This window comes from Cupressus sempervirens, chromosome 9 (genome assembly GCF_028749045.1).
Source record: "Cupressus sempervirens isolate cs-2001-9-10 chromosome 9, ASM2874904v1, whole genome shotgun sequence".
NCBI lineage: Eukaryota > Viridiplantae > Streptophyta > Pinopsida > Cupressales > Cupressaceae > Cupressus > Cupressus sempervirens.
Genome location: NC_143126.1, coordinates 637,710,403 through 637,782,491, shown reverse-complemented (window position 1 = coordinate 637,782,491; position 72,089 = coordinate 637,710,403). Strand labels below are relative to the sequence as shown.

General features: G+C 35.4%; 1 protein-coding gene across 1 annotated transcript; it reads left to right on the top strand.

Annotated features, from left to right (window-relative positions):
• The first annotated feature begins 15,984 nt into the window (after positions 1–15,984).
• On the top strand, positions 15,985–21,364 carry LOC149540346 (laccase-12-like). Its single transcript, XM_089801455.1, has 6 exons — positions 15,985–16,160; positions 16,298–16,449; positions 16,590–16,834; positions 17,471–17,599; positions 19,890–20,840; positions 20,940–21,364. The coding sequence occupies exons 1-6, from the start codon at positions 16,056–16,058 to the stop codon at positions 21,068–21,070; spliced, it is 1,713 nt and encodes a 570-aa protein (XP_089657581.1). The 5' UTR covers positions 15,985–16,055; the 3' UTR covers positions 21,071–21,364.
• Positions 21,365–72,089: the final 50,725 nt, after the last annotated feature.

Genomic DNA, 72,089 nt, shown 5'->3' with positions numbered 1-72,089 from the left:
GTTTGGTGACATTTTGATCAAGTTGTTTTCATATATATATGACTGTATATGTTGATATATTTTTGTATGAAAGTTGGTGAATAATCTTATTTTAGTTTCATTTATATGTGTGAATCCTATAGGTCTAGATCTAGTTTTAGAATTTCTATTATTCATCACCTTAGTTTTGATTCATAGATGCAAAGGTAACTCATCCAACTTTGATACACAAATTAGAGTCCCAAAATTTAACATGTTTTGATATCATTTTAATCAGGTTGTTTTGTAAATTGATTAGATTTAAAGTAGGTGATTTTTGCATGGAAGTTGGTAAATAATATCAACCCAAATTCATTTACATGTATACATCCAAAAGGTCTAGCACTAATCTTGCAATCTCTATCAAACATCGCCGAAGTTTTGGTTCATAGATGCAGAATTGACCCATGTTATTTTCATTACTCATTTGAATACATAGGATGGACTTTTGTTGCCACATAAACTACATAAGTTGAAGCATATTCTAAATTCATGCAATGCCATCATAAGTTAAAATGTTCATTTGAACAATAAGGGGCCAAGGAGATATAATATCAAAGAACACCATATCATGGAGTCCATACTAGGTTTATATAATCAATGGCTTTTATAAATCTTCAAAGATTCATTGTGTATTGAATCTTAGGGCTCAAGGCCTCAATGTATTATAATTATTTTTAGGCAATAATGGATATCATCTCAAACATAGTTATGTTTTGGTATAATGTATTAATTTCTATGCTTTGTTTGTATTTCCATTATGCATCGGGCTAGTTGGTGTAGTGAAGTGAATTGGTTTAAGAAACCTTTAACTGGGTACTTTGATCTTTTCCTATATCATTGATGTTATTAGTGTAGGCATTTATGAAGTTTAAATTGTGTTTTCAAGAGAAGAACCAATAGGAAATAATATATCTTAAAGGGTAACCAAGTTTTCTAAACCTATGTCCAAAATTTATATGCATAGTTAAATATACATAATTGTATAGCTTGTTGTTAACATGCTGGTGAAAAGAAAGGTTGGAAGAATTATACATATATTTCATTATATAATGAGAATATTGAAAGTGAAGAGTGGAGATAATATTTTGAAGGACATAATTCTTCAATTAGTCATCTTTTAGTAAATACAACCAAGAAAGTAATAAAGGAGATCATAAAAGGGTCATATAGAGAGCACCGAGATAATATCAAGCCTCATGAATGGTGAGGTAATTGACATTGTTTAATGGAGTAAATGAATGATAGCACAAGATATTATGATGTACATGCATCATTTAACTTTCCAAATGAATTGGGTATAAAATGCCCCACTTTTGTCTCTGAAATCTAAGAAAAAAATCCAAGCTATATATCATCTTGGTATTGTTGTGGCACACCCCCATTTTTCATTCCCATTCAAGTTCATTTGTTACTCTATCACCTCTTTATAGCACATTCAAGTTCATTTGTAACACTTGATAAACTTTGCCAGACTTGTTTTGGCACCCAATTTGACACAAAATTCAGCCAAAGATAGATTTTAGCTTCAATCATCACCAAAACTGGAATCAATCAATAGATTGGATGCCTTAAAGCATATTTGGAATCTACAACAATCTTACCACATACAACTATGGGACAAATGATAGAGCAAGGTATACGGCTACCACTACAATTTGCAAAAATTGCCCATTGTTACCATGAAGCTTCTACTCTGTTTCAAGCAGCAATATTCCTTGCAGTCTAGGCCATAGTAATATTTGAACCTGAAACTATTGATTCCTCTTGACAAACCCCAACAATAGCATGCAGATCTGCAGCCTTATTAGCCTCTTTATATGTGCTTTAAAGTAATTACTTTAAACTCCAAAAGAATATCCCTAGCAATTTGGACTCAATTACTTAGCTTCCAATTATGAATTGAACCACAGATCATTGCTCAGATACAAATTTGTGAATCTCCCTCTATGTCAACAAATCGACTGCCTTTATCTCAACACAATCCTAAGCCCAGTATGAAAGCCTCAAATTCAACTTCATTATTGGAAACTACACCTAATCCTTTTGAGGATGGTCATTCACACTCATCATTCCAATTCTAAATGATACATCCAGTTCCTCCATATCCCAAATTCCCTTTAGCTACTGCATCAATGTTCAATTTCTATTTGTGGAATTTGGGGTAGCACCATACTACCTGCATATGATGAATCATGTTTTTGGACAATAGAAATGTAGCCCAGTTTAAATATACCTACTCCTTCTGAATCCATTCTTCTCACTTGGAGAACTTGGTGTCCTTGATTTTAATTCCAACACTAGCCATCTATACAATTTCCTAAATAATTTTGGTAATCAGAGCCTCCCAAGACATCTCTTTCTCTTAAAATTCTATGGTTATGTTCCTTCCAGTTATTCCAAATGAGCGAGAAGGAGCAATGGTCCAAATGTAAGCCCACGTTACATTTCTACACATTAGACCATCTTTGTAAGAACTGTAATAGGCATCTAGGTCTAGGCTCCATCCATATCAATGTACTTTGAAGCCAGATCCAACACTCGTCAGTGAACTCAATTTAAAAATAAGTGATCAACTAGCTCCACATCCCTTTTACATAAGACACACCAGGAGGGACCATGAATGCCCACATTATTTAGCCTATCCATGGTTAAGCACCTTTTTATGTATCACCATCCATTAGAATGTACGAGCATTAGGGAGAGCTGATTGATCCCAACATAAAATTAGGGCCATTTCGTTGCTTTTTCCTGCTCCTCTTGTATCTTGTATTGACCAGGTTTGGCCCCACACCAAATAATTTCATCCTCTCGATTACATGGAATGCACTTATGCCCCCAAGTTCTATTGTAAGCTGCTTATTTTCAAGATCATCCGGGAGATCCAAAAGCTTGGTATCTATGTATTGATGTGAGCTTTGTTCCACTACAACATATAGAATATGTTAGATTTTGATGATTGATCAGGGAAATATTGTACAATCTCCATAATTCCTCGATGGAGTTCAAGGACGGGCCAAGCCTCGAGAATTTTTTTTTGGGGCTATTGTATCAGCTTTTTTGGGCTGACATGTTGTAACCAATGCTAACCCTAAAGTGGAAAATATACTTATGGACATCCTAGCAAAGGGACACAACCCCATGAATGATGTTTTGTAACCCCCAAATAAAATATATAAAAACATCAATCCAAGAACGGGATAGGTACCCACTTGCAAAAAAGTAGGAAAAATAAGTTCATGGGCAATGATTAATACTTGCCGAGCATTTGAACTAATATTGCCACCAGCAAGGAATACATGTGCTTACATGGCTAGGATCTATTAAAGTCTCTCATATACATAATACCTAGACACTATATTCAAACATAAAGAAGGAATATGTGCAGATATAAAGGAATATGCTGACACAAATTGAAAAGGAAAGTCAATGCGAACTTAATAGAGAAGTATAAAGAGATGACAAAGTTTGAAGGTGAATCAAGAGAGAATTAATGGAGAAGAAAGAATAGGAAATTGACTCCTTCAAATGGAAAGGTCACGTCTCTCCCAAAATGTGGTAATTGAGAAATGTTGCGACTCTTTCATATGAGGGTAGCTATGAAAGGTTGTGACTCTTTCAAAGGGCATAAAGGATGAAGAGTTGTAATAATTAAAGGTTTTGACTCTCCCATCATGAAGATATAAACAGGGGGGAAAGACTTCTTTTGAAGGCATGGAAGACTGGATAACCATAAGATAACCATAGTAAATTTTAGCCTAAGATATAAGACAGTTCTAATATGCATAAAGGGAGCATAGGAATTAAGGAAGGATTGATGGAAGAAGGGAGGGGAAGATAGTAAGGAAGTACCTTCATTTGGTCAACAATGATGAAGAGTTTGACCTTATTTGAAGAATGGTAATTGTGAAAGGCTGTGACTAATGCAAGGGGCACATGTGGTGAAGAGAAGTGACTCTTACATTGTAAGATATAAAGAAGAGGTTTCATTTGAGGAGGGCATCCAAGGGAGATAAAGTTGGAGAATAACATATTAATCTAAAGTGGTGATTCAATTTTTATGATAGGTGTTGAACCTTCCACGAATAATATATAAAAGAAGAAATTTTTTTTACGATCATTTACCAATCATCACTTCCAAATACATTAAATCAACACACAATCATCACTCCTCAATTTATGAATTACAACATTCATTTAGTCATCATTCACTAACTATCAAATTGTCAAATCAAAGGAAATCATTCTATCATTCATCAAACATCAGTTGGGAATCAAATAGACTTGCAATCAATTCTTCAATTAATTAAGTCAATCTATATTAATCATTGAATCGTCCTGAGTGAATAAAGAAATATAAAAGACAAGAAGACCATATGATTTAGATTATTGGGTATTCTTATTTGGTCTTTGTGTACATTTTAGGAACATAAATTATAATGGGTAATTTTATATGTAGATTGTAGACATTTCTACAAACTTATTTGCATCTGTATATCAATGATCTTATATGCGTTTTATAATTATCTGATTTAGCAATGATAGGTATATTGATGGTATAATGACTTAATATAAAAAATATGTAAAGATGTTATGTTCCTAATTGCTATATCAATAGAGGTCATTAAAATGAGGTTGTTGCCTTTGAGAGAATGGTAATGTGGTCACCCTCTAAGTGGACCACCTCATGGTTATGATTGGGGAGTCCCCATGAGGCCAAAGGGGGACAAGTGCACTGTCTTTTGGCTTAGGAAGGATAAAATTTTGGGTTACCATGCTGTATGAAGGCCACAAGGCATTAACCATGCAAAATTATAGAAATACACAAGGGATGGAACACACATTTGAAAGGCACACACGTGCATAGAAGTGCAATATTGGCCTGCTTGATTCTATTTTTGGGAGAGTTTATAGATCCCTTGCTTAGCCCTTCAAATCTCTTTGAATAGAATACATCTTATTGTTATAGCTTTACCTTGTACACCAGCAGGATCAAATCTTTGATGCCAATTGTGATGTCTTCTTTTGGGATTACCCTTAATCACAAATTCAATAAAAACAAGAAACATATTATAGTTCGAGATATAACTTATCGTAAAGAATGTAAAAGCAGGATATATCCTTGTTGAAATCTTGCAATCATGCTAGACGATTATTGAAGATACAATTTATAATTTTTTATTATTAGTTCTAGGGTCCACGAAAATATGTTTATAATCATCTTAATCATATAAAATATATAACTTATTATGTGTTTAACCACAATGAGGCTTGGATACAGAGACATGATAGGGTGCTTGAAATGATCGTCTACCCTAGACCCAAGAGCAGATATACTATCCCTCTTGAACCTCAAGTGATCTTCTATCCATCCTTCATGAGATTAGGTAGCTACTGAACCCTGTGTTAGTTTACCCCCTTGTATTTCCTCCCACCTTGCTATGATTGATTGTTACCATTTAGTGAATAAGCTAGACATTCAACATCTTTGCTTATATCTAACTATATATGATGTTATGCATCAAATATATTTATTTTGTATACATATTATTGCTTATATTAATAGCTGAGGAATTGTGCAATTGTTTCACCATACTAAGTATTGGTTCTATCTTATATCTCCTCTTAAACTATTGTAAAAGACTTAGTGGAATAGTAGTTCAAGTCATCGTATACTGATCTATTCTGTACAATATGAGTCATATGGGTACAAAGTGGAGAGTGTCACCACTCTATACATATATGGGTGTCTCATACACTATGAAGTGGCAAGTGCGTGCAGGTTGAGGTGAGTCCTACGAGGCATTGTTGTATACTGTGAAGTAGTCATACAAGAAATATCACCCACAAGTACATCACATATTGCATTGGAATACTAGGTTCAAGTATTCTTATGTGGAATACATCAAGCAAATATTAAAGATATATCCATCCACACCACAAATGAATGACAATGCTATTGCCTGCAATAAATATTGGTTTTTGATTTTGATTTTGATCAATGTTATGAATTGTTCTGCTCTTATTAGCACCAATGCTTATTAGATTTATTTCCTTGATCCTTTTCCCATTGTGGTCTTCTCCCATATATATCTTAATATCTCCTTGAAAGAAGACATCTTTTTGGAAGTTGACTCTTTTTCAAGCATAGGTACAATCTTTAATAAGTTGCTGCCCCCTTAGTATTGATTTTTATTTTAATTTCAAAGTAATACAATTTAGCCATCTCTTTACTCCTATGATTATAAATTATAATCCTTTGTCAAAATCGCTGCTATATATATTAATATTTATTGCTGCCCGATTTGTTGTTTCTGTTCATTGTTTATAATTTATAGAACAAATCAAGGCAGGCATGGCACAACAAGTCTCCCAGCAATAGAGAGTACTTATATTTTCCTTGGTGAAGGTGGTCAACCATAAATATAAGTTAGTTTAAGACATATTCTCCATGACGCAAGGGTAGTTGGATCTTTAAAACGTTGATGATTTCTGTACTTCTTCAAGCTTAATATAATTGTTCCTCCTTATACAATGATCCTTCCTCATCTATCCATAGCTTCCTTATGATAATTTCTTGTTAATTTAACATATATTTCACTTTAACATTCAGATATATTATTAACAAGGACTGTAATCTTCTATTTTCAACATTTGTTAAGGGTTGCCAATCCCAGTTTGGCAAAGCATAACAGTTTGCCTTTACAAGATTGCTTGTCCATTAAGCAATTTTAATGTAGGATTATCATGGAAAACTTTAAATAGGAAGATTTTCAGTGTATGCAACTTTCAACTTTATTGGGAGTCTAATTTGAAATCCATATCTTTGCGGGGCTACTCTGATATTATATCAAGCTGCTAATTTGAACTAGGATATGTTTTGCATGTACATTAAATGGAGGTATCTCAACGAAAATCAAGAGTTGGATCTTGGTAAGGTTCAAAGTTACTCATCCTTTAAGAGAAAGGACAAAGTTGCATTACCTAATTTTTATAAGAATTGATTTGTTCATGAATGAAATAAATTAGTTAGATAATCATGATGATGAGAGACACAAATATTGTGGAGATGATCAATGATGGAATCTAGGAAATCCTGATTTTGGAGTGATTTCTCATAGTTCCTTTGATTTTGGATAATGGTAAGGAATTATATTATTGGTAGTAGTTGATCCCTTCTAGGCTTGATGCTTAATATGATGAGCTTATTCATTTTCATACCACACATCTTGCTATTGTATTCAAAACTGCTAGTTAGTCTTGTATGATGAACCTTTCTTGATCACCCATTATCTCATTTTCTTTTCATTCTTGAATGAATTAATCAAATGGATACCACATGTATAAAACAAAACTTCAACTATAAAACAAATCTATAAAAAAAAACTTCAATCAAATGTATTATGATTAATCAAATGTCAATCTATAAAACGTACAAAACTTCAACTCGCCTTTGTAACGTTGGGAAGGAGACTCTTCAATGTTTCCAACTATTATTTAATCCTTCCATGCCGCCTTCTTTCTGAAATCTCTCTCAATGGATCAACTTTGGAGCATTCACGAGCTCTCCTCTGCAACAATCAAGCACCAAAGAACCCAAGATGTCAAACCCTATTGGTGCTGAAGCTATAAAACCCTTTTGGCACATACTCCTGGCCACAAAATGCAGTGTAGAAAATGGTCGAGTGCACGAGCTATCTTCTGGGCCGTGTAACAATGAGATTAGGGTGGCAAAAAACACTTTTTCCAATTTTGACATAGTGTGAGCCCGTGTTGGTCAAAATTTTGACCAACACGGGCTCACATTTAACAAAAAGTATATGTTGGCCTTGCACATTTCGACCAAATTGACCCCAATTTATTAGATGGTCAATTTTTTTGGTCAAAAATTGGGGTCAAATGTACTAGTGCCATATGAGTGAGCTTCAGTTACTCACTACAAGATTACAACAACTAGAGATCATAATTGAATATTCTGAGAATGAGATTGAGAAGATCCACAATGTTGTTAGAAGCATTGAATTTGACAAGGAGAAAGTAATAAGAAGATTCTCTATTCTTAGAGAATATCTAGTACCCAAGGTTTTAATTTTGTAGAGGCAATTAGAAGAATGTCTTTTAGCAAAGAATTCCTATGACAATTTTGCCTATACTGACTTGAGTGTAGTTGAAGTGGCATCCTATGCACTTTGCAAACTCATTAATATATCAAATTTAGTCAAAGAAAATTGGAAGAAGGACTTTGATAGACTAAAGATTGATTTTGTAGATTGCATATCTAGAATGACAGGCTAATCAATAATAGGCAACAAGTTTTTGTGAAACAGTTTTTGGCACCTTTACTATTGATGTCAAAGGGGGAGTATTACTAGAGGAAAATTGTGTAGATGTAAATGTATATGTAAGGGGGAACTTATGTATGTATCAATGTAAAGGAGTGATAAGGAATGTAATGATCCATCAAAACAAGAATAAAATTGTTATGTTTTGAAGGTAATTTGTGTATAGTTATTTTATTTGCTTTTTTTTTGTGTGACATCATTTTAGGACTTATCCAATTTTCCCAAATGTTTCCATCAATGAAAAAGGGGGAGATTTTTGGTAACATGGTCAGTTAGATGTCTTGATGGTTGTCATTTATGGCAATATATACTCAACATTTTATTTATGCATTTAGAGATAGAAAATTATCTAAGTATTAGACAATTTACAACAGTATAGTGAACATATCTAAATAGTACAAACAATGTGCAAAGAGTTAGCTTATGTGTAGTTGAGTAAAGGTTTGTAACATTGTCATGATGATGTGCACTAGTGCGCATGTGTGTATGGTTAGTATGGTGTGTTACAATAAGTTTAATTGTGCTAGTATTTAACAATACAAAATAGAGCATAGTAGAAAATAGAGTTATACAACTTTAGGAATTGTTTTGATTTCAAAATAATTACTAAGTCATTTTAAGCCAACTATGTGGATATTATTTTATATTATGTCAAATGTGTGAAGACATGGAAGCTGATTGAGAAATAATTTGTGAATGTACAAGGTATAAGTAAAGATCTTATGTTGCACAAATAGGGAGTAAGTGTGTTGTGTAGTGAATGTGTGTAATGCACAAATATTGTGGAAGTTGCATGATTAGACGTGACATGTGAACTATTGTGAGAATCATTTGTGAGGCTTATGTGATGCAAAATCTGATGTAAGATCAGAGCAAGTGTGAGTTACAACAACAAGAAAGTATTGTATGTATATCTATTATGTGAAGGAACTTAATTATATAATTGCATGTTAGGAAAATGGGATCTTCTTACATACATTGTAATTGATCTACCAACTCCTACTAGGGTTGTAGAAAATCCTAACAGGTTTAAGGTTTCTAACAAGGCCTAGTCCTCTAACAAGGACTTGAGACACTATATGTAATTCATAGACTCCTAACAGGGTCAATATCCTTAACAAGATCCTATTGTTTAGTGAATCATCTAGTGGGTATCATCCCCACTGGGGTTTTCCCTTGGCCAGGGTTTCCCTAGTTAACAAATAATGGTGTTATGAGTTATCTATGTGTAAGGTTATATTTACTGTTTAGCATTGTTGGTTTAATTTTGAATGTGCAAGTTATAAAGTGATTAACAATATTCATTTGTGGACAAAATTTTGTAGAATAATAATTCACGCTCTCCCCCACTCTCAGTATTATCTATTTCTAACAATCTTGCCAACATAGGTACTTCAGATTTAGAACTTGTTTCGCTAACCTTGCCATGATCTTCTACATCAAGCTTGACTCCCACTATCTATGAATTAGGTCCTTCAGACTTAGTTTGGTGTAGCAACAACTTGGTAGCTTTTGATTGCGACTTGAGTCCCTCAGATTGTGACTTAGGTTGCATTGAATGCAACTTGGTGGATTTTGGAGATTTTGGGGACTTGAAAGGTGAATTTTGCTAACTTCTAATTGGATTTTTAAATGTATCAAATTCATAGTAGATAATTTTTCTATAATCTTCAGGTCCTTTGTTGCTCTCTTCTTCACTCTTTTCTACAAACTCATCAATTCTCACAAGTGCACTTTTTATGATCCTATGAGTGGATAAATTAAAACATTTATATATTTTAATTTTGTAGGAATATCCTAAGAATATGCCTTCATCACCCTTGACATCAAATTTACCTTTTCTAGATTCCTTCAAGATATAACATTTGCTACCAAATACTTTCAAGTGACTTATACTAGGTTTGTAGCCATACTATAATTCTTAAAGAGATTGATTTGAGTCTTTGTTTACATGTTCTCTATTCAAGGTATGCATTGGAGTATTGAGTGCTTCCTTCCAATATTTGATTGCAACATTATTTTCTATCATCAAATTTCTTACATAATCTATTATGGATCTATTCCTTCTTCAGCTATATCATTCCATTGTGGTGTACCAAGGGCTGATACTTATCTTTTAATTCCTCTTTCAATTCAAAATTTATTGAAAATGAATTCACCACCTCTATTTGATCTCAAGCACTTAAACTTATTTCATGTTTTCTTCTCTACTCTTGCCAGATACCACTTAAACTTTTGAAATGCTTCATACTTATCTTTCAAATAAATTATAGTCATCATTCTAGAACAATCATCAACAAAAAGAATAAAGTACTTATCTCCACTATAGCTCTCAATTCCATTAGGTCCACATAAGTCTGTATGAACCAACTCTAAGACTTCTTTAGAATGATAGTTTTTTTTCTTTTAAAACTTCTCCTACCCATCTTACCAATTTGACAATTTTTGCATAGGCCCATATCAGGTTTCCTCAAACTAGGAATACCTCTCACTCTTTTGTTTTTTCTTATCTTGATTAGGTTATCAAAGTTCACATGACATAACCTTTTATGCCATAATCAACTTTCTTCTAATTAAGTAATGAAGCATGAACTTTCACTAAGATCTAGGTAGAATAAGTTACCTTTTTTTTGGTTACTAGACCCAACTAGATTTCATTTTCCATCTAGTAGCTTAGCCTTCCCATTCATGAATTCTACCTTGAATCTAATATTATTCAATTGTGCCACACTTAGTAGATTATGCTTTAGTCCTTCAACCCAATAAGCATTATTACATCTAAGTTCATTGGTTAGTGAGATACAAGCTTTTCCATTTATGCAACATGGTTCATTGTTTCCAAATCTCACACTTCCACCATCATAGTATTCCATATGTTCAACCTTTGCTTTGTCACCAATCATATGTTGTGAACAACCACTATCAATAATCCATGTATCATTTTTGCTAACATGAGAAATAAGCGCCATTTCATCTTTATCATCATTAGATTAATCTTTTACAACAATATAGACCATCTCATCATCATCAATATCATCTAAATCTTTAGCCATAGAACAAGATCTCTTACCTTTGTCCTTGTGGTCTTTGAAGTTCTTGAAATCCTTCTTTCCTTTGAACTTGTTGTGCTTCTTTTCATCTTTGCCTTCTCTTTTTGGACACCTTGCAGCAGTGTGACCAACTTCTTCAAAAGAAAAGAAAATTAAAGGAATTTTACCTTTATATTGTCCTTTGCCTTTGGGATACCTTCTTGCAAGTAATGCTTCAATAGTTTCAAGATCACTATTAGAACTATCTTCTTCTTCACTTTCAGATTGTTTTCCTTTTGGCCTTTTAGCTTTCTTCTTGAGTGACAACTTAGCTTTAAATGTATACTCAATATTGCTAGAACTAGGAACATAATTATCATAGTTATCTAGCTCAAATATTGTCAATCTTCCAACTACTGCATCCAAAGTTATATCATTCTTTGGATTGCATCTCATTTCTTGAATTGTTGAAACTCTAATTGCATATATAGGAAGAAGTGTTCTAAGAAACTTACTTACCATTGTTCAATCTCTCCTCCTAAAGCTTTGATTGCACAAACATTGGCTTTGATTCTGTCATTGTACCTTGCAATGTTATCATCTTCTCTCATCTTTATTTGATCAAATTTTCCTCTGAGGCTTTCAGCTTTAGCTCGTCTTACATTATCATCTCCTCCATAAATGGGTTTCAAATTGATCCACATTTCACAAGTAGTTCTATAGTCTTTGACTTCATCAAATTTGGCATAGTTGAGAGATGAAGCAATATCAATCATCATAATATTATGACTTTTCTTCTCTACAATTTCTTCAATAGTCATAGTTCTAGCAGGTGTCATATATTTGGTGCCTAGGTACTTTAGGCCTAAATATCCAATGGTTGCAAAATGAAATCTCATGAGTTTCTTCCATGCCTTGAAGTTATCTCTATTCATCTTAGGGATCTCCCTTCTATAAGACATCCTGATCTTTAGCTTAGGTCCTTGAAACCTTCTTTGTAAGCACCAAAAGCTCTGATACCAATTGTTGGAAATATAAGAGGAGTGACTGAGAGAGGAGGGGTCAATCAGTTACCACTAAAATAAATCCTAGATCCCTTAGATGTCAGCACAAAATATAAGCACTACTGAAATATTGTAGCTTGACAAACACATAGGCATTCAGTTAATATTGATAATTTGTTGTAACTTAGTAAATACTTAACATGCAAATCTCAAGATATTTCATGTGATTAACCTTAATTAACTTAGTTTCATACACATGAAAACAATATCATGAACATAAGTGGCATCAAAATTTAACGTGGAAACCCAATTTAATAAAAAACCACCAATTGCAACTAGCTACTGACTTTTACTCTTCTGAAGTGGGCCCTGTTAGGAGCCAACCCTGTTAAAGATTACAAAACATATGGTTAGGTGTGACCCTGTTAGAGGATTTAATCACCTTATAAGGAGTGGCCTTGTTAGAGGTCTTTAGACACTTCAATCTAGAAATGCCACCTTGTTAGAGGATTTACAAATAGTTGTTAAGCCAACTCTGTTAAGAGATTTAGATCACTTCTACAATGGTTAGAGAGTAACAATGAGATGACCTAATTTTTATGCGACTGAATTATTGATTATAAATCTCAATTCTAGCTCGAATACTTGATCCTTCCTGATCGAATGTATCTTTGCAGCTCCTCAAGGATATTCTACTTATCCTTCTAATTTGCTTCCTCTAAGCATCTTCTATTCTTCCATACACTTGCACACATTCAATCCTCAACTTGACCTTATACTTATATCATATCCATTGTCAAGTCGACTTGAATACTACTTAGAATAATTAATATTCATCTTTTCAGTTAGCTATAACCAACAAACAAATCCATTGAACTTAATATGCCAAAACAAGAAAATCCTTTGTTAGCCGACCCTGCTTGGTAGACACTAACTTAGAAATGATTTTCATGTATTAACCAAGTGAACTTGGTTAACACTGCATCTTTGCTAACTTCCTTTGGTAACTGAGTGAGCTTGGTTAACACTGCATCTTTGCTAACTTCCTTTGGTAACTGAGTGAGCTTGGTTAACACTGGTTTCATCAAACTTTCCTTTGTTACCCGACTAAGCTCGATTAACACTCAACTTTTGCGAACTTCTCTTCGATGCTTGAGTGAACTTAGTAGACACTGCCTTTTGAACTTGGCAAACACTAGAATGCTCGACATACATAGGAAACTGTCTTCTTTTTTTGAGTGAGCTCAGCATACACTAATTGGTAAAGATATGACATTTTGTGTAACATCAAATACAATACACGATTAAGTAATTGTTGTCAACAACTATAGCTACATGGTCTACATACAACTACAAGACCACATTACTGAGCTATGGCAAACAAAATTTGATGAAGGAGCAACACAACTAATAAGCATGCATGCAAATGCATTGCTAGAACTAGAAGGCAAAGATGAAGCAAAAGACAAAGCACAAAAAGTTATCAAGGGCATAATATATAAGTAGTTCATATTTACTCTGACATGTCAAGCAAAGACATACAACAATGAAGAACAGATGAAGGTGAGCATCATACAAGTAGAGTCACCAGACTTGGCAACAGAGAATAACAAACTCTTAGAATAGATCCTTCAGACCACTGTTGAAACACAAAATATCCAATTAGAGTGAAAAATGTCAAAACAAAGTTGAAAAAGAGTGCTCAAGTTACAATTTGTTCCATAATTCTATGAGTAGTGTATACCATAAGAAGAATAAAGGGATAGAATACAATAGAATATTGCAGTATTCTATAAGAATCAGATATTTTAATGCGACTGAATGCACCAATGTTCTATACGAATAAGAAAACTAGAACTTATTAAGAAATTTTGATCATATTCTATGTCGTGGCATAAACATATACTCCATCTTCATCCATTGCTATTTTTTGCAATTTTGTTGCAACTGAATGCCTGCAAATTATTGTACACCCTACCAAAATAATATACTGTAATATTCTACTATGTTTTGCAACTTTGTTGCAACCAAATGTCTGCAGATTACTATACAACCTACCAAAATAATATATTGTAATATTCTACTATGTTTTGCAATTACAACCACAATGGTGCGGGAAATTTAAAATGATATATGTTGTAGTGGTTGCGAACCTTCAGTCTATCTTCACTTGGATTATATTTATTGTCATCACAACATAAAGAACTATAAAGAGGTCATAAAGTTAAAATAGAATGTTCAATTTTGAGATCTATGACATTATCCCATTTTAGTTGTTCTTCTTTTTTCCTTAGATTTTGATTTAGTAGCTTTAGTACATTATGTTTCAGCACAACATGTTTCATATAGGTTTCCAAGATAACAATGCATCTTAAGGGGTAGTAAAACTAAAGTGATTCAAGGAAAGATATATAGCATATGTTATTAATGATATGGCTTTCATAGTAATATAAGGACTTCAACTTAGAATTAAAGCACATACCACTTTGTATCTTTTCGCATTGTGACTACTAATTGTCATATATTCATCACTAATTCTTGAATTAGTGACATGGTTGAGTGGTTGTCTTTTTTTCCGATCGAGTTTCAATGGATTGTTCATGAGTCTAATTTCATTTTAATTACATGCTTTATGTGGATAATGATTCTCAGTGTACATTTGTATCATGTTATGTATCACTATGGTTGTATTATTTCTTTAATTAAATACTTTAATATTTATGAATGAAATAAATTTAATATATTATTAATTTAATATTAAAGATGTATAATAAAACTATTATGTTTAAATAGAAGTAACTATTACATTTATTATTTTTGCTTCATTTACTTGACAAACTTCTTAGACTAAATGAACCAGAATCTACCTTTTAGATTTTTCATGTTTATGTTATTAGTTTTTTAATTTTCTTGTATCACTGATGTTTTCTTTATAGTTCACATCAATTTTTTTAAATTTATATAATGATCATAAAGTTTATTCTATATAGACTGGTTGTAAACTTTCCACATTCCTAACATTTTAATATTTGGTCACATAATTAAGGCTCCTTGTACAAACCAAATTTAAACATTTTAAATGTTTAAACATCATAATTATATAAAACTACTTTTTCATTACCCCAAGAATTCTACGGTGTTGAGATCATGATATGGATCCACCACATTATTGATTGAATGAATTACAGAACGAAGGACCAACTTTGCACTCGAAGATAGTCGTACGTAATAATGGGCATCCATGTAAATATTTCATTTTTATTTCCATTTGCAGATTTTTTCCACAGGAGACGGCTGGAATAAATTTGTCTACAATTTCTTTTTGTTTTGCCTGTCTATAAAATATTTTTAAAATGGAAATTATTGTGACATGGCTTTGAACCATGTGATTTCTACCATAAGAAAATTGAAAGTAGAGACATGATTAAATATGCTAAGCCATTATTCACAACATTTCGAATTTCGCGTAATTAATTAGTTAAAAGTCACGATGCCCCAAATTTTTTTGCGCGTTTGTCGTTGCACCATGTGCTCTTGACTATTTCCTTCAATCACTTTGTTAATGTTTTTGCTATATATACAGCAATTAAGCAACCAGTCTTCACACGATTGAAACAGTTTGAGCTTCATTTGCACTTCTTTTAGGGCTTTGTTATACATCAATGATGTCTAAATGTCACTCAGTGAGGTTTATGATAGTGTTGTTTACAGTCATTTCATTTTTTGATTCTCTGGCATGGGCAAACCTGCATACCTACAAATTTGTTGTGAGTAGATTTTTATTATATGATTATGTTTTTTCATAGTTAAAAATTGATTATAACCTTTTGTAAAAATTTGATGATTCCACAACACTTATTTCTATTAAGAGTTTTAACACAACTTTTGTTTTTCATTTCTACAGCTTGAAGAGACAATTATTACTCGGCTGTGTAAGAATTATACTATAGTCACAGTAAATGGACTGCTTCCGGGCCCAACACTGCATGTCCGAAATGGTGACACAGTTAATGTTACTGTTGTTAACAAAGCCAAGCACAATGCTACCATCCACTGGTAAATATATAAGCTCTTTGAAGACATGAATACTATAAAAGAAATATGAATATTTTAGTGTATTTGGATACTTATTTTTTGTATAGACTCTTTTCTGTTGATAATAGTCAAAACCCATTAACAATAATTTGATTTTTCAGGCATGGAATAAGACAGATTCGCACAGCATGGGCTGATGGACCTGGTTACATTACACAGTGCCCCATCCAACCAGGGGGCAAATTTACATACACATTCACCATTATTGATCAGGAAGGAACATTGTGGTGGCATGCCCACGTGTCATGGCTCCGTGCAACTGTTCATGGAGCAATGGTCATCTATCCAAAGAGGGGGAGCCCTTATCCATTTACCCACCCACATGCTGAGTTTCCTATAGTTCTAGGTAATCAAAAGTAGAATCTTTTATAAATATACTCATCGTCACAAATCTCTTGACCATCCTTGAACTATTAAGATTTTATGATAAACATACTTTATTGATGTGTTGAATTAAGATTATTTATTGTAAAACCATCGTCAAGAATATTTATATGAATTTAACACCATCTAATAATTTTCATAAGATATTCTCCATCATATTTTTAAATATAAAAACAATTTAAAATTCTATTCATCCATCACTCTCAAATCTTATCATCTATATTCCTTCCACATCTAATTTCCATAGTCAATATGACAGCACTATCACTCCACCTGTGTGTTATGATTGCACGATGTAGAACTGCTTTAGAAAAGTTTTTCATTGTTATTATTCTACGTAAAATCGTTCTTAATGCTGTACCTAATAGAATCTTGATATCTATTGTGACGTTAACTTAAAAATTGAAGGTTGAAATGAAAAAGGTAATTTCAGTTGTACCTAGACTTTCTTATCTGTAACACGCGGATGATTTGAGTAGGAAATATTATTATTATGATTCATAATTTTCGATCTTTTACAGTTCTCTTTAATGGGTTCATACGAGATTGTTCTTGCATTTCATAATGACTGAATGAATGAAACAATAAAATTGAGCAGGGGAGTGGTGGAACAGTGATGCCATCGACGTGGAAGAGGAAATAAAACTGAGTGGAGGCCCACCGAATGTTTCAGACGCTTTCACTATAAATGGACAGCCGGGAGACCTCTATAACTGCTCAACCTCAGGTACCGGCCGATTTTTCGTTTTGTTCAATTGGGTACAGCTCTTCTTATATATGGGCAGCTTATTTATTAATCAAACTCAATGGATTAAAAATGAATAATTATATTTAGTTAAATCTGTATTTAGTTAAATTTTTTAAGAGGAGAAGATTTAGTAGTTAAGTGTTTTTAATTTTTAATTTTTTTCAGATATAAGTGGCAAACTATCATACAAATTTTATCAATAAATAAAACTAGTTTAGAAGCTAAAGGAGGGAAAAATCAATAAGAAACCTTCTATCGTTACTCATACAACTGTTATACATCTAGGTACAGTAGCAAATAAATCTGCGAGCTCATCAGCCAAATTAGCTGAGAGGTGACAACCGTTAAATAGAACAAATAGAGTATCTCTGTCCAATACTTTTGAACCAAACTCCATAGTTTTCCTCAAATTGTCTAAGAAACAGCAAATTGTTTGGCTTCTTTGAAACAATGACTGATTCTGAACGTTTCAAGCTTCCAAACTTCTCCTAAAACATATTGGAGATCCCAGTTAACAACTTTCTTTGAAAATAATGCTCACAATCTGGGAGTTACCTTCAATATATAGTTACCAAATCTCCAAAGATAACAATATTTTTACACCATCCCTGAGAGCTCTTACCTTCATCTTTTAAGATATGACCACAGTGGTATGACCACAGTGGTTCTAAGGATGCAACAGCCACCTGTTGGGTTCTCTTTAGATGCACCATCAAAACTTAACTTGCAGAAAGGAGAAGAAGGGGCTTCCCATTTAACTTGTTTCCGAATCTCATTCTTGAAATTATTACCCACCATCATGCCCTTAAAAGGAATAGATATCTGCAAGCATCTATTGAGGATAAAGCAGTCAGAGGAGTAAAATGTAGAAGACAAGTTCTTAGTCTTTAGAGTAAAGGCTTTTTCAATCTACTCATAGACCCTATCCACCAAAGAAATTTCCTTCTTAAATATTCTTCTATTTATTTCCCACTAAATCCCCCAAATAATAGATGAAGGGGCAATTCTCAAATCTCACCCCAGAAAAAACATACCATACCAACCAAGTCTATCAAAGGAAACTATCGATAATTCACAACCTTTAAAGTCTATTAAGAATTCTATTCGAGTCAACTAGAGAAAAGCTCCAACCTTTGGAAGAACAACATCATGTCAACAAAACATAAACTTCATTTCATGAGAAACATTCTTCCCTTCAATCAGAGATTGGTATCCATCCTTAACTGTGTATCATCCACTCTTACTTTTACTCCAAATCAGCCTATTGATGCCATCACTCCAACATAAAGATATTTGGTTCAAAGACATTTAGAAGCTTTGTCTTCTCTATCTGAGGAATAGGCATAGGCAGCCCTGAAAAATCTTTCGAATTCACATTAGAAAACCATTCTTAGATTAAAACAAAGCATAGTCTTTTACTTTAGAACCCTACAAGGGTTCCAGAACAACCCAGCCTATATTAAGCTTATCACATGAAGAAAGGGAAAAAAAACACCTCATCACTTTTGCTAACACCTTATCACCTGTTAAAAAACCATCAATTGTGTTAACAATACCTCTCTACTATTTACAACAAAATTCCACATAGTGGAGCCCTTAGGAAGAATAGGCATTGTAAATATGTATTCAGGGTCAGAGTCAAAGTATTTAATCATGATACTCATAGCCCATAATGCTGAAGGGCTCTCATAAATGTTCCAAGCCAGCTTGGTCTTAAGGTTAATGTTCCTCTAATGGATATTATGAACACCTACTCCAATCCCAACATTTGGTTGACAAATCTTTTTCCATAAGACCAAATCAAATTTCTTCTTCTCAACCATATTCCCGTTCTAGATAAAATGGTAAGAAGTATCTTAATAGATGAAATAACACATTTAGGGGTCAATCACATAATTAGGAATGGATGAAAGGACTGTTAATGTTATTATTTTTACTAATATTGCATTTAATACTTGTGACTTCAAAGTAGTGATGATGGTGATGATTTTTTTATGATCAATGAAGCCTTAATAAATGCTAAATCTTACAATGTCACATCAACTTGATAATAAAACATAACTTAGTGCAGAAATACCAATGCCCTTTTTTTAAAATCATTTTAAACCACATAACAGAAGAATACTGATATCACACCATATTTGATATTGCAGTCATGACACCATATTAAACCATATTAAATGTTACAATCCTTAAAATGGCTAATTAGAAATCCTCTCTTATACAAATTAAGAGTGCAATTAGCTTTAATGAAATATTATATATGCAGGAACAACAAAGTTCCCTGTACACCATGGGAAAACCTATCTTCTTCGCTTCGTCAATGCTGTAGTCAATAATCACATGTTTCTCAAGATCGCATCACACAATCTCACTGTGCTAGCCGTGGACGCCTCCTACACGAAGCCATACACAACCGACATTCTCTTTTTAACATCTGGTCAGACCGCAGACGTTCTTCTCACAGCCAATCAAGCGAAAGCCAAATACTATATGGCCTCCAAGCTATACACAACTCAATCTTTAGCAAATATTGATAACACCACAACTACCGCCATTATAAGCTACGTGGGCTCAAATGCATCTGCCACTCCAATCCTTCCAGAGCTTCCAGAATACAACGACACTGCAACTGTGGCCAACTTTAGCCAATCCTTACGAAGCCTGGCTTCACACGAACATCCTGTAGATGTCCCACAAAGTATAAGTGACAATAGCCTCATAACCGTAGGACTCGGTTTAAGTCCCTGTCCAACTGGGTATTCTTCCAGTAACTGTAGTGGCCCTGACAGTACCAGAGTGAGTGCCAGTATGAACAACATATCTTTTGTGCTGCCAGATATAGCCGTTCTCCAAGCTTATTACTTCGCCATACCAGATGTTTATAGCACTGATTTTCCTTCCAGTCCGCCCATTGAGTATAATTATAACGGTGATGTAGATGAATCTCTGTGGGCGCCGATTTCTGGCACAAGAGTGAAAGTGATTGAATATAATGCTACGGTTCAGATTGTTTTCCAGGGAACCAATATCTTCCAAGCAGATAATCATCCAATGCACATTCATGGGTATGACTTTTATGTGGTCGGAGAGGGTTCTGGTAATTATGATAATGAAACACACCCGAGCTCTTTCAATCTGGTTGATCCACCTCAACGAAATACCGTAGGGGTTCCAGTCAATGGATGGGTTGCTGTCAGATTCAAAGCTAATAATCCAGGTAAGAAACAGAATGACATTTCTCTAATGATTTTAGATATGAAATATGGCTTGAGATTGAAAATTTGAAAACATATGACGGATTGTTTGATTTGTGCAGGGGTTTGGTTCGTGCATTGTCACTTTGATGATCATGTGACATGGGGGTTGAGCATGGTGTTTTTAGTGAAGAACGGCCCCTCTGAGAAGGAAAGTTTGAAGGCTCCTCCTAATAACCTTCCACAGTGCTAGTGCAAACTATAGTATCAGATATTTAATTGTGGAGTTGTTCACCATGACATACAATGCATTTCCGCTAGAGAGGATGTGTTAAGGATCTGATGCATTTGTTTCTTTTATGTGTGTATCTGGGGTGAATTAGTCCATTCTTAGGGTTTAGTGGGTGATTGTCTAAAGTTAAGGATAAAGCTTATCCTTCCCTTTCCCTCAAATCTACTATGTAATGAAACAATATTTTGATTGTGCTTTGTAAGCTAACAAAATATTATTTACTATTAATTTATGTAAATATATCTTAATTAAAAATATTGAGAAATCTAATTTATTTAGATATACTGAAAAATAATAATTTAACATTAAATTATTGTAGATTTATTGTTAGTAGACTTCTACATTTTATGAAGTGGGATTGTGTGTGAATTTTTGCATGAAAAACAATAAATAGATATAGTAGATTTATTAAATAAGTTTAACCATAAATTTATATAATATGGAATGACATGATGGTGAAGTTATATTGTTGCTTTTATTAATAAAGTTGGAATTTTAGCAGCTAGGCCAAAAAACAAGAAAACTAATTATAAATTGTAATGTAGGTTAAAGATAATATAATAGTAATAATAAATATTTATATAGAAATTAGATAATATCTCAAAACATCCTATGAAAATAAATTCATTATGAAATTAAATCTTTAAGTAATGAATAATAATTATTGTTATGGAATATCTTAAAGAAAGTGGAAATTTGGATAGAGGTTTAAGTTACTATGGTATATGATGAAGAGGTCATGATAAATACAATAGGATATAATTGTTTAGATACTAATTTTCTATAAGATTAATGATAAGTAATTGATCATGTCATAATGTAAAGGATATATTCATTATTTAATTTTTATGGGGCAAACCTCTTAAAATTAACTAATACAAAAATCAATTTACTTGGGGACACACAAAACTACTCATATAACTACTTGTAACAATTTCTATTTACGTAAAGGTAACATTTCAACAATAGATTTTCCCCTTTTCACTCATTATGTTTGTATGTTACTTATCTTCTCCCTTTTCAAAAGAGTTGAAGAAATAAAATTTAATTAGATATTTTTTAGAGATTGTGTCTATCTCCTCTACCTTTCTCATGGAGTTTTCTATGGAGCCAAAATAAAATGACTCAATATTTTTTTATGATATCAGTTTTCAAAGTATTACCTAAATTTAATTTAGAATACTCCTCTCTTGATGTTTATAAATATTATTGATATCAATGACTACTTAGATCTTATTATTTGCATCCCAATTGATGTGTAAATTGTAGTAAACTAAATCAAATCCAATAAATAATAAAATTAAAATTAATAAAATTTGTATCTCATATCTATGGTTTCATTCACTCCATTGTTCTCCTATCCTCCATTATCATTTAAACATAGTAGTTTTATCTTAGTTGTTTAGCATTAGCACAAGATGGTATGAAAGGGATGGAATGTGGTTGCTCTATGGTGATCATGTAATGCTATGATAGAATGATGATGACAAAATCTCTAAAATAATTCTAGGATAATATCACACTAATTATGCATTAACTATTGTTAAGGTATGTACAAGGATCGTGGGAGGCCAAAAACTCATAATGGGAAAAATATATTTCTTATCTTGCCAAACACAACAAAATCTTCTTTCAAATTTTGTATGGGGTGGGAAATTTTTGAATATTGTTTAGTAATACCAAACTAAATTAGGTATCCATTAATATTAGACATACATTTTCAAAAATATAAGAAATACATTTCAGGAAAGTGGGCACAAATTTTGTGTCTCTTATGGAAATTTGATTTTTTTTTATACACATTGAAAGGTTGAGTCAAACAACTAAAATATGGATAAGGTAATTATATTATATTTTAGAACAATTTTTTAAATAATAATTTGAAGTCCATCCTTAATTTTGGAACTATAATAAACACAACATTTACATTTAAGATCTTTCCATTTTAGTTATTGATGAAGTGCAAGGTAGGCGAATCCCAAAAGGAGATGTCCTAGCTCCTAGCAAATAACCACACAACAAAAATACAACACAAGATACATGATTTGATACAAAATGAAACTCTTTATTTATAAAATAACTGTTTACATGCAATATACCTGGCTGTAAGGCCTTCTAGTTTAGGGCCAAATACAAAAACCATTACAATAATAGTTCTGTAAGATCCCACAAGATCCAACTCACAACACTAATCCTAGCTAGTCTAGATCTGCACTCTAAAAGAAAACCCTAAGGAAGATCTCAACTTGTGCTTGCAAGCCCACCAGGCAATCTCTTAGCTTTCTAAGCCACATCTACTAGCTCTTCTCACAAACTCATAACTCCACCACAATCCTATTGTAAACTATCTCACATTCAGTGCTCTATCCACAAACTCAAGAAAACTCGCTCTTTAGCTACTCCATGTTGAATTCAAGATCCACTCCCCTTCAATGAATGAATCACTCCATGAAAATGAATAACCTAAGACTCCACAAGAACCTTTACTTATACCCAACTAAGCCACAAGTTAGCCTAGCAATTATAAATTAAATAAAGCCCTTGCAATAAATGCATATTTAAGCCACAAGTCAGCTCACAACAAACATTAAATACAAAATGTTAATCCTCGCATTAACTTGTAATTAACATGCGACAACCACACAAAAATACTTAAGACAAGCCCCAAGTTTAAAACCATGATTAAATGCACATAGGAGAGATAACCAAGACCACAAATAGGTCCACAAAAACTCCTAGATCAATCCACGTCATGATCACATGCTACATGCATTAATGCACCAAGAACTCTAGTCGGCATCAACATACTGTCAAGTTTCAACAAACTCCCAAGTATCACCAAGCAACCAACACATGTCGAGCAGCCAACACATGTCGAACATCTAATACATGTCAAGCACAACAGTGAGTGTCGAGTAACAATATATGCCAAGCTTTTCAGTGATTGAGCCCCCTTCAATGATTGAGCTACTCGACCAACGCTAAACCCAATAGTGACTGAGCATCACTCCTTCTTCAACTGAGTACCAGTCCAAGAACCTTCGAAAGCAACTATTGAGACTCCTCCCATGAACTCCAAAGTAGTCACCAAGCAAACAAGATACTCCTACATCAGACTCCCCATGTAAATAGAAAAGTGTGTCCCACACTTTGATTCCCAAAGAAAGATCAACAACCATCTTCATCTTCACCAAAGGCTTCCACTCTAATAGGGACAATAAAACCAATCTGCACATCATCCATATCTGCACCATTCTATCAAAAACTAGAATCTCAACCATCAAATTAGCATGCTCACTCTTAGAAATAAATTGAACATAATGCTTCATCAACAAATCCTCATCCACACCAGAAATTAGTGAATCCACACCAACAACAACAAATTCCACATCAATAGAAATATGTAGAGCTCCATCAACACATGCCAAACTCTCAACGTAGACAATCTCATTGCTCACAACAAGATTCTCTACAACACATAACTCTTCACCAACAACAACTCGATCATCCACAAGAAAATGCTCTACAATCTCCATGTCAAACCCAACTGACTGATCATGAAAACCAATATCAACCTCAGCATCAAAAAGATTAGGAATACCCTTAGTAATAGCCTTAAGCTGATCTATAGGTTTTGTATCAAAATCCACCAACTGATCAACAAAACCAACCTTGAATTTTGTTGGAAATGATTGAAATGATCATAAGAAAAGTTGTTTGAATGATATATGGAAATGGTAAAGAATGTTCTCAATCATTGTTTTGTCATTGAAGTCAAACTTGCTACTTACAGGAATGACAATTGCTTTAGTAATCCAAATACTATCAATTAGTTGATTGTCAAGGAGGAGGCAATCAATAAGATGTAACTAGAACACCTAGAGAAAGGTTGAAGTTATGATTTTGTAATGAAGTACAAGGATCAACTAAGCCATTGATGAAAAAGTATGTTGATGACATACTATAAGACACAGAGAATTGGCACACTGAAACATATCAAAGATGTAAGGTTTTAGCTTAGACATTTGTAAAGCTCAACTAAGTTCATTAGAGAGAAGGAGCCGAGCAAGCTAGTATGTGTCGAGCAAATTCCTAGTAAGTGTCGAGCAACATAAGGTGCTGAGTGTTAACAAGTGCCGAGTAACATAAGGTGCCAAGCAAGTTCAAGTGCCGAGTAAACTTCAAGTGCTGAGCAAGTTCAAGTGCCGAGTAAACTTCAAGTGCCGAGAAAGTTCAAGTGCCAAGTGATATCGAGTGCCGAGCAGAGATAGGTGCCAAGTAACACAGAGATGCCAAGCACCAGTAAAACCAATAGTACCTAGTAACACAGAGATGCCAAACACCAGTAAATCAATAATGCTGAGTTGCTGCATTATTTTGAAAATTGAAGATTCGCCAGATCTAAGCCGACAAGGTTGTTATCTAGAAGTTTGTTAATTAAAATAGAAGATAAGAATGATGAGCTGGTGGCACAGAACACCATGTAAAATGTTTTTAAGATTACAACTGACGAAGTTTGAAGATAAGAACAAGATATGAGGTAGATACATTGTATCCTACCTAATCCATTCGAAACCCTAAAATTGGAAAGGGAGAAATGAGTGGCAAAGGCAAATTAGATTTCTATTTAAGGAGTCATAAGTTAATAAAAGAGAGAGAGAGAGGCGGTCAAGCATGAAAGCATGAAATGCTGAAGGAGGTGCTAAGGAGATAAGAGAGCATAGAGACTCTATTTCAGTAAGAAGACCCCTAATATGGATGCATTGGTACAATGAGTTAGAAGACTCAAGGAGATGAAGCTTGAGAAGAAGTCAAGCAGTCAGAGCTGAAGTGTTTGAAGCCAAGCATTAGGATTGAATTGAAAGTGTGATATGAAATCTGCAAAGTATGTTGTAAGTTATATCAGATCAAAAGATCATTATCGTTACTTTCTAGCAATTGTAATAGTAAAGTTTAAATCCTATGGATTTAGGTTGGTTTAATAGCCATGAGATAAATCCTTTAACAAGGTGACATTCCAAGTGAATGTTCTAAAGTCCTTTAACCAGACCCATTCCTAACAGTTTGGTGAAATCCTCTAACAAGGTCACATTTAACAGTGTGTTGTAAGCCTTTAATAGGGTAGGCTTTTAATAGGGCATCACTTCAGAAGAGTGAGAATCAAGTAGCATGTTACTAGTGGTTTTTCCCAAATTGGGTGTCCACGTAAATCATTGTGTCATGTGTTGATCTTGCATGTTTTATCTTTTCATGTTGATTTATTTTAACTTGCTAATATGGTTGATTTAAAAGTTTGGATGGATGAAAAGTGTATGGATTCATAAAAGTAGTGAAAAAGTATTAATAGGACATTTGGACCTTGAATAACTGATTTGAACCCCCCTTCTCAGTTATTCTAAAGAATTCTAACAGACTTTGCTATGCCATCTTCTTTCATGAACAAGTCTCTTAACCATCCAGACAACTCTCTTTCAGATCGGTAAAATCCAACTCCACAAACATCTATGAAATGCCTTCCTTATACCATCCTTAACTCAATTAGCCAAGCTATCTTCAAATTGAGCAGACACTTCCTTAGCTCGATCAACCAAACTAGCTTCAAATCAAGCAGACATCTCAAAAAACCTTCTCTCCACCACATCATGGAGATTCGTAATCATCCTTGGGTCAAATTCTCTTGGAGCCATCTCCCAAGATCTTCATAAACCCTTTGCAACAAAGTTCTTCCCACACTCCTTGTGATAAGCCCAAATTGTTTGTAAGTCAAATCGTAACCCACCACCTTGCATGAACAATTAGGAATCAAATCACAAGTCCAGGAACATGGATCTGTAATACACAAAATCTTTATGATCATGCCTCAACAAGATCAAACTTTTATCTTTGCATCCATCGATCCATTTGCAAGTCCTCTGTAATTTCAAGTCAGAACCACGATTTGCTACCTCAGAACCAAGAGATCTAGGACTCCAAAAAGAACAATCCACCACTAGATCAATATCTTCTCCGATCAACTTCTCTCAACCCAAGTCCTGGTGCAAATTGCCTCAACTTCGATGATTTTTCTACACGCTCAAGAGCAACCTTCACTCTAATACCACTTGACGTAGTGCAAGGTGGGAGAATCCTTGAAGGAGATGTCCTAGCCCCTAGCAAATAACCACATAGTGAAAACAAAACACAAGATACATGATCTTATACAAAATGCAACTCTTTATTTATAAAATAATTCTTTACATGTAATATGCCCAGTTGTAAATCCTTTCGGGGTTAGGGCCGAATACAAAAACAATTATAATTATATTTTGAAAGATCTCACAAGATCCAACTCACAATGCTAATCCCAACTAGTCTATATCTGCGCTCTGGAAGAAAACCCCAAGGAACATCTCAACTCGTGCTCGCAATCCCACCAAGCAATCTTCTAGCTTTTTAAGCCACAGTTACTAGTTCTTCTCACAAACATGCAACTCCACTACAATCCTACTGTAAATTGCCTCACATTCAGAACCCTATTCAAAGACTCACAAAAATATGCTCTTTAGCTACTCCACACTAAATTTAGGATCAACTCCCCTTCAATAAATAAACCAGTACATGAAAATGAATGACCTAAGACTCCACAAGACCCTTTACTTATACCCAACTAAGCTACAAGTCAGCCTAGAAATTAAAAATTAAATAAACACCTTGCATTAAATGCATATTTAAGCCAAAAGTCAGCTCACAAAAAAGATTAAATACAAAATGTTAACCCTCATGTTAACGCACAATTAACATGCAACAACCACATGAAAATACTTAGGACAAGCCCCAAGTTTACAACCATGATTAAATACACATAGGAGAGATAACTAAAACCACAAATAGGTCTACACAAACTCCTAGATCAATCCACGTCACAATCACATACTACATGCATTAAATACACCAAGAACTCCAATCGGTGCCAACATACTGGCAAGTCTCAACAAACTCCCAAGCATCACTAGGCAACCAACATATGCCAAGTAGCCAATACATGTCAAACATCCAATACATGTTGAGCACAATAGTGAGTGTCAAGCAACTGTATCTGTCAAGCTCTTTAGCGACCAAGCCCCCTTCAATAACTGAACTACTTGGCCAACACTAAACCCAATAGTGACCAAGAACCACTCTTTCTTTGACTGAGTACTCCAAAGTAGTTACTGAGTAAACCCAAGATGCTCCTACATCAATTATTTTTATTCCCATAAGAATTGACATAGTTATCAAGTATTAAATTAAAAAACATATCTTTTATGCATTAATGTGATTTAAAAATAATAAAAAATCATCCTATAGGGTTTCTCTCTCTCTCTCTCTCTCTCTCTCTCTCTCTCTCTCTCTCTCTCTCTCTCTGGATATATCTTCATGTATATCTATATCTCTTTATCTCCATCATTCTCTAATTTTTAAAATCTCTTTATCTTTCTATCATAATCAATCAATTACTTAGAGGGGAAAATAATGTGATGGTCGGGCCTGAGTAGGATTTATATTGAGATGAGGAATTCAATAAGAGATAGGGAGAAGGTAAATGAGGTAGATAGAGAGAATAGAGAGGAAAATGAATATAACATAGATATAGAATAATGATGCTTAGGGAGAATAGATGAAGGTGGTGATGGGAGAATGAAGAGGGGAAGAAAAAGATAGAGGGGGAGGGGTGAGGTATGGGATTGTGAGATGATGGAAGGGGAAAGAGTAAGATATAAGGGATAATTAGGGGGCGATAAATGAGTGAAGATATTCCTAGCATATCTAAAGGTGTCCTAAGTGTCTTAAGTGGTCTTAAGAAATCATCATATGTATAATGGGTCATGGGACATATTAGTGGGTCTTAATATGCATTGACAGGTTATAGGGGATCTTAAGATACATTAATGAGTGTGAATGAGTCCTAGGACACATTGATGGGTCAAAATACACCATAAGATACATTAAGGGGCCCTAGATGTTTTAAGAGGTCCTAGATATTTTAATGCATTTTAGAGGTCCTGGGATACATCAAAGGGTCCTACAAATATTTAAGGGGTCATAAATATCATAAGCAGTTCTAAGGGGCCTTAAGATACATAATTAAACTAATTTGTTGTATAATATCTTAAGGGATTCTTTGTGTTTAATTGCTCCTAAGGGGTCCTATGAATAATAATGGGTAAGAGGATGTATTGAGGGATCTTAAGTATCTTGAGAGGTGCTAAGGGGTTTTTATATGCATTAATGGGTCTTACGATATCTTGGTGGGTGTTAAGTGGTCATAGGGTATGTCAATAGACATTGGGATACATTTATGGGTCTTAGAAAATCTTGCAATACATTAATGAGTATTGGAAGTCATAAAGGATCCTACATGGCTCAATAGGAACTTAAAGATCCTAGAAAGTATTAATTTTTCCTAAAGGGCATGAGATACATTCATAGGTCCTAGGAATTCTTGAGGGGTCTTTGATGTCCTAAGGGGTCTTAAGATCTCTTGGTGCATGTGTTAATGTGTCATAGGATACATTAAGTGTGCATAGGACTCTTAATGGGTCCTAAGGGGTTCTACATGTCTTAAGAAATCCAAATTTGTCTAGGATACACTAATAGGTCCTGGGAAGGGTTAGTCTATCCTAAAAGGACCTAACATACATTAATGGTTCCTAAGATGTCTTCATGAGTACTTGATGTCCTAAGGGATTCTAAGGTATCCTCGTACATGTATTAGTGAATTATAGGATACATAACATCTTAGGATATTGTTTGGGTTATTGTAGGAGATATTATTATATGTTTCAAAATAAATTTTTTATTATTAACATCAACATATTTATTTTTGTGACATTGTTGATAGTTTATTTATTGGAGAGATTGGATTAGTACGATCTTGCTATTATGTATCAGATGGAGCACAAATTCAAATAGTTGTATGGGTATTTATAGATGACCATTATTGGATTGTAGAAGTTAATACGATGATTGAGAAAGTAATTTGATGATCATAAACTAGTTAGTATGGTAGTGATAGTGTTGCAGAGTTTGATTCAATGTGTATTGGTTATGCAATATTTAATGGTTTTAACCTAATGGAGTTTTGAGTAATTGGATATGTATCCTTAGTTGGAATGCTTCATGATTTAAAGATGTGCAAGTTATTCTTATTTAATGAAGATATTGCTATTTGATGTCCATGATGAATAGTGCAGAGTTGGTGGTGAATTATGAGGCATAGATTTTATTTTTTCTGATGTGGTATTTCATGACATCTCTCTATGTTTAGATTAATTGTGTCCTATTCTTGGTTAGGGATTACATTTATAATTTATGTGATTGGATTCAAAATATTTCTCTAAGTGTGTTTGATTATTCTTGGCTAACTTGGTTAGTTATCTTGTTTGTATCTTGAGCATGATTGGTGGATCATGATGTGTTGGAGATTATTTGTTTGGGTCCTGGATATGTCTTGATTGACATATCTTGGATAATGTTGATTATTGTAATTAATTTTTTAAATTAAGATCATGATAGGACGACCTTGTTTATTTTGATAATATTTATATAATGATCAAATCATTTATGGAAATGGAAGTGAATGAGGGGGAAATTAGGGTATGATATTTAGAGGTGTAATCTTTTGAGTGTAAGAGATAATAAGAAGAGGCATGAGTGTAATCTTTTGAGACGTGTAATCTTTTTAGATGAAGAGTTGATGTACTAGATTTGCATATCAAATATGCTATTAATTAGTTCATAATATAGTGGATTATTGTCCATAACGAATTGTTTTCCATTTCATGGTAGTTGTCCTTAGTGTAATCTTAGGTTTTTTGTTCCTTTTATAGAGTCATTCATTATTGATGTGGGTTGCATTATTTTTTGGGGGATGATTGGATCATGTAAGTAACCATTAGGAGTTAAAACAAGGGAAGAGGGATTAATAGGTTGGTATAGGGAAGTTTTAGTAGTACCTTTGAGAGTCTAATCTATCTTAGTCAACCAACAAGAAGAAGAGTCCTCTAACACAACTATGGCTTCCCATTTTTCTTTCCTTAGAGAGTTGACTCTAGTAGACCAAAAAAAAGGACCAGGGATTTTGGTCATATAGAAAATATGGGTAAACATAGGCTTATTTAATTGTATATCACAAGAAATGGGCTAGGGCCAAGCTAGGGAGTTAGCATGAGCTAAAAGTTAAAGAGGTAGAGTAAACCCTTAATTAATGGGTAAACCACCCTCTGTTTTCACTTTGAACATAGAACTAGGTAGATTTAACATAAGGAAAATATTAGAGTGGAACCTCTTAAACATACCTTCTAACATTATGAATTTGATGAGAACCATAGCCATGTATTTCCACTTGCAAAGTAGCTCATGCCTATTGAAACTATTTTTCAACCTTGGGATACTCTCTTCATGGCCAAAAAATGACTTCAAATTGGGCTTATTGTGTCTCTTGGAGTTTCTAAGCATTGTATTTCCTTCAAGTAATAGATCTATGGCCATAGCTTTGGCCTCCATAAAAATCATAAAAGACACTCCAACAATGCTCACCTTGCCATCGTCTCTTGATTATGTAAGATTCTTTGACTGGATTGGATTGTAACCCTCATTCCCTTGACATACTTTTCCATATGCTTGTTATCATGAATTTTGATGGTATTCCTATAGGGGAGTATCCTAACAATGTTGCAAACATGATTTAGAGGTTGTGTGTTGCATTCATGATAGAATTTTTCATTAATGTCAACATACTGGTAATTCATTTTGAAGACTAGTATAGAAATAGATAGATTTTGGCTTCACACAGTTTGAGGATTAAATATTAGCTTATGTATACATGAAATAATATTATATATTATGTCTAGATGCTATAGTTAAGATCATATATGCGGAAATATGAAGGCTAAATAGACTTATGATGGATTTGATGAAAGCAACTTTTAGACATCATTTTTGGAAAGTGGGTTTTATTAAATAGATTGTATCTCATACTAGAGATGGAATATAGTTGAGAAAAACTCGATAGAGGTTGAAGACACGTTGAATATGTTTTTAATAATCATGTACATTCAGTTGATCACCAAGTGGAAAGTTATGAAGATCGTGACCTGATAGATTGCTTATAATTGTGAAAAGATATAATATTGTAATGTAACATGTTAATGTAATCATTAATGTGGCCCTATATTATTATTGAAAATTGGGAAAGGTTCAAGGCTGACTCAATAATTTGGTTTAGGAATTAATATAAAGGAAGTGTGATATGTGGTCATCGAGCTATGTTACATGTTGTGTGAGCTTATGTACGAATATCTTTTAGATTATAGAAGATATTGGTGCAATTAAGGAATGGTGAGATCCCAAGGAACTATTTTTTGAAAGAGAAGTAGATGTTGGATAGGGGTCAGTGTAAGAAGCTGGGTCTCACTTTTGGCCAAAAAGTGGAAGTGTTTTTCCTGTTTTTGAAATTTTTTGTCAATCGATGTCAAAATTTGAGGTATTTAGAGATTGAATATTTGAAAACTTCAGCAATAAAATTTTTAGTGTTTGAAATCTAGCTTTTGAATATATAATTTATTTGTGTACCCATATGATAGCTTACTTTTTTGGTATGGATCTTTAAAAACCACTTTTTCAAAATGCCCATTTCAGGACCATATCATGCTTGTGTACGAACACCATAATTTGACACAAATAAATAAATTTTCACAAATCCTTTTAAAGGGAGTTACCTAATACACCTAATATTGATGACAATATTTTTTCTTAATTTTATTATTATTAATTATTAATTGGTTATAAAGGTAAATTTTAAAACCTCTCATGTACAAACCACATAATTTGATCAAAATCTTATTTTTTTCAATTTTTTTTTTTAACATCAAAAGAATTGTATGTAGATTGATGACATATAAATTAATTTAAGAAAAATTATAAAATAAAAAAGTTATTAAAGTTTTAGTGAATGCCACTTTTCAATGTTTAGGAGATAGTTTTGATTAATAAATAATGGAAAAATAGAAAATAAACTAATAACACTATAAAATTTACATTTTTGAAATCAGAACAGTAAGACCTATAATTAAGTTTTGTCTTGTCAAAAAATTCAATGGGAATGACTATAAAAAAAATACAACAATACCAGAAATTGTCTATTAAATGCCTTAGAAAAAAAAAGGATCATAAAGGCATGGCTTGGTGGGACCAAGCCTATGCCATGCCTTTCCCCAAGGCAAAACCCCATGCAAAAGTTGGGAGCCATACCAAATTCCCGTTCATGTCTCAAGAATCAAGCACTCAATTTGTAATTAAACAATTGGGTGCTCGATTGCTCTAAATCGTTGTACCTGACTGTTTGAAAATTGGGTACCTGATTCTTTTTAAAATTGGGTACCTGATTTATAAACGGGTACCCGATTTCTAAAGAATCGGGTGCCCGATTTTCAAGCAATCGGGTACCCATTTCTAATGTACTCGTTGGGCCCCAAAAGCTACCCCACTGACCCAATTTCAATGATTGAAATGATTGAATAACAGTTTTGATCTGCAACACCAAATTCTGTCATGCTTATTTTGTTTTCTTGTCCTCTTATACAATTTGTAAGCTATTGATTCAAATTCAAAATTGGTGTAGACATGGGATCAAAACAACAAAGAAAGAAGAAAGCAAAAGTTCTGACAAATGAGGAGATTGCAGCAAATAAAGAGAATGAAGCACAACATCAACAAGAGAGAAGATAGAGAATTAGAGACTTGAACAATGTTTCAAAGGAGAAAGACATTGAGGATACCACGATGGATGAAGAGGTCAAAGAAGAGAACCCAATACAAGAAAATTCAGGTGCACATTCTAATCATGCATTCAATATAGGTGTGTCTCCAAACCCTCAAATTTTCTCTTGTGATGAAATTGGTGATTTTTTAGAAGCAGGTTACAATTTAAATGATTTAGATTTTCTTCATGAGAAGCAATTGTCAAACAATCATGCACAAAACACTCCAATTGAAATACCTGCCCTGAAAGAAATACCAAGAAAATTTGAAAATGATATTCAAATCCCAAATAACAGTGAAAATAGTAAAGTGTCTGAAAATAAAAATTGCATGAATGTAGACATAGAAACACCAACTACTGAACAAACATGTCAGGATGATAGTAAAGTGTCTGAACATAATTTTCATATTCCTAATGATGTGTTAGATAATCTTGAGGGATTGGTTTCATGGAGGAAAATTAGGACACATGCTAATATATTGTATAGGCATTTTTTTTATAATAAGAAATTTGGGTTTCAATGTCAGCTAATGTTGCAACTAATTAAAATGTCTAAAATGTGAAAAGTAATGAGAAGGTTGGGCATGTATGCAAAAATCAAGAATAAAAATGAGTGTTTAAAACAAGTTGCATCCAGTGTTGCTAGTGCCTTTGATGTTATCAGAAAGAGAAGTCAGTGTAAATATAAGAACGCAACACAACGAGCAATAACAACAACTTTAGTTAACAAATCAACATCTGACAAAAGATTGATTAGCAACATAAGTGGATATCTTAATGTGAATCGTAAGACTTTAGAAAGAGCTGTAAAGACAAGGGTTAAATTTGAATGTGATCCAACAAATATTTTATGGACTTCTAGTGGTAGACTCCCGATATGTGATATGAAACTTACTAGTGAAATCAAAAGTTTGATTGAAAATTTTTGGCATGATAATACAAGAGTATCACCTAATTCAAGAGATGTTCTTAAATTGGGAATTGGGTAAAAAATATGTGATCCACATCCTAAACACCTTTTGGACATGACTCAAATTGAATTGTTTAAAAAATTTGTAGATGGTAAGGTATTAAATATTACCATTAGTCAAAGATCTTTTGAAAAGTGTAAACTATGGTATGTAAGGATTAACAAGGAAAGAATCACATGTTGTTGTAAAATTCATATTCAATTTCGTTACCATTATGATGTATTTTGATCTATACGTGGTACCATGCATAGTAAAGAAATGTTGCAATAATGTGGTATAAAAATACCACCTCAAACTATAAAAGATTTCATATCAGGTTTGTTTTGTAAGCCACCTAGTGATCAATACTTTCTTTTCAATGCATGTCTTTCTAGTACATGTGATATGTGCGGAAATCTTTCTTTGTTAGATGAATGTTTGCATGAAAATGCTTTGACTACATTTGGACAACAATTAGTTGAGGTAAAAAGATTCAAAACTATTGAATATCCATTGAAGGATGGGAAGATTGGAAGAAGGTGTGATCTAGTTACAGATAAAGTTAGTTGTCATGCATTGATGGATGAGTTTAAGAGTGTGATCATACCAAAATATGTTAAACACTCTCAATATTCTAGATGGCTTGATGGACAATTTCGCATATGTATGATGGACAATTTCGCATATGTAAGAATACATTTCCAATTGGTACTATACTTTCAGTTGTTGACTTTGTAGAGGACTACATGCTTGCACCGCAAGAAGAGGTACAACCGCAATATTACAATTTAGTGCAAGTAACAATTTATGTTCATATAGTTTATAGGCATGCACCTAATAGTACAGAGGAGGATCGAAAAATATTGAGAGAGTACCATTTTTATTTAAGTGATAATAAACTCCATTCATCTGAGTTTGTCCAATATTGTTTCAAGGTCTTTTATGATAATTTAAAAGAGAGACAAATTCAAATGACACAACATTGGATATGGTCAGATAATTGTATAGGACAATTCAAGAATGCTAGAATGTTGTATTGGTTGAGTAACATACATAGGCAAACTAACATCCAACATGTGTGGAGTTTTTTTGAGGCTGGACATGGTAAAGGAGAACATGATGGTGCTAGTGCATGTGTGAAGAGAGCCCTTAGTAGAGAGGAATTAAAATTTGAGGAAAAAGATAAATTCAAAAATGCACATGAGCTTGTCGAATGGTGTAACAAATATTTATACATGGGATCAAGTTAGAACTCTACAATCAAACATTTCTTCTACCTAGTTGAAGAAAATAATATCCCTTCAAGATATGATTGTGATACAATTAGTGGGTCAGCTAAATGGCATTCATTTAGGAGTTTCGATTCTAACACTTGGACTATATGGACTAGGGAGCTTGCTTGTTTTTGTCAATTGTGTCTTGTAGGTGAATGGGAAGAATGTGAGAATATAGAATGGGTTGAAGATTGGAAACAAAGATCATTAGCACCTATTGACACACATTTTGAAGATGATATAGTAAATGAAGGCCAGAATGTTACTTTTGCATCAGAAGACTATGATCGTATTTCAGACCTCATAGAACCTGGTATGCACAATTTAATTAGATTTTTTTGCAATCTCATGCTTCAATTTATATAATTTTCATATGTACACTCATGTGATTAAAGTGTTTCTATACTTTATCTTATCTTGTAGGACATGTTTATGCTGTTATTGCACCTAGTGATAATGATGAACAGACTGAGTATTGGCTAGCTAGATGTGTGGAACCTAAGAAAAAATTGACATGTCATCAAATAGACGATGATGGTTTTAAGTATCCAATTGGGTCTATCGTTGTAGCTGGCACCTGGCTACGTAGATACCTAACAAGAAGAAATGGTTTTCTAGCATTTGAAGACTACCAAATTGAAAAGATGATTTTACACTATTCTCATTTGGTTGTAGCAACAAATATCAAATTAGAAAGATACAAAGGGAGACCCGCCAATAAGATATTATGGATAATTTCAATGGACGAGCATGAGACAATCATAGATGCATTGCAAAAGAGAGAGGATGCAAATGGTACAGTGGGATGACTACATTTAAATCAAACACATGTAAGTTTTTTCATTATTGTATTATTTTTATATATATGTACTTATATAATTTAATTACATGTATGTTTTTGTTGTCAATACCAACTTAGAGAACTTATATACCTCTTATTCAGGTCTCAATTACAATTTATGCAAATTTAAATGTTAAAGTGGATCGAACATCAACATCTTGTGCAATTTCACATAGTAAGTACATACAAATTACACATATATTTACATAGTTTAGATACCTTGAATATTGATTTATGTGTTTGTTAACATGTGTGTTTTCGTTTTACATTTTTATTTTATAGAACCTCATTTGAAGAGATGTGTTGAACCAATTTTATGTTTCAAATAAGTTCACTGAACTATAAATATATCATTGACATTGTCTTACATATATTGTGAAATATGTTGTACAAACTAATTCAAAAATGAGAGTTTACTTCTATTTGAAAGTTAAAGGTATGCACTTGATAAATTATAAATTAATTGTCAATTTAAGTAATGACCTCCTATTTTGTTCCATTACTTTTACATTCAAGCATGTTTAAATTAATGTTTGTTTGAAGTTTCAAATTACTATTGATTGTAATATTAAAAACAAGTCACTTGCACATGATAATTTAAAGATCATTACTCATTGTATTCATTGTATTGATTATATATTACATTACCAAACAACACATTAAGATCACTTATGATACATTGTTAGGTACATTATCCATACATGTGTGTCTTAAGGGGACATTGGAGTCCTAATAGGTCATTATGTCTGTTATAGGTTATGATAGATATTCATATGTTTACTACCACATAATAGGTCTTATTAGGTGATAATGAGTCTTACATTACCAAAAAACACATTAAGATCACTTATGATACATTGATAGGTATGTTATCAATACATTTTTTAATCTAGTAGGTCAATTTTATTTTTATGAATCTCAATGCATAAATTTGATGTGATATTTATCCAATAATGCTCTATAGATAGTTAAAATTATTGTTCATCTTGCATATATACTTACAAAATGTGTCATATGTTCATGAATAAAATATGTTAGAATAAAGAAAATGGTTTGAATATAATTAAAACATGGTGAAACATAATAATATATACTAGTACACAAGCATGATAAGAAGTCATAAAAAAATAGTACATGATCTAACATACATCATAACATGATCTATGAAGTGAAAAAATACATGGTCTAACATACATTTTTAACTATCCTAACACAAAGTGTATATATCATAAATAATATACATCATAAAAACACAATCTATAGGTGCCAACAAGACCTAATCTATTTGATCGAATGTCCTCTTTACTCCATGCGAAGAGGATTCAGATGGATCATCATGTGTAATATGAACTGTCTCGTCATGTTGGACACCCTATGAGGTAGATGTATCACCCTGTGTAACATGAAGCGTGTCTCATCATGTACATGCTTAATTGAAATGGGTCTCAAAATCTAGCTTGCAAATAAATTAAATATTCACTATATAATAAAATAAATTATACCACATGAGATGGGTGTCCCTTAGTAACGAGAGGAGGTGCACTGTCAAAACTACCAAATGCAATAGTGGTGAGGTCCTGTAATTTACAATACATACATTTTTTAAATTTGATTTTAGAGCATAATGAACTATACATTATGTACATAAATTGCAATACTTACCTCAAATGATGATGTGGGTACCTCCATCTGGCTAAGTCCTATGCTCTTAGCAACACTCGTGGTGATGTGGTCCTAAAATTATGGATACATAAACATTTAGTCAAAATTAAATATACGTGAATAGTTATAAAGTACATAATTTGTACGCTAAATTTTTTATACACTATAAATTTAACATGTATATATAATATATCTATCATACCTGAGTGGTAGCCAATGTCACAGATGTGTCTACAGGTATGCTAGCACGATAATCATAAGATGGAGTCAAAAATAGACTATATCGAGGCCTGTATGGATGAGTATGATATGGCTCCTATTCATAAAATCAAAACACATAAAATATATATGCATGTGAGTCAAAATTGTTCAGATTATAAGTTAATAATAATGTACATACATAAAAATAATATAAATTATTTTTCTTCAGTCAAAAGTTCATACCGCATGTATTTGAGGCTGTGCCTCAGTGGTAACTGGAGTAGGACTTGTACTAACATCAATCTATGTAGATGCAGACAATCCCTACAAAATCAAATAAAAAGAACATATGAGCACATGTTATTAAATTCAAATTTGAATGTACATTTTTACAGTGTAATTCAAAGTACATATCGTATAAGGGACGCCAACATCTGTAGGTCTATGAAAAAGACTATACTGCCTCCTAGGAGGAACAATATCATCCATCCTCTGTTATTTGAAAAGTACAAATTAATATAGTTAATACAATTACACATATATGTAGAAAGTAAATAATTATGTGTACTTTATATTTATATTAAAATTAAAATTTTACCTACTGCTCTTGACTCTCTCCAGGCTCTCCCTACTGCATGAGGTCAACAAATGATGACACGTCTATCTCATCACTACCATCACCACGAGCAATGTATACATCATCATCAAAATCTGCACCCTCAGCATAATGGCCATCGTGTGCTACACCAGGATTGCTCTAGGGGCCTGTGCATATGCCTCCATAGCTAGTACAACCATGTCCAAGTGGAGGAGCATGTACCACTTGCGTCCACTGCTATACTAAATTGCCCGAAAGGGCACTCAAATGGGTAAAAGCAGATGAAACTGCTTGATGATGGTGAGGAACAAGCACAACAGGCGCAGGAAGAGGTATAAGGGGCTCAGCTCACTTGTGGTTTCTTGTTCTATCACTCAGCTTTGCCCCAAGCCTATCCTAAGGCATCCCTCTACCAACCCCCTGAAATGCTTTCATATCAAAATAGTTGGGTTTCAAACCCAACTCAAACTCAACCCATAAATTCCTAAGGAATTACATGGGCACCTCATGGTTAGCATGTGGTGGATGGTCAAATACCATCCACCACAACTCCCAAAAATGTGCTACTATACGTGGATGTGTACACCACCTAATGGAAATGTGAGGCTTCTTATCACTAATTACTTCACTTGTCTTAGGGTTTACAAAACAATGTTGAAAATTCCCTTTACCTATATGTAGGTTATAAACCTCTCTGTATGATAAGCTGTTAGAGTAGAAGGCATGCATGCTTTCCCTCGACAATCTAAATGAATCAATGTTTAAATGAAAATGATGGATGGATTCAACCACGCCTTGCATGCTATCTGCAAGATGTAGTAGGTGAGGGGGGGGGGGGGGGTGCCTCTCATGTCGAATAGCCTCTATATATCATGCATGAGGTCATTGAGGTTATGCCTCATGGTCTCACAAAGCTCATCTACGGTGGGTGGTGGAGGTGTGGGTGGAGGTGGAGGTGGAGGTGGAGATGGAGGGGGTAGAGGTGGGGGTATGGGAAGGGGAGGGGGTGGCGGTGGGTCCATCAGATATAATCTGCATATATGTTTAAAGAACATAAAACATAAAACATGACAAAAATACATCACAACATAAAACATGACAAAATTACTATTTAATAAAATTTAAATCTAAAATTTATCAACTAGATCTATATAAATGCACACATCTTTATTAAAATCATATCAATTAAATAAATAAAGTTAAACACTTAAGTCAAATTATACATTAAATACCAAATTTTTAAGTCTAATCATAAAATAATAGTCCAAAAAAATATATCTAGGTTAGTTCAAGGTTTCTTTTCTTAAAATAGGAGCCACCAAGCTAATTTTTCTTTCATGTACACTTATTTTGTGACATTGGGGGATTGTATGAACTCTTTATGGATAATACATGTTCATCTCAGGATGAAAAAAAGTTAAGATTATGACAAGGTTATGGTTTACAATTTTGTTATGTTAACAGTTTTCATGATGGCTAAACTTAATATTATTATAATGATTATGGTCCTTTAATGTTAGGAAGCTTACTCAAGATTATGGTTTTAGTTAGAATTATATTTAGGTTTTGGATATTTATTATGGTCCTATTGTTTATAGGATATATAATAGATGGCGTTAGGATGAGAGTTAAGGTTACAATTATCTAATGAAAGCTTAGAGATAGAATTATGATTTGATTAAAAAATATTTATGATTGTAGTTTGAATCCTAACTATTACCTACTTTTTAATGCAAACTATAAGTGTAGATCATGTCAGGTAATAAACTAATACATGTGAACCCTATCCCTAACCATATAATAATCCTAATTCTAATCATAATCCATAATTCATTACCTTATGAAGCTTTGGCTATCCATTTTATTGCTAGAGTAATCCCTTGGCTATCCACAAAATGATCCTAATAGATTTATATAGAAGACCAAACTGATTTAAATAAAATGAGCAGGAAGAAGAGAAACTTACACCCAATATGAGGAGAGAATCTTTTAACATACTTGAATTCTACCAACCAAAGTGAGATAATTATAGTTCCAGTTATTGAGTTTTCCAAATATTTTCTTGTTGATATAAAGATACATTTCATTTATATGTTAGGGTAACTTACTACAAATGGAATCCCTAGGTACCTAACCACTTAATTATGAAATCTCCATCCAATACCATATTTACTACACAAGGTAGGGGACTCAATATTTAGCCCCAATAAGATAGATGTAGAGACATAAATCTTACTACCCGATACAAAGAAAATAGGTCCAATTTGATCATTAAATGACTCGTGTTGCACTCTTCTAGCCTAAAAAGAATACAAATATTAAATCAACAAACTATGTACGTTAGATACTTATTAATTATTTGGAGAGTATATCCTCTAACTTTTAGAGACAACTGGTTATCTCTAAGGAGATAATGTAATGAGTCAATGTTCAACAATAAAAAATAAAGAGGATGCAAGAGGACACCCTTTCATAATTGATCTAGAGAGTCCTAAAAATTATGATCTAACCCCATTAATTTCTTTACTAAAACCCTAACACCAATCATAAGAGAGGACACCATTTGACATAATATTGAATGGAGGGCTTGCAACATCATCATAGTGAAACTCCATTCCACCCTTTTGTAGACATTTTCATAATCAATTACTTGAGAATGCCTACACTCTATCTTTGAAATGTTTCTCAATCCAAAGTCTTCCAATAGGTTATCAAGTTCTCCAATATGCATAAATATCCTTAACAAAACACTTTTGTGTAGGGTTAATGATCTTGGGTAGGATATCTTCTAGTCTAGAGGCTAAGACCTTGGAAATAATTTTGTATGATATGTATTTAGGAGTGTCCTATCTCTAATTTTTAATGAGATTCTTATCTCCCCTTGGGGATCATTTGATTACTTGACCTAGGGATTTTATGAGCCCTTTGTTGATCACTTGATCAATTTTATGAGCCCTCCATTGATTACATGACATAGGGATTTCTCATTACTAATTTTTTGGATGGAGGAGCTGATTTATGATAGAAATGGGTTTATCACTTGGAATAATGCATCTTCATTCTAGGAATGATGGTTCTCATTTTATCCCTATCTTCTGAATCATTTTGAACTATCATCATCTTCTAACCAAAAAAATTGATAGTAAAATTAGGAAAAAGATCTTACTATATATATCACTAGGGGGTGGTTATTTCTTTTTATAGAATAAGGCAATTTTTTTTATGTAGCCTTCCATTTTGCAAAGGCAATAAAAATTTAGGCTACCCATACAAGAAAATAGGAAACAAATAGGGGAATCTCTAGTCTCCAAAAAAAACTTTTAGGCACTTCCAACCCAAGATAAATAGAAATTAGTTCACCCTAACACAATTATATAGTTAGGGATTGGGCTGTTAGAGTGCTTCAATACCCTCCTAATTAGATATTACATGATGAATACTCACTTAGGATATAAAGGTTTAGGCATCTAATGGAAAGACAAGTTATTCACTTCTTTAGATATATTCTTAGGCATCCAAGGGCGTAGTTCGGGCTCCTACTCGCACTGATGTGGACACCTCCACCTCTTGATGGCGAGGGAGAGTTACTTAATTAGATGCTTGATTCGTTCAAGTCTCTTCTAATTTTTTTATGATGTATCATTTTGAGACCTTGATATCAATGTTTAATTAGTTTTAGGATTAGGGTTCAATTTAGTTTGTACTGTTTGATTAGGTTTACATGCTTAGGTTTCAATTAGGACAAGAGTTAATAAATTGAATTAAGTTTTAAAGTGCTAAATTTGGTTTTAGATATAGAATTATAGTTAGAGCTTTTAGATTAAAAACTAACATTAATTCAAAAAAGTTAGGTTTGAATTTTGTTTTAAAGTGTTCAATATATTATTGAGTTCTAGTTTAAGGTGATTTGGTTTAGTCTTAAGGTCAACGTTTAACTTGGTTCAATCTTAGGGTAACGATTCAATTTGGTTAATGGTTGGGGAAAGGATTTAAGGTTAAATTCAAGGTTTCTACTGTTAAGTTGGGATATACAATTAGGTTTATGATCATGGTTTAATTCAATTTGGTTTATAAGTATAATATTAATTAGTTAAGGGCCAAGGTTACTTTTCAATCTAGTTTGATATATTCAATTTGGTTTAGGGTTAACCTAGGGGTTAGTTTATTTTAGTGTTAAATATTAAGATATAATGCTTTGATATCACTCATTTTTTGATATTTTGATTATATCACCCCTATACATGTTGATAACTTATATGAGATGAATCTTACAAATATTATTTGATCTCATTACATGTGTCATGGTAATTTTTTTTAGTTTATGTACATGAGATGCTCCTATATATGGTGTTTTTCTTTTCTTATAATATCTAGTGTTAAATATTTTTTTTTTTACCTAAGTACCCTTCTTGATTATCTATGATGGACATGTCATAAATGACACATCTCTATATGATTCTTTTTATATGATATGCATGAATAATATATATAATGAAAATTTTAAATCCTTCCTATGCAATAAATGATGTAATTAGATATGTGTACAAATGTTTTTAGATTTACATGTACATGACATGTAGATGTAGCTATGATGCTCCTCTAGGATAATTTAGTTTAAATCATAAATAAGGTTGCAATGTTAGGGTTTGACATTTATAAAATTTAGTACTCAAGGTAATATAGGAAAGTTATTTAATTATTTATATATTGCCTGGTGTAGGTTTTAACAAATTAAGATTAAGGTTAAGATGATAGTAAGGGTTATGATTAGAGTTAAATTCATTACAAATTGACATTATAGTTAATCCTAAATGACGCCCAGCCAAGGGATCCAAAGAACTAATCAAAAGTTTTACTAAGCAAGCAATAGCATACATACAATAATTTACATTTATAAAAAACATAAGAGTTTGCATTCCTTAATGAGCACATTTACATTTCATTTTTAAATAATTATAAGTAGTAAAAGTAAAATAAATAACACATCCACATGAAAGAATATTAACTACTTTAGTTCAATCCATTTAAATAATTTATATACATTTGTTTCGAATGCCACTTGGCAAATTAATTCAGAATGCACAATCATCCACTGTTCATGTCATAGGGTATGAAAGGCTGAAAGAATATACATTTATAAAATAGTTTACATCATCCATTTTCGATCCATGAAACAAAATACAATACAATTTAAGTAAAATCATTTTAAATACTAGAAGTTTTTTGTTTGGATCCCTTGGCGGGCTGTTATGTGATTAAGTACTTAGTTATATATGTTTAGGGTTTTATTTATTTGGTTAGGTCAAGATTATAATTTAAACAATGAATTTAGGTTGAGGTTATATTTATTTGTAAAATTACATGTTTAAACAATGAATTTACATCTAATCTAATCATTCAACATTGTAATAAATACATAAATTAAATACATTTCAAAACATTGAAAATAATAGTTTTTTTAATAAACATTTACGAAACTATATTTTAATTAACAAATACAAAAATTTAAACATCTACTCATTAACAATGTAAATTTACAATTTTACGTATATTAAAAATGAAAAAAATAAATAAATTGACATACATATTAAATTGAAAATTGAAAAAAAAGAGTAAAATAGTATAAAACATATTAAAATACCTAGCGTATCAAAAACTAGTAGCAACGGGGTAGTCAGTAGGGCTGAAAATTGGGCTCCCGTATGCATCTCTAATTGGGCTCCCATTTTTGAGGTCATGAAAATGACTTCAAAAATACCAAAAAAGAGGTTAAATAAAGTTTTACAAATTAGGTACCTGATTTGTAAGTAATCAGGTACGTGATTTATAAGAAATCGGGTACCCAATTTTTAAAAAGTCGAGCGCCTGATATTTGAGTGCCTCGGGCACCCAATCCGCTTTTAAATATCGGGTACCTAATTTTTGAAATTTGGCTCAAGTGCTCAAAGCTTAATTTTTGAAATAGGTACCCAATTTTTTTTAAAATCGGGTACTTGTTTCTGAGAAGTACAATTCTGCGGATCTGACTTCCGCAAAATTGTGACCCAACTTCTTGCAGTCACCCATAGTTGTTGATGTACACTTGTATTATTTAGTGAGGATAGTACTAAAGTTGTTTGGATAATGGGTCCTTTTGTCTTCCTTTCAACTCCTAAGATGGTTGGCACAACTCCTAATAGGGTTGGAATCTCCTAACAAGGACTTATATATATAATTGAACATATTTCATTGACTCCTAACAGGGTCCATCCTTTCTCAAGGAACATTTATATTAGTACATCATCTTGTTGAACCATCCCCATTGGGTTTTTTTTCCTTCGATCAAGGGGTTCCCAAGTTAACAAATCTGGTGTTATTATATGTGGTTGTTTATCTATGGTTGTTGCATCTACTATTCACATATTTCAAAATTAACTTAAAGATACTAAGAGTTATTTTAATTGCATAACTAATTCAACCCCCTCCCCTCCATAGTTATCTTGGTGGAATTTAATTTCTAACAATTTGTATCAAAACATCTAGTCCTTGAAGGAAAATCTTAACACCTTAAGAAGCTCTATGGTGCAATTCTGGAAAGAAAGTCCAAAGTTTGATGGAGTTAACTATGACAGTTGGAAAGAGAAGATGAAGACACATTTACTATGCATGGTTCTAGGTAATTGATTGATTACTAGAAATCAAAAAGATGATATTAAAGAAGACAAGCTTTAAGGTTGTGATGAAACTCAACAAGACATATTCATGTTCAATATGCTTGCTAAAGAAGTGATATTATAAGCTCTTCTTGAAATTGAATCTGCTCAAGTAAAATCTTTAAGACTTTCTCATGAAATTTGGAAAGCTTTACAAAGTACATTTGAAGGTAATAAACATGCTCAAAAGTTTAGATTACAAAATTGGATATGCTTATTTCAAGATGCTAAAATAATGCAAGATAAATCTCTAAGAAGTTATGTTGGTAGAATAACAGAGATTGTTAAAGGAACCAAGATTTGTAGAGGAGAGAAATTTGAAGATGAAATTGTATGGAAGATATTCAAGACTTTGACACCTTAATAAAATAGACAATACAAATGATTGAACAAGTTATTCCCTTAACATCTTATTTTACAAGAGAGACTCTTCTTGGGAGATTATAGTAAGTATAAATGAATTGCCTAGAGTTGAGACTACTTTTAGTGCATTAATTGTTCAAACTATGTTGACAAGGAGTACAAGTATAAGTGGAGATTATGCCAATATCAGCCGAACAAAAATGGATGAAGACAAGAATATTGAGGAAAGACTTTCCCTACTTATGAAGAGATAACCTAAAGGTAACAAAATCTTTAAGTGTTGGACTTGTAATGAATTTGGTCATTATTCCTCTAAATGCCCTAAGAGAGTAAAGAAGTGTAAGAAGCCAAGATAAATCAAGAATGCCTAAGGATTTCCTCTTTGCTAATGAAGAAGAATTCAATGTTAGACTAGAATAATTCTTGAGTGAAAGTGATGATGAGAATGATGAAATAAGATTGTTTCTATTAAGGAAGAAATCCCTAAAAAAGATGAAGTTAGAGAAGAAAAAACATTAGTGTCACAAGTTGAAAAGAAGAAATTTGATTTGATTATAGATAGTGGTTGTTTCCATCACATGATTGGAGATATAAATAATTTTGTTGAATTCAATAGATATGATGGAGGAATAGTTAGAGTTAATAAGGGATATCAATTTCAATTGTAACATAATTACTTTGTTTACTTTGTTGATGGTTTGAAACATAATCTTTTGAGTGTTGGATAGCTAGTTGACAAGGGATATCAGTTGCAATTTATAGAGAAGAATTTCATTAAAAAAGATAAAAATGGCAATTTGATTGGTCTTGGTAGAATACCAAGAGGTAATGTATTTCAATTGAATCCTATTGCTCTGATATGTTTATTTGATAAGGTGGGTGATAGTTGGTTGTGGCATAATATATTTTATCATATAAGATTTGATAACATTGTCAAATTTAGTACTACATTTTCAGTTAGAGATTTGTCTAAGATTTTGAAGCCTACTAACATGATGTGTAAGGAATGTGTAATGGAAAAACATTAAAAAAAAAATACCATTTCCAAGGAAGAAATTTTCTACTCTAGCAAAATTGGAAATTGTGCACGCACATTTGAGTGGTCCTACAAATACTAGAGCATTCTATGGCAAAAGATATTTTATGGCTCTTGTTCATAATTTCACTAGAATGATGTGGGTATAATTTCTTAGAGAAAATTCATAAGCTTTTGATAAATTCAAGATATTTAAGAGTAGAGTTGAGAATGAATCTGGTTTGAAGATTAGAACTTTCTGATCTGATAGAGGAGGAAAATTTACTTCAAATGAGTTTAACAATTTTGTGAAGATAATGCCATAAAGAGACAACTTTTAGCCCCTAAAAGACTTGAACAAAATGGGATAGCAGAAAATAGAAATAGATCAATGAAAAAGGCAACAAGAGAAATGATGCTTGAAAATAATGGATCTAAAATATTTTGGAGAGAATAAGTAAACACAATAGATTACACTATGAACTGAGTACAAATTAGACAAGGTACTGGTAAGACACCTTATAAATTTTGGTTTGGACATACACCTTCTATGATATATTTCAGAATATTTGGAAGTAAGTGTTGCATTAAAAGAGATTATCATATTCAAAAAATTGATTCAAGAAGTGATGAAGGTATTTTCCTTGGATATTCATTGAAAATTAAGGCATATAGATGTTTTAATCAAATAACTAAGACTATTATTGAGAGCGCATATGTCAGAGTTGATTAAAAGTTTAGAATTCAAGAAATGATGCTTGATTATAATTTTGATGAAGAAACTAATCTTGATGGTTTTACCTTGATGGATGAAAATGATATGGTTTGCATATTGAAGAAGGTACTGTATGGACTGAAACAAGTACCAAGAGCTTGGTATGCAATATTGGACAAGCACTTGACAAATTTGGGATTTGTGAAAGGTAATGTTGATAGTAACTTGTATTTGAGAAAAGATGATAAAGGATTACTGATTGTTGTCATATTGGTGGATGACATTATTTTTTGAGGTAATGATGAAGCAAGTAAGGTATTCTCAAAAAAAAATGAAGAAATAATTTAAAATGAGTATTGATTAGTACAAAACAAGGATGACATTTTCATATCACAAGATAAGTATCTTAAGGACTTATTGAAGAGATTTGGTTTGAAAAGTTTTAAACCTGTTGGAACAACTATGATAACTTGATGTAAATTATCTACTAAAGATGAACCCCATGTCATTAAATAGAAAAAAACATTGATCTATGATTGGTGGATTGCAATATCTAACATACTATTAGGATTAAACCATGGACAAAAAATAACAATTACATGCAAATATAACCAATAACAAAAAATAATAGATCACAGAAAAAAGAACACAAGGCACCAAGATTTAATGTAGTTCACCCAATCCTTGGGCTACGTCCACCAAACAACAAGTTTGATATTATTACAATCCAGTGATTGTAACTTGATTACAATCTATAATCCCTTATATCTCAATACTATGACAAGAACCAATTTCACATCACAACTTAATTAAAATACCTAACCCTAAGCCCTTTTATACAAGTAATTTTATGCCGCTTTAGGGTTACAACATGTCGGCCATATGTCAGCCATATGTCGACCACAACATTGGCCACAACCCAAATTTTTTTTGAAAGAATTTATGAAGTATGTATAGTACTTTCCTGATCAATCACCAAAAACTAACAATCTCCCACTTGGGGACTGATTAGATTCCACACTAGACAACAATCTCTAACTTGGAGACTAATCTTGGAGCAATTACCACATGGGGCTCCCATTGGATCAAACCACCTTAGACTCTGTTGTTCTTTTATTTAGGTTCAGTCTAGAAGACCAAATGAAGTTGAAAAGGAGTTCAACTTCTCCCTTGTCACTACATTTGTAAACATATCTATGGGATTGTCATTTATATGTATCTTATCTAGCTTCAACTATCCATCCTTCAAAACTAATCGAATGAAATGGTAAAACTGTATGTGTTATTCTTTGAATGTAGAGCTAAATTCTTCGCAAGATGAATGGCACTCTGACTATCTATAAACAAATAATTATCCTTTTGAGGGTTTCCCAATTCTTACAATAAGAACTAAAGCCATATCATCTCCTTGGTTGCCTCTATAGTAGAAATATACTTTGCCTCTATAGTGGATAAAGCATTAACCTTCTGTAACCTAGAAAACTAGCTCACAACTACCCCAACAATAGTAAAGACATAACCTATAGTACTCTTCCTGGCATCAATATCCCCTACAAAATTTGAGTCAACATAGCCCTATAAATTAGTAGTAGAGCCCCCAAAGTGTAAACACTTATTGGATGTTCCTCTCAAATATCTAAGAATCCATTTGACTGCATTCCAATGCTCAATTTTTGGATGACTCATATACCTACTAATGACTCCCACTGCATGTGCAATATCTAGCCTAGTATATACCATAGCATACATCAAGCTTCCTATAGCTGAAGCATAGGGTACCTTGGACATCTTATCCTCCTTTTCTTGTGTCTTGGGACACATCTCCTTAGCAGTAAGTGCACCAAGTTGTGGTGCCAAAACGGGGGTATAAGTGGACACCTTTTTCTTGAAATCAGCAATTTCTGAACTTCAACAAGAATTTGAGGATAGTTACGGTCAAGATTTTAAGATATGACAAAAGAAAAAGTCGTAGTCCTTTGAATCTAGTATCTACAGTACTAATTTTTTTTCAAAATGGTTTAGTTTTAGGTCCTCAAGAAAGGGGGCCACAAAAAGTGGCACTATTTATTCCAAAAAAACATAACACAATGCAAAGTGGCCTCCCCCTAAAATTTTAACTTTTTTTTTGAAATTCTTTAATCGCTCTAGTCAAAAGTTACTTAACACTATGTAGTTTATCCTAGATTTTTCGAGTAATTTTATAATGTATATTTTTTTAAATGAATTTTTTAACTAGACACATCCCAAAAACATGAAATATCTATGTGCTTCCCTTATAAACAATTGAAAACTAATCTAAAATCAAAACTTTTTTTTTCAAAGTGTGTAGAATGGAGTCTAGTTTCTAAAAAACTAAGTTGCAAAATTTGATGAATGAGCTAAAATCTAGAGCCCAATAAGTACATGGTGGTTTTTGACAAAAAATGAACATACATTCAAAAGAAATTATAGATGAAAGTCTTGAAATAGTTCAAATTAAAAATAAATTATATGGTTAGATAGCTAACACAGAGACCTATAATGCCATGTAACTTGATCTTATCGATACCCAACCACGAGGAATCTTGAAGGAGAGCACACAAGAAAAATCAATCATTTTTTGTATGTTTTCTAGAAAACACATCTCAGATCTGTTTATAAACTCCAAACATTTGGATTGGATCTCCAAGGCAAAACCAAGCCTTAGGCTTGGTTTTAATGTAAAGATTTCAATAGCGTGTGTGCCCTATAGTGCACACGTGCTATTAGAACTATTTGAATTCTTAGTAGCGTGTGTATGTTATAGGGTGCATGCACTATTGAGGCCTAAATTGAAAAGCAAGACCAAGAGAGCTGGGGGGGATGGCTAGGTGTGTTTGTATGTGTGAGAGAAAGAGATAGAGAGAAAGTAGGGGATGGGAGAGGGGAGAGAGTACAGGATGGTAGAGAGGAAGTGAGAAAGAGTAAGGGTGGAAGAGAGAGTACAAGATGGGAGAGAGAGGAAGTGTGAGAGAGTAGGGGTGGCAGAGAGAGTACAAGGAGGGAGAGAGACAAAGTGTAAGAGAGAGTAGGGGTGGAAAAGAGAGAGTACAAGATGGGGGAGAGAGATTGAAAGTAGGGGATGGGAGAGAGAGGAAGTGTGAGAGAGAGTACAAGTTGGGAGAGAGAGATTGAGAGTAGGGGATGGGGAAGAGAGAGAGTAGGCGGTGGGAGACAGAGTGGGAGAGGGAGAGCGAGAGAGAGGAGGATGGGAGTGCATGTGTGTGAAAGAGAGAGAGTAGGGAATGGGAGAGGGGGGAGACAAAGTAGCTCAAGAGAGAGTAGGGGATGGGAGAGAGAGTAGGTGATGGGAGAGGGAGTGGGAGAGGGGGAGAGAGGGGGGATGGAAATACGTGTAAGAGAGAAAGAGAGAGAGAGTAGGGGATAGGAGAGAGTGTGAAAATGTGAGAGAGAGTAGGGTGTAGCAGAGAGAAAGTAGATATGGAGAGAGTAAGAGTGAGAGAGTGAGAGTGAGAGTGAGAGAGAGAGAGAGAGTGAGAGTGAGAGAGAGTGAGAGAGAGAGTGAGAGTGAGAGAGAGAGTAGGCGATGGGAGAGGGAGAGCGAGTGAGAGACAAAGTAGGAGATGGGAGAGGAGAGAGGGGGGATGGGTGTCTGTGTGAAAGAGAGAGTAGGGAATGAGAGAGGGGAGAGAGAGATAGAGAGAGAGTAGGGGATGAGAGAGAAAGAGATTAGGAAATGGCAGAGGGAGTGGGAGAGGGATAGATGGGGGATGGGATGTGTGTAAGAGAGAAAGTAGGGGATGTGAGAGAGTGTGAGAGTGTGAGAGAGAGTAGGGGTGGCAGAGAGAGAGTGAGAGTAGGGGATGGGAGAGAGAGAGAGAGAGAGAGAGAGAGAGATTAGGAAGTGGGAGGGAGAGAGAGGGGGAATGGAAGTATGCAAGAGAGATAGAGTAGGAGATGGGAGAGAGTAGGTAGTGGGAGAGGGAGTGAGAGAGCGAGAGAGGCCAAATGGGATTGTGTATAAGAGAAATAGAGTAGGGGATGGGAGAGAGTGTGAAAGTTTGAGAGAGAGTAGATTGTGGTAGAGAGAGCTTGTATAGGATGGGGGTGAGAGAGAGAGAGAGAGAGAGAGAGAGAGAGAGAGAGAGAGAGTAGGGGATGGGAGAGAGTGAGAGAGAGAGTAGGGGATGGAAGAGAGAGAGTGAGAGTAGGGGATGAGAGAGAGAAAGTAGAGAGGGAGAGAGAGTACTTGAGAGAGAGAGAGATAGTAGGTGGTGCAAGATGGAGTGGGAGAGGGAGAGAGAGGGGGGATGGGAATGTGTGTGACAAATATAGAGAGTAGGGGATGGGAGAGTAGAGAGAGAGAGGGGGGATGGGAATGTGTGTGACAAATATAGAGAGTAGGGGATGGGAGAGTAGAGAGAGAGATGGGGGATGGGAGTGTGTGTGTCTTTGAAAGAGAGAGAGTAGGGGATGGGAGAGGGGAGAGAGAGTAGGGGATGGGGGAGAGAGAGTAGGTGGTGGGAGAGGGAGTGGGAGAGGGAAAGAGACAGGGGGAATGGGAATGTGTGTAAGAGATATAGAGTAGGAGATGGGAGAGAGTGTGAGAGTGTGAGAGAGAGTAGGTGCTAGAAGAGAGAGCTCGTATGGGATGGGAGAGAGAGAGTGAGATTAGGGGATGGGAGAGTGGGAGAGAGTAGGGGATGGGAGAGAGAGAGTGAGAGTAAGGGATGAGAGAAAGAGAGAGAGTAGAGAGGGAGAGAGAGAACTTGAGAGAGAGAGATAGTAGGTGATAGGAGAGGGAGTGGGAGAGGGAGAGGGAGAGAAATAGGGGGGATGGGAGTGTGTGTGACAGATCTAGAGAGTAGGGAATGGGAGAGAAGAGAGTGGGGGAATAAGAGTGTGTGTGTATATGAAAGAGAGAGAGAAGGGTATGGGAGATGGGAGAGAGAGATTAGGGGATGGAGGATAGATAGTAGGCAGTGGGAGAGTGTCATGTCCCTTTTCAAATAATTAAAAATAATAATCTTTTCTAAGGCAGGCAGGCCCAAAAAGGTGAAGTTTTAGAAAAAGGGGAGAATCTTTGGAAGCTAATGGACTAATAAATATTAAAATATATTTTATAAACCCCTCTTGGATGTGAGTTAGGGTTATGCCCTCTTTTAAGGGGTTTGGAGGCATTCTGGGCTCATTCCAGAACTTGATTTTTGCTCATTTCTTTGTTATTCTTCAGAGGTTGCCAAACCTGTGGAGAAGGAGACCCAAGAACGGGAGTTTGCAGGTTTCCAGGGAGACCCAAGAACAGGAGTTTTCAGGTTTCTAGGAAGGTTAAGGATGGGAGTTTGAAGCCACTCCATGTGCATGCTCATGCAGAGTTTGCCTTTGTGTTGAACAGTGCAGATTTGCGAGTTTTCGGGTGTATATTTTGTAAGAGTTTGCTGTTTCTAGTTGAGTATTTCATATCAGTTTGGGTTGATGCTGTATATTAGAATTTTAAATATTAAAATAGAGCTAAATATATGTATTTGGATATGATTATACTTCTGTGATAGATTATTAAGTTTTTGTGGTGATTCTGGGCTATTTTGTGCTATTTTTGGGAGCCCGATGAGCATTGTTTTTGTCCTCCGTTTGGGAGCTATTTTGTGCATGTTATACAGATATGAAAATGTCATTTTATAGACTTTTATGCTGCTTAAATTTATTTAAAAATTTCCACTTTCAGATTTATTAATAATAGGTGAAGCTGTGAAGCTTTTGGCACTATTTCTGGCATACCCGATTTGGGGTTTCTTGAAAAATTTGGTGGATCTTTGTGATATTAGTTGTTTGATCTTGAAAATCTGATTAGAGGCATGAAATATCATATAGAATTAGAAAAAGGGACATTTCAGTGGTATCAAAGCCATGATCTTGCCAGCCTGAGGGTTTGTAGAAGTTTGCATGTCAGTTTTGACAACTACCCAGATTTTGCATGTCAGTTTTGACAACTACCCAGATCTTGCATGTCAGTTTTGACAACTACCCAGATCTTGCATGTCATAATTTATGGTTGCATGTTGCTTCTAATCAGATGCATGTCAAAATCTATGGTTGCATGCTACTTCTAATCATTTGCATGTTAGTTCTTGGTGAATTTGGTGGTTGCATGTTGCTTCTAATTAGCTGCATGTCAAAATCTATGGTTGCATGCTACTTCTAATCAATTGCATGTTAGTTCTTGGTGTTTGAAGAAGTTATAACCTATTGGGGTTACACTCTACTTTATCCAGAATGGATAAGTATAGTATAGAGTCTCAGAGGACACGATCTTGGACAATTGATATCCAGAGTCAGAACAGTAGAAAGGATGGTTATTTAGACATTTGAGCTAAACTTAGGAAAATAAGCCATGACATATCTGAATAGTTGGTTGAGCACCACCGTATGATGAATGACATGTTTTTTGACCCAGCTATGGTGGATAAGTTGACTAGATTTCTATTTGGAAAATTTTCTCACAGGGCAGATGACACAATTACCAAGAATTTGCATGAGGAGTTTGAGAAACTAGCTTATAGCCAGGCAGAGATCTTAGATTCTACTCCACCATAGGAGGTAGTGAGAAAAGATATTACACAGATTGATAGTAATGGTCAACTTGATACTCAAATTGAGACAATTGTATACAGGTCGTTAAAGGGTGATATCACAGGTATTCAGGATGGTATAGTTACAACAGGTAGTGACTACAGTGTAGTGGGTTCAGATGATGATTATGAGGATATTATTGTGCATGATGGTGAGATACTTGGTAGAGATGAGCAGACATTGAGCATTCATGACTTTTCTGAGAAAGAGTACCAGGCACAGTTAGATGCTTCGTCACATGAGGTTGAGGCAGGTAGTACTTCACACGATTTGTCCAGCCAGCTGAAAGTGAACAAAGATAGTATTGCTACTTCATTATCTCATCATGACAGGTATGTGGAGTTAGTTGGTATTGGTCATATTACTCAGGTGAGGAGTTTTCCTTGAGTTACCAACTGATTCTAGTTTACAGATATGGACTCGAGATTGTTATATTGGCATTTGGGATTCAGTTGACTGGAGATCTTTAACACTTTTTGGTAGTAGTGTTTGTTTTGGTGCTATCATGGATTTGATGAGCAGATTGCACGATGTTGTCTTTTCTTGTGCTAGCAACTTGTCCGATGTTGGTATTAGTTTTTATACACTAGTGTTGGTCTTTGTTCATATATCCAGTCGACCATACTTGCTGGAATGTGTTGATGATCTTTCATATTTGGCAGTGTGTATAGATGAGTCCTAGGATCATATTGGCATTGATGACATCCAGGAGGATGTAGTGGGAATTTTTGAAGACTTAGTTTCCTTAGTTTGCTGGAATGTGTTGACGATCTTTCATATTTGGTAGTGTGTACAGATGAGTCCCAGGATCATATTGGCATTGATGACATCCAGGAGGATGTAGTGGGTAGTTTTGAAGACTTAGTTTCCTTGAGTTACCAACTGATTCTAGTTTACAGATATGGACTCGAGATTGTTATATTGGCATTTGGGATTCAGTTGACTAGAGATCTTTAACACTTTTTGGTAGCAGTGTTTGTTTTGGTGCTATCATGGATTTGATTAGCAGATTGCACGATGTTGTATTTTCTTGTGCTAGCAGGTTGTCCGATGTTGGTATTAGTTTTTATACACCGATGTTGGGCTTTGTTCATATATCCAGTCGACCATACTTTCTGGAATGTGTTGATGATCTTTCATATTTGGCAGTGTGTATAGATGAGTCCCAAGATCATATTGGCATTGATGACATCCAGGAGGATGTAGTGGGTAGTTTTGAAGACTTAGTTTCCTTGGGTACAAAGGAGTTGGACAGCAGTGCTATAGTTTTTGATACTCCGTTTGTTGATATGAGCTTTAGAGTTGATTCACAGGATATGGATGGTAATACTCTAGAGACTAGTAACTTTGAGGATACTCCTTTAGATAGTGCATCAGAGGAGGTTTGTAGGAGACAGTCAAGCTAGTGCCATCATGTGTCTAATCAGTTGAGAGTTAGTGAGTGAGACATTGCTATCATTTGCCAACATTTTGATGCTGCTCGTCAATTGTTAGCAGTTTATGGATGGGGTTCTCCTACTAGTGATGAGCAGGGAGGCAGTTATCTTTCCTTGAAAGAGTTCCACTCTTTATGGGAGGCTATCCAAATTTTGAGACAAGATTATATGTAGTTGGTAGTTGATAGAGATTATCTTATGGAGTGGGGTAGTACAACATATGATGCATTGTTGGCCAAGGAAGATGAGGTGAGTGAGCTTACTGAGCAGCTTGAGGTGACTTCTGAGATTCTTGAGAGTACACAGTTGGCTTTCAAGGAGTCACAATTTCATTTGGCTAAGGTGACCATGGAGTTAGAGCAACTACAGTCTTTACTAGATTCTGTACAGTCACAAGCTGTGGTGTCTGATGATTCGAGGATATCCATGGTCAAGATTGTCAAAGATAGTGGAGATGGGGATGAATCCATCCTTGATACTAACATTGGCATATCAGGTTCATCCCCACTAGAGTTAGGTTCAATTGAGTTGGGTGCTATAGCAGATTGTTGTGGTATGCTTGACATGGTGGTGACCTCTAGCACTAATGGCACGAAGACTAGAGATGCTGTATCAAAGACCATGTGTGATGTTGGTGAGCGATAGTTGGCATGGTTCCTGCTAGTAATACTACTCCCTTGGCAATGTCTTTAGAGGTAGTAGTCAATTCCAACTTGGTTAGTGATCGATTGTAGTTAGTTTCATCTAGATTGCAGTCTGAGCCACCAACTAATATTGTCACATTCTATCAGCACTACACTATGAGGTATGCTCATCAATTTACCTTTGATGACCATGTTGATGAGATGATGATACAGAGATGTACTTTGGTTCCTAGTGCTTATCATCAGTTATGGGATAGTTTAATGCCTCAGGATGAGAGTTGTGATGGGCACGGCATGGCGATAGGTTTTTTAGTTGACAACTTGATAGTACATGACTTAGAGCAGGAGTTTCGAAGTGATGCTTCAGTGGGTGTTGTTATTGATTCTACTCCTTTGGCTATGACATCTCCAGACTTAGCTAGTAATTAGTCACAATGGGTTGTATCACTTGTTCATGGTGAGTTTTTGACTGAGGTTGGTTTTTTTTATCAACATTATATTGCAAGGTATGTACATCAGTTAGCATTTGATCCTTGTGTTAAGGAGTTGATGGCAGACAAATTTGGTTTGGGTTCCAATTCTTGCTGTTTATCTTGTAATATCTTTTCACCATCAACAGTGCATGGGAGTTATGGTTATGAGATAGTGGCCAGTGATTTGTAGAGTTGTGTTGACTGTAGGAGTTGTATAGTGTGTGGATTCCCCATACTTGGTACAGTTTCATTCGAGAGCATTCACCATTGTTGCAGAGTTGGATTGTACATTCTGTATAGGCCAGTAGGATGTGTTGATGGTATTTACTGTGTTGACAGTTTGATTTGTACACTTTACTTGGGTTCTGATGTTCTAAGAGTTTGTGTCTCATGGGTTTCTAATTGTGGTAGTGGTGATTTTGGAGTTTGGTTGAGCTATAATTGTCAGTTTGGTTATGGATTCCTCTTGGTTATATTGCAGAGGATATTGCAGGAGCCTGTGTTAATTGATAGTAGTATAGTTCATGACTACATTTGGGATCTAGGTGGATTGATTGGTTTATTGTTTAGCCATTGCTTGAGGACAAGCAATATTTGGGAGGGGAGGACTTGTCATGTCCCTTTTCAAATAATTAAAAATAATAATCTTTTCTAAGGCAGGCAGGCCCAAAAAGGTGAAGTTTCAGAAAAAGGGGAGAATCTTTGGAAGCTAATGGACTAATAAATATTATAATATGTTTTATTAACCCCTCTTGGACGTGAGTTAGGGTTATGCCCTCTTTTAAGGGGTTTGGAGGCATTCTAGGCTCATTCCAGAACTTGATTTTTGCTCATTTCTTTGTTATTCTTCAGAGGCTGCCAAACGTGTGGAGAAGGAGACCCAAGAATGAGAGTTTGTAGGTTTCTAGGGAGACCCAAGAATGGGAGTTTTCAGGTTTCTAGGAATGCTAATGATGGGAGTTTGAAGCCATTCCATGTGCATGCTCATGCAGAGTTTGCTTTTGTGCTGAACAGTGCAGATTTGCGGGTTTTCAGGTGTATATTTTGTAAGAGTTTGGTGTTTCTAGTTGAGTATTTCATATCAGTTTGGGTTTCTGCTGTATATCAGACTTTTAAATATTAAAATAGAGTTGAATATATGTATTTGGATATGATTATACTTCTGTGATAGATTATTAAGTTTTTGTGGTGATTCTGGGCTATTTTGTGCTATTTTCGGGAGCCCAATGAGCATTGTTTTTGTCCTCAATTTGGGAGCTATTGTGTGCATGTTATACAAATCTAGAAATGTAATTTTATAGGCTGTTATGATGCTCAAATTTTTTTAAAAATGTTCACTTTCAGATTTATTAATAATAGGTGAAGCTGTGAAGCTTTTGGCACTATTTCTGGCATACCCGATTTGGGGTTTCTTGAGAAATTTGGTAGATATTTGTGATATTAGTTGTTTGATCTTGAAAATATGATTAGAGGCATGAAATATCATATAGAATCAGAAAAAGGGACATTTCAGAGAGGGAGAGAGTGAGAGTAAAGGATGGGAGAGAGTGTGAGAGAGAGTAGGGGACAGGAGAGAGTGTGAGAGAGAGTAGGGAGAGGGAGATAGAGAGAGGGGGATGGGAGTGTGTGTGTCTGTGAAAGAGAGAGAGTAGGGGATGGGAGAGGGGAGAGAGAGAGTAGGGGATGGAGGATAGGGAGTAGGTGGTGGGAGAGGGAGAGAGTGAGAGTAAAGGATGGGAGAGAGTGTGAGAGAGAGTAGGGGATGAGAGAGAGTGTGAGAGAGAGTAGGGAGAGGGAGATAGAGAGAGGGGGATGGGAGTGTGTGTGTTTGTGAAAGAGAGAGAGAGTAGGGGATGGGAGAGAGTGTGTGAGAGATTAGGGGATGGGAGAGATAGAGTGAAAGGATGGGAGAGAGTGTGAGAGAGAGAGTAAGGGGTGGTAGAGAGAGAGTATGGGATGAGAGAGATAGAGTGAAGGAATGAGAGAGAGTGAGAGAGGGTAGGGGGTGGCAAAGAGAGAGAGTACGTGATGTGAGACATAGAGTGAAAGGATGGGAGAGAGTGTGAGAGAGAGTAGGGGATGGGAGAGAGTGAGAGAGAGAGTTGGGAATGGGTAAGAGTAGGGGATGGGAGAGAGAGAACTTGAGAGAGAGAGAGAGATAGTAGGCGGTGGGAGAGGGGGTGGGAGAGGAGGAGAGAGAGGGATGAGAGTGTGTGTGAGAGATCTACAGAGTAAGGGATGGGAGAAGGGAGAGAGAGGGGGGATGGGAGTGTGTATCTATAAAAGAGAGATTTTAGGGGATGGGAGAGGGGAGAGAGAGAGAGAGTAGCCCGAGAGAGAGAGATTAGTGGATGGGAGAGAGAGACTAGGTAGTGGGAGAGGGAGTGGGAGAGGGAGAGAGGGGGTGATGGAAGTGTGTGGAAGAGAGAGTAGGGGATGGGAGAGAGTGTGTGAGAGAGTAGGAGGTGGTAGAGAGAGAATGGGATGGGAGAGAGAGAGAGAGTGAGAGTAGGGGATGGGAGAGAGTGAGAGAGAGAGTAGGGGATCGGAGAGAGTGTGAGAGAGTAGGGAGAGGGAGATAGAGAGAGGGGGATGGGAGTGTGTGTGACAAATCTAGAGAGTAGGGGATGGGAGAGAAGAGAGAGGGGGGATGTAAGTGTGTGTGTGTGTGTGTGTGTCTATGAAAGGGAGAGAGTAGGGGACGGGAGAGAGTGTGAGTGTGAGAGAGAGTAGGGGGTGGCAGAGAGAGAGTACGAGATGGGAGAGATAGAGTGAAAGGATGAGAAAGAGTGAGAGAGAGAGTAGGAGGTGGCAGAGAGAGAGAGAGAGAGAGAGTACAGGATGAGAGAGACAGAGTGAAAGGATGGGAGAGAGTGTGAGAGATAGTTGGGGATTGTAGAGAGAAAGAGTAGGGGATGGGAGAGAGAGAGAGAGTAGGGAGGGAGAGAGAACTCGAGAGAGATAGTAGGTGATGCAAGAGGGGGAGAGAGGGGGGATGGGAGTGTGTGTGAGAGATCTAGAGAGTAGGGGATTGGAGAGGAGAGAGAGAGGGGGATGGGAGTGTGTATCTATAAAAGAGATAGTTTAGGGGATGGGAGAGGGGGAGAGAGAGAGAGAGTAGTAGATGGGAGAGAGAGACTAGGTGGTGGGAGAGGGAGAGAGAGGGGGGAGATGGGAGTGTGTGTAAGAGATAGTAAGGGATGGGAGAGAGTGTGAGAGAGAGTAGGAGGTGGTAGAGAGAGAGAACAATATGGGAGAGAGAGAATGAGAGTGAGAGTAGGGGATGGGAGAGAGTGTGAGAGAGAGTAGGGGATGGGAGAGAATAGGGGGATGGGGGAGAGAGAGAGAGAGAGAGAAAGTAGGTAGTGGGAGAGGGAGGATGGGAGTGTGTGTGAGAGATCTAAAGAGTAGGGGATGAGAGAGGGAGAGAGAGTAGGAGGTGGGAGAGGGAGAGGGAGGGAGGGAGACAGAGGGAGAGAGAGAGAGAGAGAGAGAGAGAGAGAGAGAGAGAGAGTAGGAAGGATGGAGAGTGATGTGTTTTCACATAGTGCGTACGTGCTAGAGTAGGAAGGATGGAGAGTGATGTGTTTTCACATAGTGTGTACGTTCTATAGTGCATACACACTATGTGAAATCACCTAAAAATGGTCAAAAAGCAACTTTGGGGCCCATTTCATCCATTCTCTACTTTTGGTCTATTGTGCACTCTATTATTTCGATAGAAATCATGGCTTTCAACATAGAAAACACTATTTCAACACTTTTTGAAGCTAGCAAACACCAAATTCAATCATTAGACACGTGATTTGAAGACTTTTTGAATATTCCTTATATAGAAAAGGTTAGTGCAATCCATTTTAAATATTGTTTATTGATATATAGAAACAAATTTGATTATAATTTGACACATTTGTTGTTTAATATATAGTGAATTCATTGAAAATTGTATGTTTGAATGAAATGTTATTTTGAAATGGTTAGAAATTTGACAAGTTGTTTGATATATATATTGTGTATTCATTCAAATAATTATAATTTTTATATGTATTTGAATAATTTATAATTTACACAATTTAAGTAATTCTAATATTTGAATAATTTGACATGTAGAAATCATCATCACGCCAAGGAAGAAACCAAAAACTCAAACAAATGAAGATAGGGAGAGAGATTTAGCAATTAAAAGAGATAAAATGAAATTACTATGTGAACAAAAAAAATTGCAAAGCAATAATGAAGAATTGACTTTCAAAGCTCGGATCAAGAATCATTGGTACAAAGAAACAAAGAGGAAAAATTGGAAAGACAAAGAGAATGAATGAGATTGTTACGCTCAAGAAGACAATTGAATTGTGAAGCTACACCATCTTCCAATGTTGGAGTCATATCATCCACTACACCATCTTCCAATGTTGAAGTTATATCATCCTCTCATGTTGAAGAGACACTGATTTGTAGATCCGATGATATACACACTCCATCATGTCATGTTGAAGGCACAACAACAACACATCAAATAGGTGATATTCCATCTTTTGCATCTTATTACCAAGGCACATCATCTTTGGTTTAAGGTACGCAATACACTCAAAGTTATGTTGATATTAAAAATGTTGAGGAATATTTAAGAGATTATAACACCTTCTAGAATTCATTTTAGAAGACCAAAATATTTGATTGATATTGATACTAACATTTTGAAATCAATGCCTGACAAGACTAGCAATCGTAGTTATCAAAGAAAAGTTAATCCTATGTGGAGATTATTTTTTGAAGAGTTAAATATTATAGATCAATGCCAATTATTTGTTGAAATGATGAGGAATTTGAAATTTAGGCCTATCATGAAGATTCTTGGGCTAAGAATGATGGACAATTCAAATGAAAAGAACATTGTAAAGAATCTAATGAGTGCTTATGACAAAGTGAGTTCTAAATCATGCACCAAAGATAGTAATATCACAAGATGAGTATTTACATCGACAATAGTAAGTAGCCAAATGAAGAAAGCTTGACTTATGAGAAAGACAAGCAAAACATTAAAAATTGGTAGAGGTACTCTAAGGAGAGCCATGCTAAGGTGTGAGAGATTGGAAGATCCAACAAAAAATGAGTTATGGATATTTAACGATAGACTACCGTGAAAGGATAAAGAAATTAGTGAAGCTTTGAAATCATTGATCAAAGATTTTTGGAAAAATAACACACGTGTTTCCCCTAATTAAAGAGATGTTGTAAGAAAGAGGATTGGTAGCCAAAATTGCGACACACATGGGAAACATTTATTAGACTCAACTCAGACACAATTTTTTATAAAATTTATTGGTATGTATCCTCAAATTTGAATAAGTCAATTTTTTTTTGAGATGGGTAAACCTTTTTATGTGAAGATAAATCACATACGCACAACTTGTTGTAGGATACATATTGAATTTTCTAACCATTTTGATGTTTTTAGGCATATATGCGTATTTTTGCATTCTCAGTTTGTTTTGTAGGATTGTGACATGAATGAGCCACCAAGATCTTCAAGAGAATTCACATCCAACATTTTATCTGAAATAGGAGATGGCCAACAATTTACAAGACATCATGCTTGGATGGTACGTGCTTATTTTGTAGTTCTTTGCAACTTTTATCAACTTGTCACCATATGGATAGTACACATGCAATTGGAAATGAAATAGTAGATTACACAAAATTTAAGATAGTGACATATGCTCTAAAAGATGGGAAATGTTGTATTTTAACTTTCCTGCCAAAATTCATAATTCATATTGCCCTTCCCGCCTTTGAAATATCCATAGTCAAATACCCGTGAAATATTAAAAAATACCAAAGTTTTAAACCTTATGATATATTTTGCGGCCCGCAAGTTCTCTGTCGTCAGATTTGAGGAAGATCTATGAAGGGTGCTGTCTCGCTATGGTGAAGTTGTGCGAGATTTATGTTAGCGACATCGCACCCTGTTGACGCGTGTCTGGTGGGTCCAGTTTGCAGGTCATCTAGGACTCTTTGGTGGGACAGAGAAAGTTTCACAATGGGTTAGAAAGGTTCCATGGCACCGTGGGCGCTATGTCGCTATCGTGTGTTGGCTGAAAAATTTTCATAGCGACATAATGCCCGACAAAAATGTCTGACGATGGGCAAGTTGCATCACCGAGAAAGTTAGCGGCAGGCGGTCAGTTTCATGAGCTGGAAAGTTTCAAAAAAGCGGCAAGGCACCATCTCGCCAACGAAAAACTCACAAGTTTTTTGTTAGCGACATAGCACCTAGTTGACACATGGCGTGGTCAGGATTAAACAGTACCAGAATTTGCCAGGTTGTGTTTCACATGCCAATAGAGAGGTGCTAGTGTATGAGTTGGGGCATATGTGGTTCACGGGCCCAACGATTTTTAGAGGGAAGGATGTGCAGAGTACGAGGTTGTTTTGATCGTCAGATTGAAATTGATCTACAATAGGCACCATCGCACTATGGAAAAGCTGCGCGAGATTTACAACAACGACATAGCGCCTAGGTGCCACATGTCCCTTAGTAGGGTCAAAGCAATACGGACCCTCCAGGTTGGTGCCTTGTCAGACCAAGGTGGTGCTTCATTAGTCCAATGGGGAATAGCCACGTATGCTAGGTTAGAATACAGTCAGCGCATGGGACCAGATCTTCAACGCAACTAGTGCAGTGAAGGGTTAAGATCTCCACTGTCGGATTTGCAGAGATCAAGGGCAGGCATTATCGCACTATGGAAAAGTTGTGCAAGATTTACCATATCGACATAGCACCCTTTCGCCATGTGGATTAGTGGGGCCAAGTCTCACTAGGGTGCGGTCGCTGAGGTGATGCCAGGTGTGCTAAAAATGGAGGATCAAAGTGCAAGGTACAACGAGTCTTCATGATCGTCAGATTAAGTTAGATCGATAGAAGATGCCATGTCGCTATGTTGAAGTTTCATGATCTTTACCATGGTGACATAGCACCCTTTCACCACATGGATCAGTGGGGCCACATTTCGCTAGGGTACATCAGTCAGGTACTGCTAGGTGTCATTCGAGTGTGGTGCGATTGCTGAGGTGGCACCAGATATGATGGGCCTGGGGTAAGAACAGTATAGTGGTACGACGAGTCTCCATGATTGTCAGATTTAAGGTAGATCGATGGTTGGCACTATCTCGCCTTTCGAAGTTGCATGACGGATACCATGGCGACACAACACCTTGTTGACACGTGTCTCACTGGCTCAGCTAAGTTGGCGATTGATGGCTGACAGTTAGTGTGATCGCTACGATTAACGATAACAGTTTGAAGGGTGGCGTGGTTAGTTCAATAAAAGGAGGTCAACCACAGAGGACTTCCCAGGTGGTAGAACGAAAAGAAGTGATTGGCCTGCGTGGCCTAGTTGGCTTGTGAAACTAGGTTGACTCTCTGACCCCCCATTGATTCATGAACCAAAGAATGAAGGTGATCTATTTTGTTCTGCGATCTAATCTTCATGATCGATCCAAAACCACCAGAAATGAATGCAAAATATAGAGAGACACTCCATCGTCTTAGTCGATCCATCTACCAGGTTAGAGCGTAGTTATGGCACTGTTTTCAGTCCTCTAAGGACACCTGTTGCAAAAAAAATCATATTTTCCTCAGATTCCCATGATTGTCCTTCGCAGAACTTAATGGCAAGTAGCTGCAGGGTCACTTCAGCAACAAAAGACCTCAGTTATGCCTAAACTATAAAGGCAGATTTTATTATTTTTGTAGGAGACTTTTATCTCTGATTTTTTCCTTTGGTTTTCTTTGCAATTCTAGTGTGAATTCCCCTATGCCTCTGAACTGTCTGATTCTTTATTTATCTCCTTTAGCCATTGGTATTAAAGTGCAAGAATTCTTTGCCTGTGCCATTGTTTTGTGGAAATATATAATTCGCATGACTATATCTTTGCTGGCCTGTGAATGGTATATAAGTGAACTTCTTCCTTGTGTCATTCATCTTGGTTTTTTGATTTGTATGTAGTTATTTGATTAAAGCAAGTCTGGATGTATATATCCTTAGTTTCATTATGGTTCAGTAGCGCATGTATGGGCAGAGGTTGGTCCGAACACTCTATTTTGGTGCATCACCTCCTTAGATTAGACTAGGTAGATTTTCTTTTGTTCTCTTCTTCTCCCTTTTCCTCTCCAAGAGTAGATAGGTGCGCCCTGATACTAAGAGGAAGCCGGCCTTCTCTGGAGACTCAACCTCATAGTTCAAGTCCCATAGCTTGGAGGTTGTTTCCATGTCTCACTAGGTTGTCCTCATGCATAGGCCTTGGACAAGGGGGCAAACCTAAGTGACAACAGTTTTTGACATGCCCAGTGGGACTCATCCTTTAAAGATTTAAAGTCTACTGATGTCAAGAAGAAGGATTTCTAGAGATTAATGCTGAAGAGGTAGTGCTGGCTTTAGTATTCAAGCCTTCAAGAGGCTGATTCTTCAAAGTACTTAGCGACTCTGAACATCAACAAATCTGGTTCCAAGCCAAAGTTACAGCGATTCATGCCGAGAGCTAAAACAAGGGCATCTTCTAGAGGTAAATTTCAATATCAAGAGCTTTCTCTTTCAAATCCTAGAAGAAGGAGGACTAGAACTTTGTTATCACCAGTTAGGGGTATAATAACAGTTAATATACCTATAAGATCTGTCTTTACTCCTCCTATTGCTCGAACTCAGCCTAGATTGCCATCAACACTCATCAATAGAACACTTGTTTACATGGCACAACCAAGAGTCCATGCTTTTTCCACCTTTAATGATGGAAGTCCTCTATTGTTAGCCCAAAGACATGATATACCAGCATCTGCACTAAAAAGTATACCTGATTTTACTGGTGAAACTTCCATCTCCCCTTTAGAGCATATCCAAGAAGTAGCAAATGTTTGTAATATTCATGGTATTATAGAGGATGATGTTGTTGTCAGACTTCTAGCCTCATCTTTAAAAGGGAAAGCATTACAGTGGTATAGAGGCTTAGCTCATGGTTCTATAACCGATTGGGATGGACTAGGAGCAGGGTTATGCAAACATTTTGAGGATAGAAGTGACCATCTGTCACTTTTAGAGCAGCTGACTACTATAAAAAGGGCCCCCCATGAATGTATAACTGATTTTAATTATAGATTTCAAAAGACATGGGATAGAATACCTACTTCGGTGAAACCTACCCCTGGTAATGCCTTCTTGCATTACCTTAGAGCTTTTAACAGTGATATTGCCACTACAATCCAAACTATGGGAGGAGATACCTTGCCTAATGCTTATGAGATAGCCATAAAAGCTAAGAACATCCTGATACAAGGAGGAAAGTTGGCTCCAAGGCCCCCTATGCCTTTCTTTCCTGATGTTCCCAACCACCAACCAACAATGGCCCCTCTTCCTACAACTTCTACATCACAAGCCCTTACTCCAGTCCCTCAAGCTTCCACATCCTCAAATGGGATAGATGAACTCAAAGAGATGCTCCAAGGTCTAGTGCTAAATACAGATAAAAGAGAGAAGACCCTGGATAAAAAATTGCAAGAGCAGGGGAGGGAGTTGAAGGACCAAGGGAAGAGATTAGAGGATAGTTTTTCTATAATACAAAAAATGAGTAACAAAGTGGTGGCCTTGGAAAGGCAACAAGCTCAAGGTGGAAAGCCTCCCCAATTGCAATATCAAGCTCCAAATGGTGGTAGGAATCCTAATCAGTGGAATAACTCTTTTGATCAGGGTAGGAAAAATAGTCATGCTTCTGCCTCCAGCTCAAATCAGAATAGAGCTATAGTCCCTCAAAACAACTTGGCCCAAGATCAAGATTTTTGTCCTTCCTACAACTATTCTTATGCCTATTGCATGTGCCAGAAGGCCGAATCTTATTTGGCCCTGACTGACCAAGAACCTGTAGCAAAGCAATCATACAAGGAGGATCATCCCAAGGAGGCCTCATATATTCAAGGACATGATGATTTCTCTTTCATGAATCATCAGATTGGGGAGCATTGTAATGTAAACTAGGATTTCGTTGCTCATAACACTAGAAGTAAGAAGAGAGCTATGGAACATGCTACCCCTCCTTCTCCAAAGCAGGCCTCAACTTCAAGTGCTACACCTCATATACAAGCAGCAAATGAACAAACAAGCACTTCACAGCAGCAAAAGCAAGATTCTAGAAAGAAAGATGCAAGTGATCCTTATGTTGCCCCATCTCAACCTCTTATAAGTGCAGCTCCCAAAGCTTCTACCAAAGTTCCTAATACACCTTTCAGTGTGGTAGAGCAAATGAAGAAGACCAATGTGAATATTTCTATGTGGGATGTTGTTGCTACCATACCAATGCAGAAGAGGATGCTACAACAAGAATTAGAGAAGATTGAACCCAAGGATCAGCCATCTATCATGGAAAGTGCCACAAGTCTAGTACAACTAACAGGGTATGTGGAGACAAATAAAAAGGTTAGACCTCCTCCATTCTATGTTTCTTTGATTATAGGGGGCAAGTTAGTTCACAATTGCATGATAGATTCGGGGGCTAGTAGCTCAGTAATGCCTAGGTGTGTTGCTGATGCTTTAGAAATAAAATGTGAGCCCATCATTAGGGATGTGTTACAATTAGATGGTAGTACCATCAAAAATGTGGGTATCCTTAGGAATGTGGAGATGGCCCTACATGCATGCCCAAGTTGCACTGTGTTTTAAGACATATCTGTTGCTAAAGTCAAGACCTATTTTGCTATCTGTCTTTTAAGAGACTTCACTGCTCAAATTGGTGGATTCATATCTACTGATTGGTCATATATGTCATTTAAGACCAGATATGGAGCCAATTCCTCAATTAGAGCAGAACCTCAAGCCCTTCATCACACTGAATCTTACACCCCCAATCCCATCAACATGAATTGCCCTATTCTAGAGATGGATGAAAATGACATAGTAAATGAGCTTGCCACTTCCATAGCAGAGATTCCTGATTTCTTCTTGGATGAGTGGGCAAATGCATATCAGTTTGAACCTATGTTAGAGACTCTTGAGACAGGCCTTAGTACATATTGCATAATAGAGAAAGATGCTCAAGTTCCTGACCTTGTTAGGACTAATGATGATATAAGTGGAACATGGAGTATGTACTTTGATGGCTCAAGGAATAGAAATGGATCAAGGGCTAGTGTTATGCTGATCTCTCCAGCACAAATAAGATACTACTTCTCCTTTAGGCTCCAATTTAGTTGCACCAATAATGTGGCCGAGTATGAATCTTTGATTCAAGGTCTCTTACTTGCCCAAAAGAGACGAATTCAAGCCTTGAAAGTATATGGGGATAGTGAGTTAGTAGTTAACCAAGTGAGAAATCAGAATATCACCAAAAATGGCCTACTCAAGTCTTACAAACATAGAGTCTGGGATTTTCTTGAGGGCTTCAATGCATTTAATATTCAGAGCATTCCTAGGAAAGGAAATAAACATGCTGATAGACTTGCAGCAGTGGCTGCATCTTATGATGTACCAGGGAATCTTGAGGAGGAGAAGAAGAAGCAACAAATAAAGTTGGTAGTGAGGCCTACCATCCCTGACAACACCACTCATTGGAAGGTGTTTGATTTTGATGAGCAAATTGTGAGTTTCTTGTAGAATGAGGCAGAATTCTTAGATAGAAATCAGTCAAGACTGCAAGATCAATATGGTGATCAGATCATTCATCTTAGTTCTAACAAGTTGCCCAAGGGTCTCATTACCTTGGAGAGTGTCTTTAATCTTGATGATCAAACAAGAGGCAAAGGGATGAATCTAGCTACAAAAATGGATGATCATGCCCTAGTTACAATTGCTGATGAAAAATTTTTGAATATGGGGAAGGTATGTTCTAAAATTGAGCAAGAAAACTTCATTCATCTATGTAAAGAATTTAATGATGTATTTGTTTGGACATATGATGATTTAAAAGGGTTTGACCCTAGTTTGTTTTAGCATACCATAGATTTAGTTGATAAGGCCAAGCCAGTAAGGCAAAAACAGAGGCCAGTGAATCCTAAGATTGAACCTCTAATGAGAAAAGAACTATCCAAGTTGATTGAGGCTAATATAATATTTCCTATCAAACACTCATCATGGGTAGCTAACCTTGTCCCTCTAAGGAAGAAAAATGGAGAAATTAGACTGTGTGTGGACTTTAGAGACCTTAATCAGGCTTCTCTTAAAGATCACCATCCTCTCCCTTCCATGGAGTAAATTCTATCCAAGGTTAGTGGTTCAAGGAGATTCTCTGGTTATAACCAAGTGTTGGTTAAAGAATCTGACAGATATAAAACAACATTCACTACTAAATGGGGCACCTATGCTTATTGCAAGATGCCATTTGGACTAACAAATGCAGGTGACACATTTCAGAAGGCAATGGAGATGGCCTTCAAAAAATTAATTGACAAGTTTGTTTTAGTATACCTTGATGATATAACTATATATTCAAAAAATGTAGAAGATCATTTTGATCATCTAAGGTAGGTATTTCTAAGATGTAGAGAGTTTGGGGTTTCCCTTAATGTAGCCAAGTGTGTCTTTGCTACAAGCCAAGGAAAATTATTGGGACACATTGTATCTAAGGATGGGTTGACCATTGATCCAGAAAGAACAAAGGCAATACTTGCCCTTCCTCTTCCTAAACACAAGAAAGGGCTGCAAAGTTTTCTTGGTAGAATAAATTTTGTAAGAACGTTTATTCCTAATCTTGCTACCATGGTGAAACCTCTCATGGCTATGCTTAAGAAAGGTATAGTCTTCTCATGGACCAAGGAAGGGAAGGAGATTTTTGAAGAAATCAAGGTAGCCATAGCCTTAGCCCCTACTCTCATGAATCCAAATTTTGAGAAAGATTTCATCCTCTACACTCTAGGTGGTGAGTCAAGTATCTCTGCTGTCTTGACTCAAACAAATGACAAGGATGAGGAGCAGCCCATAGCCTTCTTTAGTGAAGGGCTTAAGGAATATGAAGATAAGTACAACTTTGTGGAGAAGCAAGCCCTTGCGGTCATCAGAGCCTTGAAGAAATTCAAGCACCTCTTATCCCACAATAGGATCCATTTTTTGGTGCCCCATGCCAGTGTAAAAGACTTCCTATTAAGCAAAGATATCAGTGAAAAGAGAGCTGGATGGATCACCAAGGTAATGGAGTATGATGTTGATATTCAGATTACCAAGCTGGTAAGAGGGAAAGGATTGTGCAAAGAAATTTTATCAGGCTAGGATTCAGATGAAGAGGCTGCTATGGTAATAACAGAGCAGCAGGAGGAAGGAAATGTTAATGGTCCAAGGAGCTGGATAAATGACATGAAGAACTTCTTATCAGGGAATCGATACCCTCAGGGATTGGACAGAGCTAAAAGAAGACAATATAGACTACAGTCCATGCCCTATGTTGTGATTGATGGTATCCTATTTAGGAGAGATTTTAATGGGACCTTGTTGAGATGCATTGAAGAGGATCAGGCTGGGTGGATGATTAAGAAACTTCATGATGGCCCTGATGGTGGCCATTTCTCTGCAAGAACAATTGCAATGAAGATCATGAGGGCTGGTTATTATTGGCCATCTTTGTTCCATGATTGTTATGGATATGTGAGGAAATGTGAGAAGTGTGCTTTCTTCTCAGGCAAACAGAGCCTTTCAGCTCTCCCCCTTCATCCTATTCAGGTGGATCATCCCTTTATCCAGTGGGGGTTGGATTTTATAGGCCCCATTAATCCTTCGTCTAGTGTAGGTCATAAATGGATTTTGGCTGCTACTGATTATTTCACTAGATGGATGGAGGCAGTTGCCTTGAAGGATGCCATAGAACCATCAGTTGTTGAGTTCCTTGATGGAATTGTATCTAGGTTTGGTGCTCCTTCTATTATCATCTCGGACAATGCTAAGTCTTTTGTTGGAACCCAGATTTGTGCATGGGCAATGAATCACAATATCTACCTGAGCACATCATCAAATTACTATCCCCAGGGTAATGGTTTGGCTGAGTCTTCCAACAAAAATTTGATCAAAATCATGAAGAGGACAATAGAGGACAATCAGAGGGTTTGGCATAAGAAATTAAGAACTGCTCTATGGGCTGATAGGATAACACCCAAGAGATCTGTTGGGAATTCACCTTTTGTGCTAGTATATGGTAGGGATGCCAAACTCCCAATTTCATTGGAATTCCCATCCTTGGAGTTGGCCCATCAGCTTGAATTGATTGAAGATAATGCCATGTCAGTAAGAATGGCAGAGCTGATTGAACTAGAAGAAAAGAGAAATAAGACTATGCAAACCCTAGAGATACATCAGCAGCAGATGAAAAGAAGTTTTGATAAGAAGGCTAGGGTCAGAACCTTCAGAGAGGGAGATTTAGTTCTAAAGTGGGATGCAGATAGGGCAAAACTAGGAAGACATTCCAAATTTGATGCACTATGGAGTGGCCCCTATCTGATTGCCAATTGTAAACAGGCTAACGCATTCCAGCTAAGCCAGCCCAATGGAGAGATTTTGCCCATTCCAGTCAATGGGATCTATCTGAAGCCCTGTTTCTAAAAATTTGTGAATCCATGTACATAAGTAGTTTAGTTTCTTTTGTTTCCTACTTTTCAAGAAGTGCACGGGCACAACCGCCTCCCTAAGAGGTAGCAGATTTTGAGGTGTCTCGAGTTGCAGAGGAAGTTTTGTTTTTTGTTTCCAATTGTAGTTGCAGAGCTA

Bases quoted from the DNA above. Each gene is read 5' to 3' on its own strand.
- LOC149540346 (XM_089801455.1), top strand. From the start codon at position 16,056: ATGATGTCTAAATGTCACTCAGTGAGGTTTATGATAGTGTTGTTTACA. The intron at 16,161-16,297 runs GTGAGTAGATTT...TCATTTCTACAG, and splicing joins TGCATACCTACAAATTTGTT to CTTGAAGAGACAATTATTAC. The intron at 16,450-16,589 runs GTAAATATATAA...TTGATTTTTCAG, and splicing joins CACAATGCTACCATCCACTG to GCATGGAATAAGACAGATTC.